Below are 71,691 nucleotides of genomic sequence, written 5' to 3'. Positions count from 1 at the left end.
TCTCCTAATATTGTAATTACCAATATAATTTTAACTAAGAAGAAAATCTTAAACATTTGATAAATACAAAATCTTTTTATGACTTTCGCTATGATTCTTCTCTATCTTCACTCATCATTCACCTAAGTTTTCCTCTTAATTTTTTTTTAACATCTCTTCCTTCACTAATCATGGAACACCCAAACTCCATGATACAACTAAGTTCTTTCACCTTCATAATTCTTAATTATTTACGATTAATATTTTTGACATAACATTCGTAAACCGTAATTTTCTTTTACCTAAACTAACGAACTTATTAAGAATTAGTATAAAATGCTAATGTGTAAATACACCAAGGTTAAAACAGACAATTTTTCATTTTTATAACATTTAGAATTAATATAAAAATCAAAATCAAGCACTTAGAACCGATGGAAAACAAACGCCATAGCACTTACATTTGATATCACTTACTAAGTGATTATCACTTAGTAAGTGGTAGCACTTGTAAGTGCTAAAAAATTAAACACCCTCTTAGAGTTCAATTGAAAAAAGAGTTACCAACCTTTCGACTGAGAGAGACGGAAGTACTCGAACTCCATACACTTTCCCCTGTTTAAATAAATTTAAATAGAAAATAATGGAGATCATGGTGGAGGTTGGAGGAGAGATCATGATGAAAATGGTTTGAATCGGACCTTAGATGGAGGAAGTTGAGAGTAGAAAGAGAAAATCAGAAATATATTTTTTCTTTTAAACCGAAAATTGGAGATGAACCGAAAATTAGAGATCATTGGGGTCGGTTAGCATTCTAATGGGCTGGAAAACAAAATTCAAATTGGCACTTCAATCAAGGGACACGATTTACGCAGAAAGAATGTACGGCCAGGATTTATAGACAACGTTTATGACTAAGCAAAAAACCTAGCTGAATTGTTATATAGATATGTTATTTAGAAAATGTCGTGTGATGAAAACAAAAAGCTTTGGCAGCCCAGTTGGTTTGTAACCCGCCTATGTGCACCATAGGTCATGGGTTTTAGCATAGGCCCATGCATGTTTTAGATGTTCTAAAAGCCTCTCTTCTTCTCTATGTTTCTTTATATTATCCACTTCTTTTTTTGTTGAAATTATATTATTCACTCTCTTTGTGTATATGTTTTTCATTTCTTTTCTCTCTTTACTTTGGTCTCTATTTCTGTGTGATCCTCTATTTATTTATCTTTTCTTTTTGTTTTTTTTTTTCTCTATCCCCCTCTCTCTTAGCTATTAAAATACAATAGGTTGTTATTTCTTTTGTTAGTGGTCATATTTTTCTTTATCAGCCTAACAATTTCTTGTGCAAGAAATATAAGTTTTACGTATTGAATTGGATTTTCCATATTATATTTAATTTTTTGTTGAAAGAACTTATATTCATATTAGTATTACGTAATCATTGCATGCATTAATACTTTTACATAATAAATTTGTGTAGTGACAATATTTTATTCGGTTAAACTATTTAGATATTTTATTAATTTGTCGTGTACAAATAATTTTCAATTTTCGCAATATACGAAGGGCCCCGGTTAAAACTTCGCACCGGACCCCCAAAATCTCAGCCACGCCACTGCGAAAGAGAAACTTAAGAAGGTAATTATGGATCCAAGTAAAGAAAAATGTGCGGAACAACTTGCAGCGTTAACTATTGATTATATTTCTAAACTTTATCTTTGAATTTACACAAAATATATCCCCCTTTGTTTTCAGGAAATCTCTCCAAAACCCAATCATCTGACATCTAGTTTTCAAGTTCAAACTTGTGTCGTGACACTGGACCTTTGAATGTCATAATCATACTCTTTATATGTGCCGTGCAAATAAAACATTTTTACATGTGTTTTGGATATTTCTTTTACCAAACTCAATTATCTGGCTTCTATTCTTTACTTCAAAATTGTGTGTCATAATCATACTTCCTATATGGGATGTACAAATAAAACCCTTTCACATAACTATACATCAAGGGGTGGAACCAAGATTCCATGCTAGAGAGGGCAAGCCTAAAGTCTTCATAAAGTAGTTCTATTTATAATGTGTATGGCCTTATAAGATACAATACAAGACATTTTTTTAAAGATACATTTTCGTATCATGATTTTTACATGTATCCTAATAATCTACCTAAGACAATAGAAGTAATATTTTGATTTACACATTAACGTAAGATTGGATAACTCGATTGAGTACCAAAATATAAATAGATTATTTATCAATCATACTACATCTTACAAGAAAAAAAGTCACATAATTTTATTAATCATTAATATAAGGTCTTCATAATATAATTACTCAATGACACTTGAAATAGAAAAAATTATGTAGCTAAAAGTGTAGCCAAATAAGAACATGATCTTGTGTAGCAACCGACCTCTATTAAATTGACACATGAAAACCAAAATGAAAAACATGATATTGTCCTACCCTTGGAAAGATAACTGACTCCCCACTAGAGCTAGGGTAAACTATTGTATACATTATTAGGGCGCATGTAATATGTGGAGACCAGGCGGGGCAGCTGTCCAGCCTGGTCTCCACATAGTTCCGCCCTTAATTGATGGTCTTTGGGGTGTAACCATCTCCTCGAGGGAGAGATCCATACATTTCAGTGGTGAAGCTCGGAAATACATTATAGACATTATAGTCTTGTGTGGGTTAGTCAATGCCCTGTGTCTCAAACTCACTCAAAGCCTTCACATGAAAATGAAGCAAAAAACAAATGTTAATGCAGTACAAGATTTTTTTGTTAAAAAAGTACATGATTTTCTACTCAAATAGAAGTTTGATGAATCAATGAAACTCAATTTCATTTGAATCATTTTCAACAACTTTTTTTTTTCATTTGAATCATATGAAGTACTAGGACCATATGGAATCTACATTTTTTTTTTTTTTTTTTTTGTTGAGGGTATGGAATCTACATTTGACATCAAAGGAACTACTTATAGTTATATGTACAATGCACCAGTTATAACATATCAACTTGAACTTTTCATAGTTTAAAATGTAGAAACTGTAAAATCAGGCGCTACCGACATACACATAAATTTGCAAAGTACACGTGTTGGATAAGATATAGATTATTCATCTCTACTAAATAAACGTCTGGGATATAAAACATTATTGCTTATTTTTAGCCTATAAAAAATTATTATTTGGCACACAGATGGAGTCAGCAATACAAGCCTGCAAACATTTCCAACATTGAGTAACTTAGATAATTTTTTTTGATGTTGTATTGGGCTAGTGCAATTAATTATATGCAATGAACAAAATGCACTCATCTTGACGGGGACTTGCATAACAATCCATACAAAATGTTCCATCAACTACTACATGATGTTGTATTGCTTACTTCTTATCATTGCTTTAATGTGATTCCTTTGAATTCAAATTGTGAAATTAGAATGGATCAAAACAACCTGAGTAGGACTCAGGATCAAAACAACCTGAGTAGGACTCAGGATCAAAACAACCTGATATTTGTAATATGACTTTGGGTCTAGTTATCTTAATAACAATGAGTATTTCAACTTGGGAGCGGCTAAAATCACCCAAGAAAATTGTTGTTAGCATCCCGGTGAAGAAATTGACCTTAATTAATCTCTTTTGACCCCAAACACCTATTCTTATGGATGCTACTATATGCAACTTCAATTTCGCTAAGGACAACTATTAGACAAAAATAACTAAATAAAAACTAACTAAAATTGTGTCCTAAATTGCTAACCAACACCAACACCAAAAATCAAGTATAACCGAATCTCTCGTCCATTCTATACACAACTCTACAAAAATTATTACACAAAATAACTAAATAAAATTAATTGTATTTTGTCTTAAATTGCTAAATCCAACACTAAAAGAAAAAATAATCAAATATAATCAAATTATTTCTCAAAATTCAAATTTCTGTTACCATAATTAATTATTTATAAATAAAATTTATTCGAACAGTAAACTAAAAGGTTAACCAAATATTAACAAATAACAAAGAAATATTATATTCCGATCAGAGCATTCCATGCTGTAATTTGAGGTAAAATCTAAAGAAAATAAATCAAATATAACCGAATTTTTCCTCAAACAATCTTGGGTTCAAATTTCTATTACGATAATTAATTATTTATAAATAAAATTATTCGGACATTAAACTAAAAAATTAACCAAATATAAACAAATAACTAAAAAATATTATGTTCCAATCAGAGCATTCCATGCTGTAAAAATCATACTACAGAAAATCACTATGTATATTTTTAAACTTAGTTTAAACCTTAATAATGTATATTTCATAAAATCATATTACATAAAATCATATTACATAAAATCATACTACATAAAAATAATGTATACTTTTTTAAAACCTATAACACGCTTAAGTATTTTTTTAATATTAATAACACTAATATAACCAATTTTATTTTTGTTTAATAAGTTAATAAAAGAAAAAATTGTGTCTAGTAAATAATTTGGGGAAGTTAAAACATAGTTGTATTTAGCAATCCAAGATTCATCAAATTATTTGCTAGATAAAACCAATCAAGGGCGGAACTATGTGGAGACCAGGCCGGGCAGCTCCCCGGCCTGGTCTCCACATATTAGATGAACCCTGCCATTGCTTACAATAGTTCACCTTAGCCCTAGTGGGGAGTTAGTTATCTTTCCAAGGGGAAGACATGGGTTCAAATCCCATTGCAAGCATACTAGTTCCTTTTTAAATTTTTTTTGGTTTCATGTGTCATTTTAATAGAGATTGATTAGTACACAAGATCATGTTATTTCGGTACACTTTTGGCTATCGACTTATACAATTCTACTTTAATTTGAAAAATTAAAATATTACTTCTATTGTTTTAGGTAGATTATTAAGATAAATGTAAAATTCATGATATGAAAAGTTATCCTTAAAAAATTGTCTTGTATTATATCTTGTCATACACATTATAAATAGAATTTTACTTTATAAAGACTTTAGGCTTGCCCTCTCTACCATGAAATCCTGGTTCCGCCCCTGAAACCAATAAATCGATCTTTGGTGTTGTTTAGCAATTTAATAAAAAATAAATGGTTGTGTCTAGCAAATAGCTTTATGAAGCAATTATGCAGCTTCGTTTAGCATTTGTCATTCTTATTTGGGTATAAAAGACATCATCAATCCATCCAAAAGCGAAACAAGGATTCGGATTCGAATGAGTCCGAAAAGTCTCGGATTGACCCCTTGCTTTGAATTTTGGAGTGGTTAGTCTGACCTGTGAGAACTTGATCAAAGTCTAATCATATTAGTTCTAATAATTTTGGAGTGGGCAGTCCGAACTCTGAACACTTGATCGAAGTCTAATCATATTACTTCTAATATTAATATTTTGGAGTGGTCAGTGTCCAAAAGTCTAATGATTTGACCACTCCAAAAAAATCTTATTAGTTCTATAATATCTTTGTTATTAAAAGTTGTCTTTTGGTTTTTTTTTATTAGAAGGAAAGAGTTGTCTCTTTTTTTTTTTGTTGAACTAAAGAGTTGTCTCTTTCAAAAAAAAAAAAAAAAAAAAAAAGAAAAAAAAAAAGAAAAAAAAAAAAGAAAGAGTTGTCTCATATGACTGTTGTCCTTTGTTATTTCTTATTATTAGGAGAGGAAGAGGGACCACCTGACCAGCTCTCAAAACCCATCTAGTAGCGCTAGGTGAAGAAATTGTGGTCCCCACGTTTGAAGTCTTTGTAATTGTTTTAAGAGAAAATGACTATTTAGGTAGTAAAAAAATTTGAAATAGCTAAAAAAGCTCTAATCATTCACTATTAGACATTTTCTATCAAAATATTAAGGCTAATTAGAGGTTAAGTTTAAAATAATATTAATAATTACTATTCAGGTCATTTTCTATTATTTTAGTTCCCAAATTACCCTTTCATATCAAAATTCACTTTCTCTCTCAAAAAAACCAGATAGTTTTTAGGGTTCTTCTTCGTCCATGCTTCTTCTCCAAATCTTCTTCTTCTTCGAAATCTTCTCTGTTTTTTCATGTGTTGTGATTCATTTATCTCTCGTTCAGTTCGTCATAGTTTCTTCTTCTTCCTAGATTTCTTCCGACATCGTTATCTTTGTATGATCCTGGTTTTGTATACAACGGATTCAGAGATGCCGAGGATTTGAGTTGAATGGACTAGCCGAAATCACACCTGATGGCCTCCTCAGATTGACCAACAACACCAGACGAGGGTAACACAACAAAACTCTTAGGGGATAAACTTCTTCTATTTCCCTAAATAACACAGCAAAACTCATTCAGATCTCAGTGCTAAGTGAATAAAATTTGTATCGTCGATGACCATTGAATCAGGAGGATCGAGTATAGTTGGTGAGACTCTCTCTCACGCTTTAAGTTCATCATTAATCTTAATCCAATCTGCTAGTTGATTCTATTAATTCTATGGGTTTTATGCATGTATGTTGTATAGATAGAAATGGGTAGGAGTAATTTTATGTTGGATTTCATGGGTTTTGTTTTGTTGTTGCTGATTCTGCTTATAATTGAATTGTTTGTGTTTTTTTGCTAGTAAAGGTCTAAAGCTTTCAGATAGGTTCCATGGGTATTCATGTGTTTCAGCTCCTATGTCTTGAATCTGGTTGATTTCTTAATTGATTTCTAGGTTTTGATGTTTGAATCTTTTTCTTTAATGGTTTGTTTAACCCCCATAGAAAATTGGTAATCTAGGTTTAGTTCTTTCCACCTCAATTGGACCTATCTGGTTATACATCAATAATTGTGAAGTGGGATTGTAAAATATTGTTGTTGAAAATGGCCGAGCAATTGGAGTCAAGCTAAGAAGTGGTTAAGTAAGTTCCTGTAAGTGATGAAATAGTCTTTTGGAGTGACTGTGATTAAATTGAATTACTTTTTCTTGTTCTGGTCACAAAATGAACATATTTCTTGCAGTTTATACGCGCTAGGGAAGTTGTAGTTAGCAATGCATCGATGTGGGATACTCTGAATCTCCTAACTAAAGAAGTTGTTCCGAAGTCATACCAGGACAGAATTGAAAAGACTGAACAATGTGAATCCTTAATCTTCATTTGGGTTTTGACGCAAAGGTAGGCCTAGTTCAATCTTTAACTAAAATCCACATGAAAACATCATGTCATTTTTTTACTCAAAAAAGTTAAGTCCTTTTCTTTAGTGCATATTCGAAGTATATGAAATGTTGTTTTTTAGTTTACAAACAAGTACACTCTAAGAATTCCAGTAAGTTGAGGTTGTTTCATATGTATTTCCCCACCATAATTGCTTTTTGCACTTGTTTTTCCTGGCTTCTTGCTGGTAATTAAAGGTTTATCTAACTATCATAGATGGTTTTTAGGGCATTCCTGAAGACTTGGGAAAGGGGAGTCGATGCTGATCAGAATGTGGTTTCGATCTCTGTCCTTAGTGCTCTAAGTTCGGATTTGGCATCTCCTGGGAAACATGTCTTACATGCGTATACACCCGGAACTGAACCATTTGGGTTGTGGGAAGGACTTGATCGTAAAAGTTCCGATTATAAAAGGCTCAAAGTGGAACGATCCGAGGTATATTCATATGCTAATATTTTCTCACTTTTAGTTGAACTAACAGATGAATCTATTAGGGTTTAAATTGGGAATGACGGCAAGCTGGGGTTTGAATCAATTTCATCCCATTTGTTAATTTGCCATTACTGTAAACTTTGTTTGAACCAATAAATTGAACACAATTTATCAACTTAGTTTAACAAGACCTGGTTTTGAACCAATAGCTTGTTAAAGATGTAGACTTCATGTTGCTGTCATTGGTTCAAAGTTCAAACCAATATCAAGGTTTGAAACAATAGCGTGTTATATATGTCAGTTTGTTAAAGCAATCCAATATATAAATTTGGTAAAGCTTGTTAAAGCTATCAGTAATGATATAAATTTGTTAAAACTTTAACATTGGTTCATACACAGTATTTTAATTTACCATTACTTTCAAACATGTTGCTCTATTAACCCAGAATTTGAAGCCATTAAAGGAGACTAGGCAGGTTTGGAGTCTCAAATGAAGAAACTCACAGTGCAAACTGAACAATAGAGGGAAGCTGCTGATGCAGCAACAGTTCTACTATCCGGAGTAGATATGAATGGGAGGGTTGCTAAGAGATCTGGCTTAATGGACAAGCAATTCTTTGATGGTGGATATTCTGGTTCCACCATTCAACATTAACGAACGATGACTCCGAAGATGGATTTGACAGTGAAAAAAAGAAAGGTTCTAAAATTCGAAGTTTCTCGAGATGGAAGTTTCTCGGTTATGACGAACGCTATATGGTTTTTTTTTGTGAAGGTACCACAAAGATTATGTATTATCTCTACCATTATGTAATCTTAAGTTATATCAAAGATCTATAGAACTACTTATTTTCCTCATTTCATCTCTCAATTACTATACAACATCAAGAGTCCCTATCTCTCCACTAAAACTTATGCAAACACGTTTGCATAACAGATTGGTGCAAACACGTTTGCACAACAGATTGGTGCAAACACGTTTGCACAACAGATTGGTGCAAACACGTTTGCACAACAGATTGGTGCAAACACGTTTGCACAACAGATTGGTGCAAACACGTTTGCACAACAGATTGGTGCAAACACGTTTGCACAACAGATTGGTGCAAACACGTTTGCACAACAGATTGGTGCAAACACGTTTGCACAACAGATTGGTGCAAACACGTTTGCATAAAAACGTAAAGGAAAAAAACGCCGTTTTTTTCTGGGTTTTTTTTTTTCGAAAAAAAGTATTGAAAGTGGATCTTGTTAGAAAGCTAATGAAAAATCATTTCTAAATATATAATTTTTATTGAAATCCGACATCTCAAACAAAAGTTATATCGATTTAAAGTTTAAAGAAAAATAAAAGAATTTAGTTACACAAAAAGACAAAAATGGGTATTTTAGTATTTGCACACTTTTTGACCTGAATAATAATTTTCAAATGTTTTGTGCTTTTCTACTCATTTTCCATATTATTTTGACCTTTATAGAAATTACCTCTTGTTTTAAATCTCAACAAGTACATGAAAACACCTCATCTTTTAAAACATGAGGCACATTTTTTTTTGAAAATTGATGCTATGCCCGGTCCCAATCCCAGGTGAAACCCGGTGCGCTGACATGGCGCGCCAACTGGGCATAGCATCTGACTGGATTAGCTCGTTTTAAGAGATTGAGTTGTATTTTGTATTTAGTCCCTCATATTTGATTTAATTATAAAGAAGGGATTTCCAAAATTGAAAAGCAAATTAGCTCAGCTCGTTCTTTTTGGTTCCTAAACTCTAGGTTGTCTTCTTTCCTTATGGAAGACAGGAAGAGTTAAACCCTAGGAATTCTTCCATTATTTAGTGCTTCAAATTTGGCTGGACAACGTTCAGATCTCTCTCTACTAATTGATCCAGGTCCATCATTCTTTTTCTCTCTCTTCTGTGAATTAGTTTTTTTGAAGCAGTTTTTGCCCTAATTTCTTACCCAGATTACTGATGTGATGATTTCGATTTTTGTTGTGATTTGCCTCATTTTGACCGATTTCCGCTCTAGATTTTAAGTTCGGATTTTAGATATGATGTGATTTGAATAGGATTCACCTCTTTTTGCCCTAATTATTGGGGACGATTTTTCATAGAGTGTCAGTGATTACTAATTTAATTAAAATTGGTTTCATTTAGGTATAATTACTGATTATAGTAGTATTCAAGAAGAGGGCTAGTTGAACTTTCTGAAGATGGGCTGTTGTTGTTGTTGCTCAAACAATCAAATTTAAAGGTAATGTCTTCTGAGTGTCTATATTAGAAGGCTTTGAGTCGAAAACAATCTTTGTTTATCAACCATAAACGGAGGAAGTGGAAATAGAAGATCAAAATTTCGGAAACGCAGCCAAGTAAACTGGTAATTTGGTTTCCTATTCCCATTTGAACTGATGAAAGTTGTGTTATTTTTTCTTTCAATCTTGAATAAGTGGCTATGTTTTGTTATAGTCGATTATTCAAATACTCAAATTTGGGCTGTATTCATTTATCATTGTGTTGTGATTTTTTGTTTCAGATGAAAGTAAAAGTACAATGAAGTGATCTTCGACTTAAAAGATTCAGAAATCGGGGCATTTCAACATAACACATTGTTACTATACAATAAGTATACACCTTTGGTTGAATTTGAGCTTCTTTCATTTCAACAAACACCTTCTCTTTTTCAATGTCATTAGCCTAATGAGGGTGTTGACTGATGGGCCACATGTATACTCAGGTGGGTCTCCAACTGTGTCACCAACAACAGCTGCCTTGTGTGGTTATGATCCTTCATGTGCAAGAGTCCTTGCGCTCTCCGAGGCTCCAAGTTTTTCTCTAGCCTGACCCTCAATAGAAACCCAACAATAAATATTATTTCAGCTATTCCAACCTACAAATAGACAATGTTGGAGCACTGAAGTACTACAGCCGATGTAATAATAATGAACAAATAAAGGAGAGAAGAGAAAAATGGAGTGAGAAGGCAAGAAACGCCTTGGAAAGAGGATCTCAAGGCGTCGAATATAGATGAAGCAGCTATATTCTGACCGAAAGTTAGCTTTAACCCACCAAGTAACTCACTGTCAAAAGGTTGAGATGCAGAAGCTGCTGCTTCTTTTGCCATACCAAAACGATCATAAAACTGGAACAGAAATTCGATATCAGCATTGGACCCATGATAAGGAAGTTAATTATTCTTTATTATAATGTACCAGCAAATATAATTTACAATGTTCTCAAACTGAATATAACAGAAGCTGGTTGTAATGATCAATCAAATGAATGCGATAATGGTATATAAATGTACTTCCAGATGATGTACCTCTACACAGTCCTCCTTCACATCACTAGATTTGGAACCGCAGTAATTACTCCCAAAACATTCATCAAATCAATAGCAATCTCATTAAAAATTGGGCCCAAATCATCTCTATGACTAAGAAAATCAGTTACAAAACAAACTTGAAGAAGAACAAATTAGGTTAAATGAGTACAAATGAAGGGCAAAATCATCCCTAACACGGCTTTAGCAAGAGCAACAACCGGGTTCTTCAAATTGTTGATACGATTGTGAAGAGAGAGAGTGAAAATCTAAGAAGAACATGACCCAAAATGAAACCTTTACCCATGGAGGAGAGAAGACGACGTCGTGATTTCCGGTGAGAATCTTGCTGAGAACGACGAAACCCTAGCTTTTCGCAAGGAAGGGAAAGTCGACATCGAGATTTTGGTGTGAAAGAAAGTTGGGCCTGGTTTCAGTAGCTGTCCTTGTTTATAATTAAACAGAATACAAAGGACTAGTTTTGTATTCTTATAAAATCTGAAGAAAACACCCCACCACGTCATCTGCTATGCCCGGCTGGCGAGCCAACTCACCCGGCCGGGATTCAGGCCGGGCATAGCATCATTTTTGATTTTTTTGATGAAGAACATGAGGCTCATTAGAAAGATAATTAACATAAAATTTGCACGGAAGCGTCCTTATGCGCCTTCCAAAACGGTTGTAGATGCTTCCTTCTTTTAGAGGCCTCACAAAGTTGTTTATGCACCTCTCGAGCACTTCTCTCTTGTTTTTATTTTTAACTTTGTTATTTGACATCGTCAACCGGTTAGAAGGTTCAAGCGTTTACAGCCAAATCAATTTTATTTCAAAAAATAAAATAAATACAATGTTCGATGTGTTTTATGTAGCATCTTTACCCTTCCATCGGTTACCTACCATAAAAATGTATATTTATTTAATGGTTAATTCCGTTTTGGCCTCCGATTTGTGACCAACTCGCCGTTTTGGCCCCAATAAGTGTCTGGCAGTTTGTTTTGGCCACAATTTCTAGTTTGGCCCCCACATTTTTTTATAAGTTTCCCCATTCTACTCTTATGGAAATTCTGTAATTTAATTGTTTTTCTTTCTCTTTGTCCACCTCACCAAGCAATTTCCACGTCAATTTGTCCACATACGATATCACCGAAAAATGCCGCCGGAGACGGCGACTTTTTTCGACGACTTCCATTTTTTTTAATCTTCTTCTTCTCAAAATACGCTAGTGGCACCACCAGGTTCATTTCACAACCTTCAACTTTTCTTTTGTCATCATCTCCACCGTTTTCCTTCCCCTTCTTCTCTTTATCCACCACCACCTACTTTCTCTCTCAAGAATTTCTCTCTTCTGCAAATCAAATTTTACTCTTTTGGATTCATTTTCCTCCTAATAACAATGGATCTTCAAGCTGAAGAACTCCAATTTTTAACCATTTCAGACATTTTAAAATAATCAGTTTCAATCCCTAGACAATCCCCATAAACTTTCTCTCTCTTAACCTTAACCCTACTTTTCCTTCTTTCTTTCGCTATTTGATGTGACACGAAAATGTCACATTTGGAGAGCCTAACTAAGCCTAGTTAGTTCGTTTTGAGTATTATAAATAATATTTTATGTGTTTTTCATGTTAGGTACCTATTTTGGAGTTAAACATGTAAATCGGAATAAAGGGAACGAATTGTCACTATCATTTCATGTGTCGAAAACGAGAGAAAAAGACTTCAAGCAAATCAAATGACAAGAGGAGTTAATGACGAGTCCGACGGTGAAAACGGAATTCAATTCGGAGTTCGGACGGGGAAGATGTGAAAGATAGAAGCTAATGTCTTTTCTTGAAGGCACCCCCTTTTGGTTCTAAATGTAGAGACAAGATGAAGGCACTCTCTTGGTTTCTAAATCAAAGCCCAAGAGCCCAAGGAAGAAAGACAAGGAAGAATTATATGGGCACCCTCTCTTTATGGATCAAAGTCAACAAAGTCTAAAGAAGTTGACTAAGTCAAGGGACCCTAGGGTTTGAGTAGTAAACACAAGTTAGAGTTTACTATTCATCATCTTCTACCTTGGAAAGGAGTTAGAGAGAGAAAAGTTGAGGGTTTCTAAGGAGGGTTCTAAGTTCTTGGTGTTTGAGGGTTTTGGAAAGAGAGAGAAAAGGAGAGAAGGTGAAGGAGGACCGGCCAAGCTAGGTGATGTGGCGTGAAAAAGCCACATTTAGGTCACTTAACTTTGATTAGTTAGTTCTTTTCGAGTTGTATTTCTAATTATTTATGTGTTTTTATTGCTAGGTAGTTTATTTGGGGTTTGGCGTGTAATTCGGAATAAAGAGAGCGAATTATCACATTTTCATCTTATGCGGCAAAAGGGAAGAAAAGAGCACCAGGGGTATTTTGGTCATTTTGGTCAATATCAGAAGTCAAACAACAAGTTAAGTCAATGACGAGTCCGACGGTGAAAACGGAAGTCGATTCGGAGTTCGGACGGAGAAGTTGTGAAGGAAAGAAGCCGAGGTTCGGTCTTGAAATAAGGATTCTATGAAGGCACTCCCTTGCTTTAGAAAGAAGACCAACCCAAGAGCCCAAAGAGGAAGAGAATAATAGAGATTCTATGGGCACCTTTTTGGTCCAAGTGAAAATGACCTAAGACTTAGGTGCTGTTTGTTTTTTTTATATGTCTGAATCTGAATTAGCTGAATCTGAATTGGCTGAATCTGAAATTGGCTGAATCTGAATTTTACAAATTTAATGTTTGTTTTTTAAATCTGAATTATTAAATCTGAATTGAAATAATAACATTTATACCCTTATTTGGTGTTTTGTAAAAAGAAACCTTAATTTCTATTTCTCTCCCCCAATGAATAAAAGAAGGCCATAAGAAAAACCCTACAGCCCTGCCTCATCTCTTTCTTTCTCTTTCTCAACAGCCACTCTTTATTGCCGAAGATGGCAAAATTTCGGCGAGGGTTCAATCACGGTGACCCTCGCCAGATCCGACAACCTCTTTCTTTCTTCTTTTCTCTGTCTGTCTGTCTATCTTTTCTCTCTCAATCTCTCTTTCTCCAAACCGAATCCTAGTGGAGCAGTTCAAAGGATCCAGAGCATACCACGAAGTATCAACGAGTTTTCCGGTTAGGAATCCAATCATAATCACAACCCAAATTGATTCAATGCATAGTAAAATGGGCGAGTGATGTTTCCGATTCCATGAAATCTCTCTAAATTCCTAATTCAGTTTCTCTCTCTACCTTTCCTTCCAACAAAAATAAATCTGGTGGTGATGTGGTGGTGGTCGTTTGCGGTCTTTTGTGGTGTTCTGGTGTGGTGGTGTTTTGGTATGCAGTGGTTGTGTTATTGTGGTGGTGGTGATTGTGTGGTGGTTGTGGTGGTTTATGGTGATTGTGTGGTGTTGTAGTGATGGTTTTAACTGTGGTGGTGGTGGTGTCAATTGTGGTGGTTGTGGTGGTGTTAACAGTGTGGTGGTGGTGGTGTTAACTGTGGTGGTGGTGGTGTTAACTGTGGTGGTGGTGGTGGATTTTGTGTTCCTGGGTAGAAGAGGGAAGAAGATGGATTTAATTAGGTATTTTAAAGTTTAACAAGGGTATATACGTCTTTCGCATGTTTTCAGATCTTGGGCTCAATATTCAGACTTGTTTTGAAGTCTGAAATGTGTGGATCTTTATTCAGCCAATTCAGACATCTAATAAATTCAGATAAAATTTCAGATTTAACTAAATATAAAAACAAACATCTGAAATCTGAATTTGATTCCAATTCAGATTTCAGATCTGAAAATTTTAAAAAACAAACAGCACCTTAGTCAAGTTTGACTAAGTCTAGGGTTATGTATACACAAGTGAGAAAAAGAAGTCTAAAGGGGTCTTGGTGATCATCTTCTACAACACCCAACAAGTTAGTGAGGGAGAGAGAGAGCCTAGGGTTTGAAGTTTTTCTTTGTTCTTAATCAAGAAAGTTAGAGAGAAGAAGCTTGAAAGAGAGGGAAAGAGAAGGGGTGTCGGTTCTAGCTTAGTCGGCAAGGTAGCTTGCCGGCCAAAGCTAGAACCGACCGGAGCAACAAGAAGAAGGCCGGGACAGCAGCAGCTCCGGCAAGGGATGTGCATGAAACTTCATGGTAGCAGCTCGGAAAGCTTAGCCGGAAGCTTGGGAAGCTTGGCCGGAACTTGGTGAAGAAAATCGAGTGGTTTTGAGGTTGGTTTTGAAGCATTTTTGGCCGGATCTTGTTTTTGGCCGGATTTTCACCATCTTTGGCCGGATTTTTCTAAGGTTTCCGGCCATTATTTTGGCCGGAAAACTTAGGGCTTTTACTCCCCATCCTCTTGGCTAGCTACCCATGTTGTTTGATTTGGTTTTTGATTAAAAGTGATTAGAGAGAGAAAGCTTGGTGAAGCTTTAATGGTGGTGGGTTTTAAATGAAGAAGATGAGTCTGGTTGCTAAGGGGAGATCTGATTTTTGCTCGGGGAGACCCATTATGCACTGTTAAGGGGAAATCCAAAAATTTGCTAAGGGGAGATCGGCTGAACCTTAGCTACTCAAATTTTCCGACGAACCTAGCCCCGAACCACATCGAAAAAGGGGGATTTTTCATCATCTTCTTTTCATTTATTACTTATTCACCATGTTAGCTCAATCAAATGTGTCGTTAATGAGATGAAATGTGATGAATTTGTGATTATCTATGTGATGATTTAATGTTTTGACAATAAATTGATGTTTTCTTATCTTGATTACTTGTTTCAATCGTTTTTCATGTGTCTTATCAAGTACTTCGCATAGTTAATCGATTAGGCAAAGTGATCGATATCGATCGTAGTCTAGATCCAAATTTCATGTGTCTTGTCATGCACTTTACATAGTTAGGCGGCTAGACGACATTTTCGATGATTCGGTTTTAATCGTTTAGGAAGTTTGTTTGACTAAGTATTATCTCCGGACATACGTAGTGCTTATGAACATCCACCGTAGGAATCGAGACTAGGTTTGTATCAATACATTCGATTGGACCGTAAATAGTTGTAGGTCCACCACAACGTATTCCCGGACCTCGACACTTCTCTCACTTATTTGTTGCCTCCCTACTTTTGTTCCTTCAACTCCTCTCTCGAATCTCTCTCGCCTGTTCACATTGATAATTTAGTTTGTTTTACTTGTTTTCTTCTTTTGTTAGTTATTCGATTATCAAACTCCTCATTTACCTTTGTTCCCTTTTCGTCTTAGTCTAAGTTAACTAGTAACACTTAAACCGACGAATAAGACCCTTCGATATCCAAACTACCTTCCTATCCTTGGATCGACTCCGGTTTTACCGGTTACTACTTGATACCTCCGCTTGGGTGTGTAACCTTTTTGGGTGCATCACTAGGCCGGCCAGCACTAAGGCCGACCAAAGCTTGGCCGGAGCAGCAGCTCGGGTATGGGAAAGCTTCCACGGGAAGCTGCAGCAAGAACAACGGGAGCTGCTGCTGCCCGGAGCACGGACCAGACGCACAGCAGCAGCAGCAACCAGGCCGCACGACAGAGGAGCGGACAGCAGCTCAGCAGCTTCCACGGGAAGATCTGCAGCTCGGACGGCAGCAAGCTTTCACGGGACGCATCCGCGGCACGGGAAGCTTCCATGGACGCGCTTGCAGCTCGGTAGCACCTCCTTTGGCTCAGATCTAAGGTCTTTTGGCCGGAAATCATGTATTTGGCCGGATTTCTTCAAACTCTTTGGCCGGATTTTTCTTTAGTTTCCGACAACCTTCTTGGTTCGAAACCTTAGGGCTTTTGCTCCCCATCATCTTGGCTAGCTTCCCATGTAGTTTGATTTGATTTTGGACAAGAAATTTCTAGAGAGAGAAAGCTAGGGTTAGCTTTAATGGAGGTTGTGTTCTAAATGGAGAAGATGATGGTGGTCGCTATGGGGAATCCAGAAAATTGCTAAGGGGAGATCGGCTGCAACTAAAAACTCATATTTTCCGACGATCCTAGCCTCGAACCACATCGAAAAAGGGGGATTCTCTCACCATTTCCTTTCCATTTCTTATTCAATCACCATGTTTAGCTAACTTTAGTTTGTCGATTATATGAGATGAAATGTGATGAATTCGTGACTATGTTTAATATGATTTGATGTTTTGATTATAAATTGATGTTCATTTATTTCGATTATCGTTTTGATCGTATTTTCATGTGTCTTGTCAAGCACTTCACATAGTTAATAGACGAAACGAAGTATTCGATATCGATCGTAGTCTAAATCATAATTTCATGTGTCTTGTCATGCACTTCACATAGTTAGGCGACTAGATGACACTTTCGATGATTCGGGATTAACCAATTTAGACGTTTGTTTGACTAAGTATGATCTCCGGATATACATAGTACTTAGAGACATCTACTTTAGGAGTCGAATATCGATTGTACCTCGACACATTAGTTCGGATTACACATAGTCGTAGGTTTATCATTATGGATTCCCGGACTTCGACACCTCTCTCACTTATTTGTTGCCCGAATCGAGTCTTACCGTCTCCCGACTCTTGTTCCTTCGACTCTTCTCTCGAATATCTCGCCCGTTTACGTATATTGTTTAGTTAGTTTTATTTGTTTTTCTTTTGTTTCTTATTCAATATCATAACCCCCATTTATCATTGTTTCTATCCTTTTTAGTCTAAGTTAGCTTTTAATTTCTAGAACGAGGGATAAGACCCTTCGATATCCAAACTACCTTCCTATCCTTGGTTCGATCCCGGCTTTGCCGGATTACTACTTGATACCTCCGCTTGGGTGTGCAACCTTTTCGGGTGGATCACTATTCTTGCTCATTCTCTCTTCACTCATCCTCTTATCACTCAAATTTTAAATCAAACCTCATCAAACGCTCAATTTCATCAATCATAGACTCTCCTCTTGATCTACCAGTTCTTTTACCTAATCTTTCTTTTCGCTTTCTCTCTCCTCTCAACCGTTGCTGTCGTTTTCACCGTCGCATGTCTTTATACTTCTAAACCAGTTCTATTACCTAATCAAGTCCAGTCCTTTTCATGTTCTCTTTGATTGCAATTTTCTTCTTTTTTCTTGTTGTTCATGTTTATATCACAGCTCTTTGGCATCTACCTACTGTTATCTCTGTCCTTGAACAAGTTTATGGAATTGAAGCCATTAAAAAAAGTAAGGAATTATTGAAGGGTAAAACAAGAATGGCATTTGTTCTTGTTTTTGGGTATTTGATGATGTGTGGTGCAATTAGTTGTGTTTTTAGGTCAATTGTTGTTGATGGTGGAGAAGATACCGGAATAATTGGTAGGGTTTTATTCGGTGGGTTCTTGGTTGGTGTTTTAGTAATTGTGGATTTGATTGGATTCTAGGCTTAGAAATGCCACTGATTATTCTTCCATTAATGTTTAGTGGAGACGTTCCATGTTTGAGTTACCAGGGTCATCTGAGTTAAATCTTTTTTTAGAGAGAGTAAAGCTTGAAGAAGAAACCACATTTGGGGTTTCTCTGTGGAGTGGTTTTGTTTTAGTGAGAGAAAGAAAATAGATGATAGTTTAGTGAGAGAGAGAGAGAGGAGAGAGGAGAGAGAGAGAGAAAGTAGTGGAGTGAAGAGTGAGGAGATAAAAAAAAGATAAAAAAAGTTGTCGCCGGAAAAAGTTGTCACCGATGACCTACTCCAGCGATATCTTATGTGGACGAATGTGACGTGGAAATTGCTTGGTGAGGTGGACAAAGAGAAATAAAAACAATTAAATTACAGAATTGCCATAAGGGTAGAATGGAGAAGCTTATAAAAAAATGTGGGGGCCAAACAGGAAACTGGGGCCAAAACGAACTGCCGGACACTTATTGGGGCCAAAACGTCTAGTTGGTTACAAATCGGGGGCCAAAACGGAATTAAACCTTTATTTAACACACTCATACATCTATTATACAAACCCGTAATATAATAAATTATGGATTTATAAATTATTTAATCTACCTTAAAAAAGTATATTTGTACAAATTTACTATACAAACGTGTAATAAATTATTACCGTGTAATTCTCCATCGATAAATCCCTGATTTTGATTCTCTATGTCATCAGCAAATCTGTTAATTGATATTAATGAGGACAAGATCAGCGGAGTCAAGAATCAGGATTTGAAATCATACATGGCTAGCCTTTGATTCTCCATCGTTAAGGCTTACCGTTTTAGTTAAGACGCAAAATAACCAAAGTAGAAGAGGAATTAAAGCCAAACTCTATGATAAAAGAAAACTGAAGGTTTACAGAATTGATCTTTACAACTCTATTTACATAATTTACTACGATTTTTCTTATTAGTGTTGATCAACGACGGATCCATCATTAGGCCACGGGAGGCTATACCTCCCTCGATTTTTTTTTTGTTGGCTTCTTTTTTAATCTCATACTTTTTTTTGATACTTGATGGGTCTAAAAGATTACCCTAAAAGGTCTCCACACGCAAGTATATGAGCGTCAAGTAACAACCCGATAAAACCGGGGTCGATCCTTAGAGACTTAGTCAAACTTGTTTTAAAATTTAGAACTAATAAAATTTTTTGGTTTTAATTTAGTTTTGGTGATGAATGATGAGGCATGAAAATGTCCCATCTGAATCTCTTAACCCGGGCTAGTTAGTCCAATTCGAGCAGTTACTCTGCTGAATTATGTGTTTCTTTTGTCCAGGTGTCTTTTACGGAGTTCGGTGCGAAAAATTGCTAAAATCGGGAGAAAGACACACTTGAGGGCATTTCGGTCATTTAGAGATGAGGGTGTTCTGGAAATTTTAGTACTCGGTTGAAAAGTAGAGTCGAAGACGAATCAGTAGGCGAAAACAGGATTCAAAATGGAGTCCACATCCGAAAAATAGACAAAGTCAAAGTTTTAGTCAAAGAGGGACATGTGTTGCAAATCCGGAGGGAGAGATGAATATTTCGGTACAATGGTGGGCATTGATAGGACATGTGGCGGGTGCTCAGCACAGCAGTCAGACGGTACAGATTATATTGTGGTACACTGTTGGGCAAACGCGGGATAGCTGGCGCAATTCCAGACGAGGCGCAACATTGTTTCGATAGACACCAGTCCACTGAATAGCTATTACATGTGCCTATATAGTATGACGCGCGACAACATATTCCGGTAGTCCCAACTTTCCATCTTCATTCAGATCCGCACCCAAATATCTCACGGTCTGAGATGAGAGTCCCACAGTAACACTGTTCAGCCGCAACACACAGTAGCAGCCCCACTTGCTAGCAATGCTAACTGAATGATTACCAAGATTTTTGGGTTGATTCTCTTTTATCTTCTCATTCTATTTTCAAAAATAGAAATAGAGAAGAGAAAAAAAACGTGAATATATAATAGAAACAGAGAGGAAAGAAGGGGAGATGATTGAAGATAAAATCTTGGAGATAAAATCATTGCCATTATTCTTCTCTTCTTATCATATTCTAGTGAGAGACAGTGAAGTGATTTCCACATAAAAATTTCAGTAGGGAACAAGTGATCTGAGGACTTATTTGAGAAAGATTTCTTTGATAAATGGGTTGGACTGATTGAAGATAAAATTTCTTCTCCTATAGCTGAAAGGAAAGAAGATTGAGAGAGAGTTGAAATGAAGATTCGGCTGGGAGAATATATTAATAGTAGAGAGAGAGAGAGACTGAAGATTTTCAGAAAGAAGCTAGAGATACAGATTGTTAGAGTATAGCACCAGGCCCACTCGACAAAGCCCGACCGACCATAAGCAAGGGGCAAACCGACTAGGGTTATTATTATAGGAAGTTGCTATATTATGTAATATTTTATGTATAAGTAAGTTTCTAATATTCCTAGATTACTTCTATATGTAAATCACTTGTAAACCTATAAATACCCATGTAAATCAATGAATACAACACATAGAGAATTCTTTCTCACATCTCTCTCTCTCTCTCCCTCTCTCTCTGTGTTCAGTTAACTGTTATCTCAATTATTCAAGAGGTGATTTACCTCTTCACACAGGTAATAGTACTGATGTTGTATGAGAGTGTTGTATGAGTTAGTGTCGTATAGGAATATGACCCATTGTGGTTGTTAGTTAGTTAGAGAGTAGTTAGAAGGTTGTTAGGAAGTTAGTTATTCCTCTCAAACTCGATATAAACTCATTTGTAATTCTCTCATTAATAAGGAGAATCATTTTCTCAATATGGTATCAGAGCTTATCCTCAAGTTTTCTCTCGTTCTCAATCTTCAACTTTATCTCTCTAAATTCATCTCCGTCGTCTTCAACCTTCAACCATTCTCTCTCTAACTTTCTCGTTTTCTCTCTTTCTTCTAATAACAATGGATAGTAGTAAAATTACATCTCTTTCCATTAATTCCTGGGGAATGCAATTCCTATCAAGCTTCAATCTGACAATTATCTAGCCTAGAAGTCTCTTTTCCTTCCAATCTTGAAGAAATATAAAGTTTTAGGTCTCATCGATGGATCAAGGCCTTGTCCTGACAAATTCATTGATCGAGATAGAGAAATCATTAATCCAGAGTATATTGAATGGATAGAAGAAGATCAAACACTGTTAATTGGATCAATTCAACTCTTTCTGATTCTGTGGTTTCTTATGTGGTTGGCACAAATTCTTCAGCAGAGTTATGGAGAAGAGGTAATTTCTAAAATGGTCAAAATAATATTGAAAATGAGTAGAAAAGCACAAAACATTTGAAAATTATTATTCAGGTCAAAAAGTGTGCAAATACTAAAATACCCTTTTTTGTTATTTTGTGTAACTAAATTCTTTTATTTTTCTTTAAACGTTAAATCGATATAACTTTTGTTTGGGATGTCGGATTTCTATAAAAATTATCTATTTAGAAATGGTTTTTCATTAGCTTTCAAACAAGATCCACTTTCAATATTTTTTTTCAAAAAAAAAAAAAAAAACAGAAAAAACGGCGTTTTTTCCTTTACGTTTTTCTGCAAACGTGTTTGCAACAATGTGTTCTGCAAACGTGTTTGCAAAAATCCGTTCTGCAAACGTGTTTGCAAAAATCCGTTCTGCAAAAGTGTTTGCAAAAATCCGTTCTGCAAACGTGTTTGCAACAATCCGTTTTGCAAACGTGTTTGCAACAATCCGTTCTGCAAACGTGTGTTTGCAACAATCCGTTCTGCAAACGTGTGTTTGCATAATGTAAACTGCAAACTGTGTTTGCAAAATATAGATTGCAAACATGATTTGCAAGCTTTGCAGAATATGATCTTGAGTTTCATATCTTGCAAACTGGATTTGCAAATCTAGAATATATACTAAAATTATGTGTCTACGAAATCTTGAGTTTGGAATTGAAGAAATTGTGTGGTCGACTTTAAGATAAACCTTCAAAATTCTTATTGTTTTCTACTTTAAGATCAAACCTTTAGTGGACATCTAGACATCCAATTTTTGAGACATGGCATTATAACACTCGCCTCGTCTTCCCGTGGTTAAAATTTCATGATCTTCTCAATTTTTCAAAAGAATCAAGAAAGATTTCTAAAATGGGGGAAATTTGGGCAGGAAACTCTTGCTAGTAAATGTTCATCCGTGCCATATTTATCCAATACGTACCATATCATTCGTTTTCGAAATTACATTGAAAAACATATTCTCAATATCACCAATCGTTATATGCAAATTCACATAGATGAATTCTCGGGCGAACACATGAAACGAAGCGAAGTTTATGAAGCATATCTTAGCTCGAAATCTTCCAAAGAAGCTAAACGACTTAAAACTCAAGTGGGCAAAGATAGTAAGAATCTTGTTTTAAGCATGGATGCCAATGAAGAAATGACATATGAGTTTCCAGGAATCAAATTGTGGTATATTATCGACACATGATACATTCATGTTTCGACAATATCCACCTCTCTCATAGAAAATGAGCTTCAAAATTTTCATTAAATTACAGCATTGATACATTCATGTCCACAACATCCTGACTCTTCCACAGCAAATAAACTTCAAAAAAAAGGCATTGATACATTCATGTCAGACAACATCCGACTCTCCGATAGCAAATAAACTTCAAAAAAGCCACCGACTCTCTAGATGGTTTAAAACCGAAATTAGACCGTCTGATGCCCATTAAATCTTAAATGTTTGAGCATGGACAAATTATATGAACTTGTGCTATTTATGGAGAACCCTCCCCCCTGAACCAAAAGAATCAGAGATGCAAGCTATATTTGCACAACATAACTGATCTTACCAAGTTGACCCCAAAAAACATTTTAAAAAAGAGCTTCCTTCTGTCACCTGCCATAAAAAGCTCTTTAATCCTCCGCAACCAGTTAATCACAAGAAAAATACCAATATGTAGTATAAGAACATCCTCATCTATCTTGCCAAGAAAAGCTTCAACAAAAAATACATCATCCAAATAACAAGATGAGTAACTAAAAACAGATGTTCGTAACCACAAAAAAGTAAGGAAACAAAGGACAGTCATTTCTGATTCATTATAGAAATTGAAATATAAGAAGCGCTTCTTCCGCCATGGCCTTCTCTAGGTGTTGGTGGCTCTGGTGTAAATCTGCTGGCTAGCATGAGTAGATATCATCCGGATGGCACCTTTTGCCATCAAATCCTTGATTGCCCTTCGTGCCAAACAACAATGGAAAGCACCACCACGACCGCCACAAGGGACTGGAGCCAACTTCTACCTTCCAGATGCAAAGCTCTGCTATATCCTTACCCTTAACTTAAGAAATTAGTGTTCAATTCTGTCATCATCAACTTCAGCTCCAACTCCAAGGCAAAACCAAACATTCAACTTTCAAGATATCTCTAACAATTGCTTTATTCAACTTGTCTACAGATTATCATTGTTGAACTCCATTACCCATTACCCATAACCAAAATTTATGATATAGTTTGATAAGGTAACCTAGAAAACTATGAAAAGGTAGAGAAAATCCACACCCACAACAAAGACTACAAACATAATAGATCACAATCATGGATACACGTCACTTTGTTTGTCTGATTAACCCTAATAAGTTATGCAACTAAGAAGTTCTAAAGTAATGAAACTCATCTATATATGATATGATATAAACTAAAAATTAATACAATCCACGAGAAAGTTACAAACTTAAACTACCACAAAGTGACTACAGAAGAACCTAGAAACCAAAAACCTCTAGTATATCAAGAGACGGATCATTCAAAGAAAACCCTAAAATTGTGTACATGCCAATCTAATTCAAAAAGTTTAAAGCAAGAAAGATGGATAAGCATAAAATGAGAAAGGGGGTAGTGGTAATACCTGATCCAAGGATGGATTTGATATCATCACCGGTTGGGGTTGTGTTTCCCCCAAAATCGCGAACAAGTAAGAGGCAATAACCTTCGTATCTGCTAAAACCAAGCAGAAAGATAAACTTTCTCAGTTTCTCAACTAGATACTTAGGGTTTCAACATGCTTATATTAGCCCTGCTAAACAAACTGAAAAATCAAATATGATGATCAGAGTTTCAGAGAAGTTCCTGATGACAATCATGAACGAATAGAAAGAAGGAAGATGAAGAACCATGGAGAAGAAGAAAATGCCCAAAAACTCGTCGGTTTCTTCAGAGGAAGTGGGTTTTATGTATAAGGGCATTTTGGAAACTAAAATATTAAAAAATGACCTCAATAATAATTTGTCATATTATTTTAAACTTTATCTGTCAATATCCATGATATTGTGACACCTTCTAATTAATATAAAAAGTTACCTGTTTGTTTTAGACAATATGAATATTCTATTGACCTAAACAACCATTTTCTATATGGAGAAATCTCGAAGAATCCCTTGCTGCTTCCTCTACTGCTCATGTTCTTCAACTTGAGAGACAATTGAGAGATATTAAGAAGGATAATGATTCAATTCCTACTTTTCTTGCTAAGATAAAAAAAGATATGTGATAGTTTAGCCGCTGCTGGAAGTCCAGCTTCATCAAAAGAGATAATTATAAGTATTCTTGGTGGTTTACCTTCTGAATTTGATTCCTTTGCTACTTCAATTCGAGTTAGAAATCCACCTGTGTCTGTTAATGAACTTCATAATTTGATATTAAGTGAGGAGATTACTATCAATGATAATTTCAAGAAGACTTTATCTACCTCAGATAGTAATGCTTTTCTAGCTACTCAAGCAAGCTCTAATTCTAACTTCAGACCTAAATCTCAAGGCAATTTCTCTCAACAATCCTTTCAAAATCAGTCGTATGTTAATTCCAATAGGAAAATTTCAAATTCAAGAGGTAGAGGAGGTTCATACTCCAACTCATATGGTAGAGGAGGTCAATTTATTCGATCTTCATATCCAAATTCTTCAAATCCTCTCCCTAATTCATATCCAAATTCTTCTAATCGGCCTTCATGTCAAATCTGTGGTAAAATTGGGCATACTGCCATGGAATGTTATCATCGACTAAACTTCTCTTATCAAGGCAAAGCTCCACCATCTAATATAGCAGCTATGCTTGCTTCAGCCAATAAATTTGGCCAGAATCCCTGGTATGCTGCTTCAGGTGCTTCTCACCACATCACTAATGATCTCTCTCAATTGACTTCTTCTTCAACTTTCAATGGTAATGACAGGATCTCAGCTGCTAATGGTCAAGGTATGCTAATCACTCACTCTGGTAATTCTTCTTTTACTAAGAATAATAGAATATTTCTGCTTCAAAATGTGCTAAGAGTTCCTCAAGCTTCACATAACTTGTTGTCTGTACACAAATTCACCAATGACAACAATTGTTCTTTAACTTTTGATCCTTTTGGATATTATGTGAAGGATCTCAACTCGACCAAGATTCTTTTTCAAGGGCCAGCTAAGGCTGGTCTCTATCCAATTTCCCTCTCCTACAATAAACCAGCACAAGCTCATGCTCTTTCTGCTTCAAGCTCAGATGTGCATCTGTGGCATAGAAGGCTTGGGCATCCATCTTTTCAATCCATTCAGAGATTGAAGACTGTTCTCTTTCCTAATAATGCTTCTATGAAGCCTATTTTCTGTAATGAGTGTCAATTAGGTAGAAGCAAGAAGCTTCCTTTTACTGTTTCTTCTTCTTTTGCTTCTCAACCTTTAGAACTGCTTCATATTGATCTATGGGGTCCATCTCTTGTTCCTTCTGTGAGTGGCTTTCGATATTATGCTAATATAATTGATGAATTCTATAAGTATTGCTGGATTTTACCTCTTCATAATAAGTCTGACTTTAGAAAAGCTTTTTCTATCTTCAAAACTAATGTTGAAAATCAATTCGATGTAAAGATTTAGACTTTAAGAACAGATGGAGGAGGAGAATTTTTACATTCTTCCTTTCGAGAAATGCTCCATCTTGCAGGTATTTCTCATCAAATGACATGTCCTCACACCCCTGAGCAGAATGGAGTAGCTGAGTCCAAGCATATACATCTTCTTGAGGTTGGAAGAACTCTCCTTATTCAGTCTCATCTTCCCCAATCTTTCGGGTTAGAATCTCTATATACTGCTAACTTTCTTATTAATAGACTTCCCACTAAATCAATTAGCTTTCAAAGTCCTTTTGAGAAGCTTTTTCACTTGGTTCCTAATTATAGCTTTCTCAAAGTGTTTGGTTGTTCTTGCTTTCCCTAGCTTAGGCCTTATTCTTCTAATAAACTGGCCCCAAGGAGTAAAGAATGTGTGTTTATTGGATATACCCATGATCACAAGGGTTACAAATGTCTTGATATGTCTATTGGTCGAGTTTATATCTCTAGACATGTTGTCTTTAATGAGTCTGTTTTTCCATATCCAAGTAACACATCATCACCTCCTTCTTCTTCTTCTGTCTCTCTTCCATCCTTGCATTCTTCTCCTATTATACCCACTAATGTCTCTCCTTCTCTCATTACTTCAATTCCACCTCCAACTTCAATTCCCATCTACCATCTCCTGCTTCATCTTCTGCCCCATCTCCTGCTCAGCCATCTTCTGCTTCATCTTCTTCTTTTTCTTCTTCTTCTTCTAATAACATTGTTCCTAGGAATACTCACACAATGCAAACTCGAGCTAAATCTGGAATTTTCAAACCCAAGTCCATGTTACTTGCTACAGAACATCCTATTGCTCCTGTTCTTTTATCTTTTTCTATGCCACCTACACCCACTTGCTTCACTCAGGCTAATAAAGATCCTAAGTGGACATAGGCAATGAGTGAAGAGTTTAATGCTCTCCAAAAGGCAGGAACTTGGTCTTTAGTTCCTCCTAATGAAAATTACAACTTGGTAAGATGCAAATGGGTCTTTAAGATAAAACAAAAGTCTGATGGTTCTATTGAAAGGTACAAAGCTAGGATGGTTGCCAAAGGCTTTAATCAACAGGAAGGTATTGACTACACTGATACCTTTAGTCCTGTTGCCAAACCTACTACCATTAGAGTTCTCTTAACACTTGCTGTTCAAAATGATTGGGGAATTAGACAATTGGATGTTAGTAATGCCTTTTTACATGGAAGCCTCAAAGAGACTGTATATATGTCTCAACCTTCTGGTTTTCAAGATCTTCTTCATCCAAATTATGTTTGCAAACTTCACAAATCTCTTTATGGCTTGAAACAAGCCCCTAGAGCTTGGTATGAAGAGCTGGTGGATTCTCTCCTTTGTTTGGGTTTTCTGAAGTCCAACGCTGACTCCTCTTTGTTTGTTGCTAAACATGGGTCTGACATGGTCTACATTTTAGTCTATGTTGATGACATTTTGATCACAGGTTCAAGTCCTAGTTTGTGTAATCAAATTATTACAGAGTTGAGCACCAAATTCTCCATGAAGGACCTTGGTCCTCTTAGCTTCTTCTTGGGTTTAGAAGCACGTAGAGATACTCAAGGACTGACTCTTAGTCAGTCCAAGTATATCATTGATCTTTTGGAAAAAACTAATATGACTAGGGCTAAACCTTGTGCTACTCCTATTGCTGCCAAGACCAGACTCCTTCCATCTAACGGTATTGATGTGACACGAAAATGTCACATTTGGAGGGTCTAACTTAGACTAATTAGTTCTTGTCGAGTATTATAAATAATATTTTATGTGTTTTTCATGTTAGGTACCTATTTTGGAGTTAAGCGTGTAAATCGGAATAAAGGGAACGAATTGTCACTATCATTTCATGTACCCAAAATGAGAGAAAAAGATTTCAAGCAAATCAAATTACAAGTGGAGGCAATGGCGAGTCCAACGGTGAAGACGGAAGTCAATTCCGAGTTCGGACGAGGAAGTTGTGAAGGATAGAAGCCAAGGTCTTTTCTTGAAGGCACCCCCCATTGGTTGTAATTGTAGAGGCTAGATTAAGGCACCTCCTTGGTCTTTAATTCAAAGCCCAACATCTAAGCCCAAGTTCAAGAATACCCAAAGAAGAAGGAAGGTGTAGAGAATTTATGAGCACCCACTTTTGGGCCCAAGTCAAAGTAGTCTAAAGACTTAGTCAAGTTGACTAAGTCTAGGGTTTGAATCAAGTGAGGCTACTATTCATCTTCTTCTTCATTGATTCATTCAACCAACCAAGAACTAAGCAAGAAAGAGGAGAGAGAAAGGGGCTAGGGTTTCTCTAGGGTTCTTAGTGTTCTTCATCAAAAACCTAGGGTTTTGCTTTTGAAAGGGAGTTTGAAGAGCTAGAGAAGGGAGAGAAGGGGTCGGCCTAAGCTTGGCCGGCCAGCACTAGGCCGGCCATAGCTTGGCCGGCACGGGACAGCAAGGGCTCCATGGGAAGGAGCAGCAGCTGCACCGGTCAGATCTTCATTGGGTAGCAGCTGCTCGGATCTTCAAATCACAGCAGCTCGGGTTGGTGAGAGCACGGGACAACAAGCTCCGGTTGATGCTTCTTCAACTCGGTCGGACAGCAAGCTTCCAGCTCGGGACGACCATAGTGAAGCACGGGACGGCTGCACTAGCCCGGAATCTTGCTTGGCCGGATTTGTGCACATCTCGGTCGGAAAGTTTTATGGTTTCCGACGACTTTCTTAGCCGGAAACCATAGGGCTTTTACTCCCTTCTTCATTGTCTTGCTTCCCATGTGGTTTGATTTGATTTTGGGTTAGAAACTGCTAGAGAGAGAAAGCTAGGGCTAGCTTTAATGGAGGTTGTTTTCTAAATGGAGAAGATGATGGTGGTCGCTATGGGGAACCCAGAAATTTGCTAAGGGGAGATCGGCTGCAACTAAAGATTAATATTTTCCGACGAACTTAGCCTTAAACCACATTGAAAAAGGGGGATTCTCTCATCATTTTCTTTCTATTTCTTATTCAATCACCATGTTTAGCTAACTTTAGTGTTTCGATTATATGAGATGAAATGTGATGAATTCGTGATTGTGTTTAATATGATTTGAGGTTTTGATTATAAATTGATGTTCATTTATTTCGATTATCGTTTTGATCGTATTTTCATGTGTCTTGTCAAGCACTTCACATAGTTAATAGACGAAACGAAGTATTCGATATCGATCGTAGTCTAAGTCATAATTTCATGTGTCTTGTCATGCACTTCACATAGTTAGGCGACTAGACAACACTTTCGTTGACTCGGGATTAACCGATTATGACTTTTGTTTGACTAAGTATGATCTCCGGATATACGTAGTGCTTATAGACATCACTTTAGGAGTCGAACATCGATTATACTTTGAAACATTAGATCGGACTACACATAGTCGTAGATTTGTCATTATAGATTCCCGGACTTCGACACCTCTCTCACTTATTTGTCTCCCGACTCTTGTTCCCCGACTCTTGCTCCTCCGAACTCTTCTCTCGAATCTCTCTCGCCCGTTCACTTTGATAGTTTAATTTAGTTTTACTCGCTTTCTTCTTTTGGTACTCTTTCGATCAAAACCCCCGTTTACCTTTGTTTTTCCCCTTTTTAGTCTAAGTTAGTTTGTAATATCTAGACCGAGGGATAAGACCCTTCGATATCCAAACTACCTTCCTATCCTTGGATCGATCCCGGCTTTGCCGGATTACTACTTGATACCTCCGCTTGGGTGTGCAACCTTTTCGGGTGCATCAGGTATCCCTCTTTCTGATCCAACTACTTATAGGAGCATGGTAGGGCTCTTCAGTACTTAACTTGGACTAGACCAGATATTAGCTTTGTTGTGAGTCAAGTATGTCAGTTTATGCTATCACCTACTTCTATTCACTTTGAGGCTGCTAAGAGAATTCTAAGATATCTCAAGGGAACTATTTCTCATGGTATTCGAATTTCCAAGTCCTATAAGTTTGGAATCACAGCATATGCTGATGCTGATTGGGTTGGTAGTACCTCTGATAGTCGATCAGTTGGTGGTTTCATTATATTCCTTGCTGGTTCCCCTGTTAGTTGGTCAGCAAGGAAGCAACCTACAGTTTCTCGCTCCTCTACTGAGGTAGAATATCGAGCTCTTGCTTTCACACCTGCTGAGGTGGTCTAGATATGTCATCTTCTCCAAGATCTGAACTGTCACTTGTCTACTCCATCTTTGTTATTTTGTGATAATGTCTCAGCTATTGCTTTGGCTGCTAACCCTGTCTTTCATTCGAAGATTAAACACTTGGCTCTTGATTTTCACTTCATTAGGGAATTGATGGCTTCCAAGACTATTTCTCTCTCCTACATCCCTACACTTCTTCAACCAGCTGACATTTTGACAAAGGCACTCCCTGCTCCTCGATTTCATCTTCTTCAACCCAAATTGAAAGTGTGATCTTCCACTCCTTCAATTTGAAGGGGGGTAATAGCACTGATGTTGTATGAGAGTGTTGTATGAGTTAGTGTCGTATGGGAATATGACCCATTGTGGTTGTTAGTTAGTTAGAGAGTAGTTAGAAGGTTGTTAGTGTTAGGAAAAATAACCTAATTCACTTGTTCAGGAATATGAAGATAAACGATGCGAAAGTAAAAGCAGAGACACCAAGATTATTTAACGTGGCAAAAAACCCCTCCAAGATAGAAGGTAAAAAACCACGGGACCTAGTTCAGAAATCTTCAACTATAATGATAATAATGGGTTACACAATTCTTCACCAAACGTATGGTGGATAAACTAATTGTTCAAGATGTGTGGAAACACTCTTGGATAACAATTTTTCCCTAAACTAATAGAGGATTAATCAATTCTTCCCTAAAACAATATGGGATTAACCAATTCTTCCCTAAACAAATAGAGGATTAACCGACTCTTCACCAAAACTATGGTGGATAAACTGAACAAAGAAACAAAGAATAAAAATCTCTTACTCCTTAGGATTTGAACAAATCCTAGATTACCAAAGGCTGAAGAAGATAACCGCAAACTAAATTGCTTCACAAGATTAATAATCTTTTTTTCTTCAAACCAATATTCTTCTCTTTCAATCTCTCTTGAAAGAACTACTTTCTTGAGTCCACTGATATCAGTTTGTTGGGGTCCCTCCTTATATGAAAAGGATTCCTAGTAAGAATAGGATTTCCCTTATTCCTTGTTTGGGGAAAAAAATAGAAACTAGTTTCTATTTTTCAAGCCTAAAAAGGAATTCCTATTTCTATTGGTAAACCTCCTATATTTGTCATTATAAATAGGGAATGAAAGGGATGAAATTATACTTTCAAGTCAGAAACTATCCTCCCGGTTGGGAGCTCTCAGTTGGGAGAGTTAATAGAGAATCCTTTCAGATCATATCCTCTCAGATTAGAGAGAGATAGAGATCAGAGAGATGAGAACAGAAAGAGGTCAGAGAAAGAAAGATTTCTGAAGCGGTTCTTTCAAGAGAGATTGAAAGAGAAGAATATTGGTTTGAATAAAAGAAGATTATTAATCTTATGAAGCAATTTAGTTTGTGTCGAACTTCTTCAACCTTTTGGTGATCTAGGATTTGTTCAAATCCTAATGCTAGTAAGAAATCTTTGTATCTCCTTTCTTGTTTGGTTTATCCACCATATATGTTTGGTGAAGAATTGGTTAATCCTCTATTTGTTTAGGGAAGAATTGTTATCCAAGAGTGTTTCTACACATCTTGAACGATTGGTTTATCCACCATAGGTTTGGTGAAGAATTGGTTAATCCGTTATTTGTTTAGGGAAGAATTGTTATCCAAGAGTGTTTCCACACATCTTGAACAATTGGTTTATCCACTATAGGTTTGGTGAAGAATTGTGTAACCCATTATTTAATTATAGTGGAAGATTTCTGGACTAGGTCCCGTGGTCTTTCACCTTCTATCTTGGAGGGTTTTTTTGCCACGTTAAATTATCTTGGTGTCTCTGCTTTTACATTCATATCAGTTTATCTTCATATTCCTGAACAAGTTAATTAGGTTATTTTTCCTAACACTCAATGCTCTAGCCGGGGTAGAAGATTGACATGGGGTGCACACATCAGGCAGTGAATCATTGATTAAGAATTTCATTCTCAAGTCTTAATCACATATTGATGTTTTTTTTTAGAAGTCGACTATGATTTACGTTAGTCGTTATAAGGCATGGATACATCATTAAGATGTTATAAGCACAATAACTGCCTAGGTTCAACTATTAATGAAAAAGGCCTAAAGCCCTAACAACATGAAAGAGACCTAAAACCCCACAACATGAAAGAGAAAGAGACCTAAAGCCCCCACAACATGAAAGAGACCTAAAACCCCACAACATGAAAGAGAAACCCCACAACATGAAAGAGAAAGAGACCTAAAGCCCCCACAACATGAAAGAGACCTAAAACCCCACAACATAAAAGAGAAAGAGGCCGAAAGCCCCCATAACATGAAAGAGAACTAAAACCCCACGACATGAAAGAGAAGGAGGCCTAAAGCCCGACAAATTTATTATTGATATCACATATCGATGTTAAACTATAAAGGGCAGCTAAAAGAGAAGCTCAAAATTGAGGTAATTTCTGATTAGTGATAGCACGAAAAGAATAATGAGTTTCAGAATGACAGATGCAAAATCTCAAAGTAAAAAAACTTCTTTAGCAATATGGCTTCTGAAGAGACGAAAGGCCTGTCTTGCGGTTGAAGTCCCATTCGTGACCAGTATAGGACTGCAGTAAGAAATCTTAGGGTAGCATTCGTCAGGGTCGCGTGAACGCATACCCCCTCAATCACAAATTATGACTCCACCACTTCTAAGTGTATGGAAGTCGCTAACCTAGGCCATGGACCTTCTCCATCATCCATAGTAAGTATGGTTTTGACCTGTTTCAACTTTTATTTTCTCTCTTTCTATCAGAGTTTATTTGCTAATATGAGACTATAAAAACGGCAAACAATTTCCTGTGGTTGGTTCTTGCTATGGGCAGCTTTATTATTTTTAAGGCCCAATACTTCTCCTACTAGGCATACGTTAGACAATAAGATAACTCTAAAGGCATCACCATAAGTCCCAACACCCAAGTATTTTAAGTAACCTTTGGGGGTTAAGTTTAGTAATCCTGGTGGAGGTATTAGAACTGCTTAGGCACGTCAATCCCCGTCATGGATTATAACATTGTAGTCTATCGCTTGAAGCTGAATTCCAAAATTGTCTGATGTCAAAGCTGGGTGACTTCTTGGAGTCATTGAAGGTGATAGACAAAAGATGCTAATTCACCCCAACCCCCCCTAGTAGTGACTCTATCAAGCAGAGTGAGATTCCCGTCCCTTCTTCTCCAAGTAATCTGGCCATTACCTCTCCTAGCGATGCGTTTTCTCTTCGGAATTCCTTCGCTCTCCAAATAGAGAATGCTTCATCTTTCTACATAATCCTACTTATCTCATCTGATACTTTTACTCTTGTATCTTTCAAACATTGGCAATCTGTATGAAGCATATCTTTCAAACATTTGGCAATCTGTATGAAGCATATCTTTCAAACATTTGGCAATCTGTATGAAGAACCAACAAGTGCCATATCACTGCAAATCCAAATTGCAACTCACCTCAATATAAAATGGTTAACGCTTGTGTGATTACTTGGCTTCCCATAATTTTTTTTTTGGGTTTTTTCTTTTGGAAGTCGACTACGATCTACGTGAGTCGTTACATTTGGCATTGATACAAATCCCAACTCAAACTCAAAATTGTCAACCGTTGGTAGCCCAAGTGGTTCCAAGGTGTTGACATAAACTCTAGAAAGCCCTGGAGGTCCCAGGTTCAAATCCCAGAGAAGGTGGAATCTTTGGTTATTTGAGTTGGGATTATTAGGGTATAAATAATGTAGTTGGGCCTCGTTCAATCTCGGAGTAACTTCAAAAAAGCAGAGAGATTGATTTAATATCTTAGTAGTTACTTTTATCCATACACCAAGTCGTCTTTTTAAACTTATAACGGCACTATCACAGACGACACCTAGTTATGGTAACAACCAGAACAAAGAAAAGAATAGCTATGCATTCTTGATATTCCGATAAATACTGAACTTACATGAACAATGTGGTCCGTATAGTACACTTTTTTGAAATACGAAGTATATTTTCTTATCATCTTTTCTGTATTCATAAACAAGTTAGGATAATAGGATTAGGTCAATAATCCATCCCTCAATAAGAAAAGATTTTGAGAGGAATATCCATGAAATGCTTGATATAGAAATGAAAGAGTAAATTTTGGTTTCAAATCATTTTAATATGAAATACTTTGGCTTAACTTATTAGTAAATATATTTGAACAATAGAGACATAAAAATAAGATAAAAAAACAGAGAAGGTAATAAAAAGGATGGATGGAAACTTATAAAACGTTAAAGGGAAGAGATCTAGATTGCATTTAAGTTAATCCAAGTAATATCATTGACATTGGATATGATTTAATCATCCATTAAAACCTATATAAATATCAGTTACTAAAGGCCAGCACTTTGGGGAAAGCTAAAAAGTTTCCGGGGTGTGAAGACTTGGTCAAAAATTGGTCAATTTTGTTTGACAATTTTATTTAGGGGGAAAGCAAAATACTTCTCCACCTCACCTCACTCTCTCTCCACCTCACCTCACTCTCTCTCCACCTCACCTCACTCTCTCTCCACCTCACTTCTATCTTCTCCGATTAGGTCGCCGACCGGAAAATTTTCCGGCCGGCGACCATTAAAAAAAAAAAAAAAATTTCACTCTCTCTCTCTCTCTAGAAACTCCGGCGAAGGGGTTTCCCTTCGCCGGAGTTCCGGTCTGTTGAAGAACAGACCGGAACTGGTTTCCGAGCATATCCAAAGGAGTATTTGATTTGAGTTGTATCTGACCGGAAAACTTTGATCAAATCAAAAGGAGTATTTGATTTGAGTTGTATCTGACTAGAACTCCCTATCTTGCCATACAAAATACTTGATTTTGAATGCGAACTAAAAAGTAAGAATTGTATCTAGAATCAGATCAACATCTAAGATAATAGTTACTATAATGATTTATCTTTTCTAGTTTTATTCATCCATATATAACAATTATATCAACTATTCAAAAAAAAAATTCTATCATAAAGAAACTATTTTTATAACAAAAATAAGAGTTATATACCAAGTAAGTGCTATTTCTATTGAGCTCTTATACTTTTGGTAATATTGGCAGGCTTTCTTAAGTGCATGGAAAGAGGCTTGTGATTGGAAAGGAAATGCTGAGATTTTGATTCCAGGAGGGACATACTTGTTAGGGTATGCATCATTTAAAGGGCCATGCCAAGGTGGTATGATATTCCAAATTAAAGGAATGGTGAAAGCACCAAAGGGAGTTGGAAATGTTGAAGACAAGAGTTGGATTAAGTTCCAATATGTTGATAATTTGGAGATAAATGGTGGGGGAGTTTTTGATGGAGAAGGTCCTTCTGCTTGGCCCTACAATAATTGCAACAAAAACCCTAAGTGCATCTCTCTTCCTCGTGTAAGTTTCACCTCTATCTTATTTCCCATTTCATTTTTAATATGTTGGAGCAATAAAACAAGCGATTAAGCCATTAGATCAAACGTCGCCTATATTTGTTTCTGAACGTGATAGACCAAGCTTTAGTAGTTACTATTAATATTAAGTCGACTTCATTCGTCCAAGCCCAAACCCAAGCCCAACGAACACAAGGTTATGTTAATGATCAAAGTTTTCCGAGCATATCCAAAAAGTCTTTGAATTTACAAATATAGTCCACGCTACAAATATTTTCTTCAACCATATGTTATTTTAGGTGCATCCTCAAACTTATTACATTTCGAGGTCCTTTCACTGGGCTGGCGGAGCCTTTCTTACTAATAAAATCTTGTATTCCTTGGATCTAGACTTAAAGGTAGAAATAATAATATTTCTTTGAATAGACCTTTTATTGTCAAATATCTCTTCGTATCTTTCATTAATTCCAAATATGGAAAATATGAATCCTTAATTGAAATGGACAATATATGACATTAAAATATTTATTTGATGATGATGATGATGATTCTGATCAAACTTTTTTTTTTTCTTTTCTTGATAGTCAATACTGTTTGAGTATGTCACCAATTCAGTAGTTCGTGACATAAAATCAGTAAACAGCAAAAATTGCCATATAAATGTTTACAAATCCAAGAACTTGAGCTTCAAATCAATCACAATCTCAGCACCCGGAGACAGCCCCAACACAGATGGAATTCATATTGGAAATTCAGATACAATTTTAATACAAGATTCGAACATTGGCACAGGGGATGATTGTGTTTCTATCGGCCCGGGCAGTAGTAACATTTACATCACGAGGGTAACATGTGGTCCGGGACACGGCATTAGTGTCGGTAGCCTTGGAAAGTACCCAAATGAAGAAGATGTTTCCGGGTTAATTGTAAAGAATTGTACATTTATCGGCACGTCTAATGGCGTAAGAATAAAGACATGGCTCCCTCTCCTTCAAGTATCGCGAAGAATTTCACTTTCGACACTATTTTCATGAACAAAGTAGATAATCCAATCATCATAGATCAAAATTACTGTCCACATGGTCAATGCAATAGTCAGGTACATTTTCTTAAACGTATGTGTACTTTGCTGGAATTTTATGTCCGACTCGCTCAGAATACTGTGGTAAGGGTCAAACATTTCATTCTGTTTTGACCCACAAGAGCACCAATATCAGTATTGAGGCATAGGATTCGGGCGAAATTTACTTTCTGTTTTTTTGTACAGATGTCGATGATTATTATTTTTTGGTTTTACAGGCGCACTCACAAGTTCATATTCGCGAAGTAAACTTCCAAAACATATGGGGTTATTCAACTACAAAAAATGCAGTATCTCTAATATGTAGTCAAAGTGTGCCATGCCAAAATATAAAGCTAGAAAGGATATACTTGCCGTTTCATCAGCGAACAATAGCTACAACTTCAACATGTTCAAATGTTCGTGGCTTGTCCACTGGCACACAGGTCCCTCGACCTTGCATTTGATCGATGTACTAATTAACTAAGTCATTAGATGTTTTGTTTCATCAACTATTTAACTCGTTGAGAAATAAAATAGAAATTTCGAGTTTTACTGTCATTTCCTTGATACGTTCTGTGACGTATAGATACACTACTGATAGCTATTTGGATCGATTAGCAGTGTATGAAACCAAATGTGAGCCTTGATCACCTACTCGAGAAGTTTATTCTATTTTAGTTTATTCTAATTTTATGAAACCAAATGTCACTATCTACCATCCAACAAAAATAACATTTCAAATCATTTATGTATATAAACAGAAGTATAAGGAGAACCAGTCCTTGGAAAATTTGAATGTTACATCCTCAAATTACATTCTAGAGATGCATAACAAAGATTTGTAGAACCATATGCTACTTAGATGGAATCTGTGCTTGTAGAAAAAAATTGCTCTTACCGTCTGATTATGAAATCTTATATAAACAGAGGGAATTCTTTAATTACTTTTGACAGAGAACAAGTTGCATAAGAAGCTTGAAGAGAGTGTTTTAGGAGTGTAAGAAACATATATGGGAGATTTTATAGCGAGTGATATCATATGGGAGATTTTATAGGGCCCCTCTGATGCAGACGCAGCGGAATTAAAGAAGAACAAGAAAATAAACGAAGAACGGTAAAGAAAACGATAAATAAACTAAAACTTAATTAACTTCAATGGTTTTTCTTTTCAATATGAATAACAAAATAGACTAGACCTCATTTTATAGGATAATAGACTTTCCTAGATAGACTCAAACTAGGATTCCTAAATAATAAAGGATTTTTGAGCTAGGGGTCCAAAAAGTGGGGGGTAAAACGAAAAAAATCCTAAGTTGCCTAAAAATTCGGTTCAGGTCCTAATGTCAGGGAAAATATTTTTTTTCCTTTTGTTTTTTTTTTTATTTTCTTCCTTTCTTGCCCCTCGACTTGACCCAGCTCTTTCTCTCTCCCACGATTTTTGAGGGATCATTTACCCGTCCATATCTGCGCAGGCCAATCACACATTCCCTCCCATTTCGCGCCAACCTTCTTCTTCCTTATTTCCTTTTCTTTCTCTCTCTAAATTCTCCTCCATTTTCCCTGAGTTTTCCGCCCATTTTGCCAAAATTTTTGGCAAAATTTTTGGGATCCCGCTCTTTCTGTATTCACTTTCAAAATCTTTCAAAAGTTTTTAAATTTCATCTTCCAACCTATTTATACCACCGACTGTCTTAATATCTTCCAACCAGAATCTGCTCTTATCTTCCAACCTTTTCAGGTAATGCCTCTTAAATGAGCAAATCCTATTTGTCTTCAATGATAGACTTTAAGGAAGCTGAATATTCCATTTGTTCTTTTAAGGAAGATGATAATGCCATTTGTAAATGAACAACTACTCATCTAAATCTATGTTGAAACTTGGACATTCCAAAATGACAGACATAGTGAAAGGATTTTTTTTCTTTTCTGTACATTATCTTTTCATACCTTCTTTATTTTTCTTTTCCCTACAGTATACAATGGATATTGAAGGAATGCTTTCTGGGGACATTGTTGCACAACGTCCTCTCTGGTGAAACAAACTTCAACTTAGTTGTAACAGTATACAATGGATATTGAAAGTTTTTTTTTCTTTTCTGTACATTATCGTTTCATACCTTCTTTGTTTTCTCTCTCTATCCAGGTTAGAGCGTGATATTTTCGGCTATACTTCATCTACTTCTGCTGCAACATCATCTGAAATGATGAACCACAATCAAATATCTAATAAGTAAGTTTGGAACTAATTTGAACTTTACTGTTTCGGTATTGTTTTACTTAAAATTATAATCTGGTGAGTACACATTTTCATTTAACGGAATCCAAACTCTGGTGAGTACATATTTTCATTTACCAAGAACAAAACTGTTTCCTTACCTAAAACTAATTTACCCGTGTCATTGATATGAACCAGTAACAAATGTCTAATAAGTATGTGCGGAATTCATTACATATTGTTGTTTGTTGTGTACTGATAACCATCCCTTATTTTACGGTAAGTAAAAAAGTTTTCTGGTTCAGTATACATGAATACTTAAAATTTTGATGAGTACATATTTCTGTTTACCGTGAACAAAAATATGGTCAATAAATATTTTTGTTTACCAAAAACAAAACTGTTTCCTTGCCTAAATTAAATTTTCTCCTGCCAATGATATGTTTTTCTTGTATTGATATTTAGTTTATTGTTCTGATTTATCCGAAAACAAAAATATTGTGAGTAAATAGTTTTGTTTTGTGCAGTGTCCCACAGGATTTTTCAAGAAATTCCTCTCTCACGGTTGAGGATGCATCTACTGCCATTGTCAAGGCTGAACCTCTAAAGTCTGCTAGCTGGCTTGAGGTGTTTACACATTTGGGGCAGGAATTCCCTGGAGGCGCCAACGCCTTTCGAAATGCACTTGGACGATATTCCATAAAGCACGGGTACAATTTTAATTATTTGAAGAATGATCTTGATCGTATTACTTGTGTATGCAAATCCCTAAAATGTTCTTGGACCATTCACGCTGTGGCTCCTCTGAAGTCAAGGTCAATGTTTGTTCTAAAAGCTTACAACCCTGTGCACACATGTCAAGACTTTATAATGTCAGAGAATAAGCCAAGATTATCAACCGAAACTGTTAGCTTATTAGTAGTCGATGACATTAGGGAGAATCCGACCAAAAGTACTAAAGACATTGTCACATCTTTCAAAAAAGACTATGGAATTCAACTCAGCTACTACTATTCATACAAGGCTCGAAACAGGAGTATTTCTTTGGCCTATGGGGAGGAAGCTGATTCTTATGCCAAACTCAACTGGTATGTTGATGCCCTATCACGTTCTAACCCTAATAGTGTAATTGATCTTCAAGTTGATAAAGATTCCCACCATTTTGTTCGAATATTTATTGCTCTTGGAGCATGCATCCAAGGTTTCAAGCACTACCGCCCATTGATATTTGTTGATGGTACTTTTGCGAAAACGAAATACAATGGATGCATTCTTGCAGCTGTAGCGAAGAATGACAATGATGGTAAGTATTTTACCAATATTTTCCGTCCGGTACACATTTTTATTTACTGGCTTTTTTGTTGTTTCCTAACCTAAATATTTAGGCTGAAATATGAATTAATTTCCTGTTCTTCCTACTGCGAATTAATTCGAATAATATGTACTTTGCATTTATTCAAAAAAATATGTACTTTGCAGGTTTTTTTGTTCTCGCCTATGCTGTCGTTGATGTAGAAAATGATCAAAACTGGACCTGGTTTTTTTGTAACTTGGCGAAAATGGTTGATATTAGTGAGTCTTTGACTTTTATGTCGGACGGGCACAATGGTATTATAAATGCAGTTTCAAACATTTTCCCAACCGCGCACCATTCATTCTGCGTTTGGCATCTAAGAAATAATTTGAATGTACGTGTAAAGAATGGTGCGAAGAAGTCGGACTATTTCCAATCCTTCATGTTTAAGGCGGCTAGAGCCCTTACTATATCGGATTTTCCGAAGTACACTTCTGAACTCGTAGTCATGGGTGGCAATGCCGTGGATGCATTTCTTCACTCCGTAAACCCGGAACATTGGGCTGATGTTCTCTTTCCAGGAAAAAGGTACGGTTTAATATGTTCTTCGCTCTCGGAATCCTTCAATTCGTGGATAAGGGATGAGAGAGTTCTTCCAATAACCGTAATGCTAGATATGTTGAGGATTAAAATTATGAACATGATGAATGCAAGAAGAACTGAGTCGGCAACTTGGGACTCTTTCTTGTGCCCTAAGGTCAACGAAAAAATGCAGTCTAGATTCAACGTTGCCTGTAGCTGGAAGTGCATACAATCAGGTAAATTTGTATATGAAGTAATGTCCATGCCGAGTCACTCTGTGGACCTTGGGGCTCTTACATGCACATGTCGTAAGTGGCAAGTCCAAGGTATCCCTCGTGAGCATGCCATATTGTGTATTAAAGTGCATGGAGGTGATTCATCATCCTTTTTTGATCCCGCTGTTACAACGGATGCATACTGTAAGACTTATAGTCATTCCATAAACCCTGTCCCATCTTTCGACAACCAAAAACGTTTGAGGAAGCCAGAAAGATACTTCCTCCTTTAACCAAGAAACGTCCGGGCAGACCACGTTCTGTAAGAATTGAAAGTTCTGGAAACTTTAAAAAGAGACAGCGGATAGGTAGGTGTAAAAAGCTCTCTTATCACAACCGTGCTTCGTGCAACGAAGCGATTTAGTGATTGAAATCATTTTTATATCAGCAGCAAAAACTAGGGGCACTCTACAACTTTGAAAAGCATTTACAGTGTTGGAGATTTTCAAATTTTTGAAGAGAGTCATATTCTAGCCTTGTGTTGCTTTGATTTTTTTTGTATCTTTTGTCGAACTTAATGAATTTGTGTTTAAAATTAATGTATTATATTATATTTTGTTAATGTGTATTGTGCCTGAACATAATGCATTACATGAAACTTTTAGTTTTGTCCAGTACATTATTTTATTTACCAGAAAGTTTAAGTTTTGTCCAGTAAATTTTTTTATTTACTGGAAAGTTTAAGTTTTTCCATTGTTCAGAATACATTTTTTCTAAGTCATGTCGAGTACATATTATTATTTACCGAAAATTATTTTATGTACCGAAAATTGTTTTTCTTCCCGGGATTTTTTCTAAGTTTTGTCTAGTACATTTTTTTATTTACCGGAAATTATTTTTTTCCCCGGGATTTTTTGGGAAAAATTTCTAAGTTTTGTCGAGTACATATTTTTATTTACCAGAAAGTTTAATTTTTCCCGGATTTTAGAATATTTTTTTCCTAAGTTATGTCAAGTACATATTTTTCTTTACCGGAAATTCTATGTTTTCCCGGTATTTTTTATGGAAAATTAACAAGTTTTTTCCAGTGCAAACATATTTTTGACTAACAAAAGTTTCACATAAACACAACCATAAGTTTTTTCCAGTACTTAGAAAACTTAAAAAATTTCATAATAACAAAACTTTCAAAGTTTTTTCCAGTACTTAGTAAAAGTTAAAAAACACAACCATAATTTTCACATAAACAACTATTTATGACCCTTCATTTATCATCCTTCTCCATACCTCCTTTGATTCATCCAAAATTTTGAATGTTACTTCTACCCTCTTTCTTCTTGCTTTGTCTGCATAAGTTTCCAGCTGCGAGCAGGCCCCCGGAAAATTGGACTGGTTGCTTATGTTGAAGATATCCTCCAACTGGAGCATTACGTAGAGGCCACAGTCTGGACTGATTGATTCAAAAATAAAATGTGAGTTTAAAGAAACTTAATAACTACTAAAGTAAGGAAGCAAATTTTAGACTCACCTATCCCCTTGCTGAGGGCAATCAACCTCCTTTACATAGGATATCTTTTTCGTCATCCTTTCTTTAGCGTAAGGCCCACTTCGTTTGCGTGTGCACTTCATCTTTATCAATGTTTCTGCCAGCTGCGATGCAAATTTCTTTGCATTATTGTTGCATTGGTTAGCCAGGTTAGTGTCACGCTGCAAAGAGTTGTAGTGCTTCCATTCATTCTCTTCGAATTCATAGACAAGCAGAGTCCAGTGATGACCCTCGAATGATTCATCTGTGTACGGAGTATTCAGTGGCGCATACAACGTTGTAGTATGATCTTTGATGTATTGCGCTTCCAGCCGCTGATTTAAATTGGCCTCAATACTTGCCTGACTCCGCTCTTGTTTGATCAAGGTCTGCAAATCGTTATATATTTTAGACTACTATTTACTCAACACCATTTAAAAATTAATTATATGTTTGACAAGGAAACTTACAAAAAGTAATGAAGATAGGAAAATAACTTCTTTGTTCACGTCTCTGACGTCCTGTGCAAGGTGGTCCTCAAACCAGTCTATGATTTGCGAGTCACATCCCCGATTCATCATAAGTTCATCCAAATCTTTGGCTTTCAGGCAATGTTCTTTGTCCTTGTTCCACACTTCGAGGATGTACATAGAATCCAATCCAGACACACAATTATTTTCCATAAAGATATACATTTACTACACAAATTGTTTACCATACATTTTTTTGTTTACCAAACATTTAATTATTTACCAGTTAATGAGTTATTTACCTTGTCCACCCGTATGTCATGAATTCTAGCGGTAGTGATTTTTCTTTCTCTTGGACGTAGGGCCATAACCCTCCCTTTTTCCAGTTACTTATTGGTTCTTTCACTTGTTTCTTCATTGTTATCGACTCTATATCAATCACCGGGAATTTAATGGCAGCTGCTGCTTTGGATGTTTATTTTCGTGTTCTGGGATTATCCTTTACCCTTTTGATAAGAGATGTTGGTTTAGTAATTGACCCTTTCTGTGTCTTCGATACTACTCGTTTTGGGGGGCTGACGTGCGGTGATGTAATTTTTCTACTTGTTCCAACATGATCCAAGTTTTTGGATACTTGTTCCACCGATGCTCTCCCCATTTCTGCAATATCGGAGAAATTCTCTTCAACTGTTTTACAAACCTCATCTCCCTTCTTCTCCATGACCGGCTGTGGTGGTGGAGTCCATACAATAATTTGCGTCCCAAAGTTAAGATTAAAACTTGGGAAATCATTGGTATCATCCTTCATACTCTCTGTTAAATAATGTATATTCAGAAAAATAATGTTTTAACAAACTCGGAAACTTTAATTATTTCACCACATAATTTACCAACATTACCTCTCTTGTAAGGCATCTCTTTTTCAATAGCATCATCCACCCACTCTGGTTCCTCACTTGACAAATTGATTCGAACCTCATCCTCATCATCCATCTCAGCATCGCCTTCATCATTCAGCTTGCCTTTCTTTTCTTCATTTCCCTCATCGCCTTCATCATTTAGCATAGTTATTATACTTTCTCAGAATAAAAAATAAAACGGAAAAAGAATAATATTTCCTGAGAATATAAAATAAAATAGAAACTATTTCATTACCATCTTCATTGCCATCGCTATCATCTTCGTCACTGTCTTTAAGTTGATACTTATTACTCTGATCATTTTTCTTTTCCTCCCTTTCATCTTTCTCCTCTTTCTCCTTCTCCTCTTTGCCACTTCCATCCTCGCTTCCATCTTTCTCTTTTTCATCTTCGTCACTGTCATCATCTTGTTCCTCATCATCATCTTTCTCATCATCTTCCTCATCATCTTTTTCTATACCCTCATCCTCACTTTCTTCTCCTTCATCATCTTCTTCTCCCTCTTCATCATCTTTTTCTACACCCTTTTCCCCCTCATCTTTCTCGTCTTTCTCTTTCTCCTCCGTCTTCCCTTTCTCCTCTTTCTTCTGTTTCTCTTTTTTCTCTTTCTCTCCATCTTTTGGATCTTCCATCTTACTCTTTCCCTTACGCCTCTGTGCGTGTAGCTCCTCTACATTATCCACAACCTTGATCAGGCCATCTTCTCCTCTAACCTGTTCTTCTACAGGAACTAAAAAGGTTTGAAGGAGTGTTGAATATGCTTTGTAAGAATCATCCCTATCCTCGCACGCTTCTCGCAGTTTTTCTTTAAGTTCAGCATTTTCTTTTTGTAGCTATTCAATCTTGAGAAGCAATTCATCTACCACTTCTGTGTTCTTTGGGGCTGACAGCAACTCTTTTTCTTGATCATTTGGTGGGTACACAAATGATTCACTAACCTGATTTAATGTACAATAAACGAATTTATTTACCAGGAACTAAACATTTACTAGGAAATATTTTTATTTACAAAGAACAAAACAATTTAAAGGTTCATTTTTTATTTACCAGAATAAAACAGTTTCCCATTAACACTGATCAAATGTATACCTGTTCTGCAGTAAGATTTGCAAGCTTCTGGTCAAATGTATCATCTATATTCGTCAAAGACCACCTCACGATCCTAGGCACCTCATCCCTAAACCTCTCTTCTCGATCAAAACATAGAGTATGCTCGCAAAACCACAACTATAGAAAACATAGAGTATGAGACACATGAAGTTAAGTTTGAATTTAAATGATAAAAAACATACTCACAGGAAGTAATACAAGGCACCCTGAAGCTTTCAGTGGGTCGTTGGGGTACTTATTGATTCGATCGATTAGGTATGAGTGCACTGCTGTTGGCCAACACAAAGTTTGAATTGATTCCATTGTTTGCAAGTTGAATAGAATACGCACTAGAATCGCGTAACCTAATAGCGGAGCAAATAAAACATTTGCAGAAATAGACATGATGATCAGCCTGATCACATCAATGTCATCTACCTCTCCGTTGACAGCAATTCTCAGGGCATTGGATATTTGTATGCATGATACCGATCCAGGGATTTCACCGAAGTACTTCATACAGAAATCTATTTCTGGCTGCTTTAGTGATTTATTTTTAGGGAAGATTTCTCTCACCTCTCTTGACAATGACATACCTAGAATTAGGGCCACATCTTCAGGTTTCACTTGCATTTCTTTCCCCGCCAATGTAAACCTTTTTGTCGAACTAGAATAGAGGCAGAGAATTTCAAAGATAGCCTTGTTGGGTTTGTTTATGTTATCCCAATCTATTTTGTCTTCAACAAAAGCCATCACCAAATTTTTGAATGGAGTAGCGGCTAACAACTCTTTCTGTCTAGTCGCCATCTTTGGATAAGTGGTCTTCAATTGTCTCCATGTATTTCGAAGGGCATACTTGTAAGCCTTCGGCACCAGTGCTGCAAGGTTGGGTGGTCTATTTTTCCGTTCACCTGTTGAGCTTCCAACTTCAGTTTTTTATTTCTTTCCTTTCTTTTTTTTGCTGCTTTCTTCTCTTTCCGGTGCAGCTTTTCTCTTGCCTTTTGCATTGTCTTTTACTTCAATGCTCTCAGTAGTTTCAACCTGTAAAAAATTACCAACCAGGAAAGACTGTTGTGTCACACATTACAACAGACACTTCAAATGCATTGTCATCTTTACCAGAAACAAAAAACATTTTCAAGGAACAAAACATTTGACAGTATACAAAATGATTTACCAGGAATAAAACAATTTACTGTACAAAACATTATTCCCCTGAACAAATCCCTATCACTTGGAACAAAATAATTTCAGTACAATAAAATATTTTCAAGGAACAAAACATTTTACAGTAAACAAAATTATTTACCAGGAATAAAACAATTTACTGTGCAAAATATTATTCCCATTAACACTAGACAAATCCAAATCACAGTAAGACAAAATATTTTCAAGAATAAAAAACAAATTATTTTTTTTCAGTTACATACCTTCTTCTTTCTTGGACTAGTTCTTCTAGCCAGAATTTCTGCTATAGGTCTTTCCTTTTCTGATATAGCTCTGGTGGAAGTTGGTTCTTTGATAGTCACACCCTTTGATTTCTTCGTTGTATTGTTACTTTTCACCATATCTGCGTCAAAAAATGAAAGATCATTCACAAATTTTAGGGTTTCAAAAAACTTTTATCAAACAAACTTTTATCAAACAAGTTTACGGGGATGAGATAGAAGTAAAACCTACTTGAATCCCTTCACAAACTTGTAGATTTTTTCTTCAAACAGACTTGAATCCCTTCTTAAAATCTTGTAGATTTTTTCTTCAAAAAAACTTGAATCCCTTCTTCAACTTAGGACTTTGACAAATTGGACCTCTCGTTTATTTATGGGCAACCGTGGACGTCCAGCCCATTTTGGGCCTCGTTTTGGACGTCCAGCCCAATCCCTCATTTTTTTTGGTTAGGAGAGGTAAAGTTTTACTTCCTTATCAAAATAACAAAGGATGATGGAAGATTTGGGGTGATCCTATAGCCACTTTCTAGTAATAAAAGAGGGATTTAGAAGGAGCAAAAGGGACACTGGGTTTTGAAGGATAACAACTTGAAAGAGAATCTATTAGGCTGCCGGGACTGACCGATTACAATAAGAGGCAGCCGGGACTGACCGATTACAATAAGAGGCAGCCGGAAGAGCAATGCATGTTAAAAAATGTAATTTGTAATTTCTAAGTGTGTTAGAAAAATCTAGAGGGGAGTAAATGAGTTGTGGTGGTCTTCAAGATAGATGGGTCTAGAGAAGTTTGACTAGAGATAAGTTTAGACTAGAGCTAAGCTTAGACTATTACTTGTAAGTTCCAATGTGGAAGTCTGTAGGGTTTGCTAGATGAGCTAAATCCTCTACTATAAATAGAGGTGTTTTGTAATGTTGTTGATCAAATATCTTTCTCAAGTTATATAAATCCCTAATCTTCCTTAGCACCCAACAAATTTGGTATCTAGAGCCAATTATCCCCTTTATCTATTTCAATCTCATGAAGAAATGTCAACACCATCTTCAAATTCCACCTTCAATCTTTCACCTAATTCCATACTAATTTTTGATGGAAAACACTATGATTATTGGAGAATGCAAATGAGGACAATTTATGTATCACAAGATTTATGGGAATTAGTTGATGAAGGTTATTAAGAAGAAGGCAAAACAATAGCTCAATTGAAAGAGTTAATTAAAAAGGATGCAAAAGCATTGCAATACATCCAACAAGGGGTTAGTAAATCGATCTTTCATAGAATTATGGGTGCAACTAAAGCTAAAATTGCATGGGATATTTTGAAAAAGGAATTTCAAGGTTCCGAAAAAGTTATTGTTATTAAGCTTCAATCATTGTGGAAAGAATTTGATAATTTGGGAATGAAGGAGAGTGAAAATATTTAACTTTTTTCATCTCGTGTTACAGAACTTATTAACAAAATTAGAAGTCTTGGAGTTACTATCGAAGATAAAAAAATCGTGCCAAAAATTCCTCGAAGTTTACCGCAAAAATTCGATCATGTTGTAGCCGCAATTGAAGAATCTAAAGATTTATCTTCTCTCTCTTTTTATGAAATAATTAGTTTTCTTGGAGCTCATGAAAGTAGAATCAATAGATATCAAAGTAGTCCGGTGGAGCAAGCATTTCAATCAAAGATTAATATTTCAAAACAACAAAAAATAGGAAGTAAGTTTTTTCAAAAAAGAAATTATTTTGAAAAACATCAAGAAGGACAAGGTTCTTTCAAATCTCAAGGAAAAGAACACAATCGAGGGAAGCTCGTCAACACAAAAAATTCTCAAGAAAATTCTGCTCCTTATTGTTTCTATTGCAAAAAAGTTGGTCATGAATCTAAGGAATGTCGGTTTAAATGCACCGAATGCAAAATTTCGAATCATTCTCAAAGAGATTGTTGGTTTCAAAAAGGAAAAAGTGAAGCTAATTTAACAAAAGAAAAACAAGAAGCACAGTTATTTTCTTGCATGAATGTAGAAACACCCTCATCGGATATTTGGTATTTGGACAGCGGATGTAGCCATTATATGACTGGAAATAGAGATTATTTGTAGAACTTGAAAAAAATGTTTCTACTTAAGTAAAGCTTGGTGATGGAAAATTAAAACCTTGCGGAGGAAAAGGTGTGATTGCAGTAGCTACAAATAAAGGTGATAAATTTATTAGTGATGTTCTTTATGTTCCCGGTATAACCCCAAAATCTCTTAAGTGTTGGGCAACTCATGAGGAAAAATTACTCTCTTCATTTTGACAATGGAGAATGTGAGATTGTTGATAAAAGAACAAATCTTATTGTGGCCGCTGTCCAAATGACTTCAAATAATGTTTTCTATCTTATTATGCCAAAATGTGAGAACGTTTCATTCAAAAGTAAAGTTGATATGGCTCATATTTGGCATTTGAGATATGGTCATTTGAATTATAGAGGGTTGAAATTATTAAAAGAGAAAGATATGGTGGTTGGTCTTCCTTACATCTCAAAAAATGATGAAATTTGTGAAGGGTGTATTTACGGAAAAATGCATAGGCTTCCTTTTCCAAAAGTCTCTTCAAGAGCCCGTGCACCACTTGAATTGGTACATGCTGATATTTTTGGACCGACTAAAACACCTTCACTTAGTAATAAGAGATATTTTCTCTTATTTGTTGATGATTATACAAGAAAGATGTGGATTTATTTTCTTGAGCAAAAATCAAAAGCATTTGGTTTTTTTCTAGAATTTTTGACTCTTGTAGAAAGACAAAGTGGCAAAAATTGAAGACTCTCAGAACTGACCGAGGTGGAGAATTCATTTATAAACCCGTCATGGATTATTGCAAAGAAAAAGGAATTAAAAGAGAGCTCACAGTTCGTTATAGTCCACAACAAAATGGTGTGGACGAAAGGAAGAATCGGACAATTGCAGAAATGGCTCGAAGCATGTTGAAGGGGAAAGGGCTTCCAAATAATCTATGGGTTGAGGCAGTAAATACATCGGTATTCTTATTAAATCGGTCTCCGACAAAAGCAGTTCAAAATATTACTCCATATGAAGCTTGGCATGGGAAAAAACCTCAAGTAGATTTTTTCAAAATTTTTGGTTGTCTGGCATATTCTCACATTCCTTTGAGAAAAGAAAAATTTGATGAGAAGGGTGAGAAATTCACCTTCATTGGTTATAGTAATGAATCCAAAGGTTATCGTCTTCTTGATCCCATCTCTAATAAATTGGTAATTTCTCGAGATGTTATTTTTGATGAGATGAAATCTTGGGAATGGGGAGAAAGTTCTTCTCAAATTGAAAATAAATCTGATTTTTTCCAAATTAATGATTGTTAAGAAGATCAAAGTTCTCCTTCATCAAATTTATCTGAGATGCCACAAATTTCTGAAAATGGAGGAGTTGAAAATTCTCCAAATTTTGATGAGGATTCTTCGGATTCCGAATCACCTCCGAGAAAGACACGTTCTCTATATGATATCTACGAATCATGTGAGTTTTCTTTCTTCACTTATGAACCACAAAATTTCAAAGAAGCAGAAAAAGAAGAAGTATGGAGAAATGCCATGAATAAAGAATTGACAACTATAGAAAAAAAATCAAACTTGGAAACTTGTAGATCCTCCAAAAGAAAAAGATGTTGTTGGATTAAAATGGATCTACAAGACCAAATTTGATGAAGATGGATCAATTAAAAAACATAAGGCTCGTCTAGTTGCAAAGGGTTATTCTCAACAACCGGTATTGACTTTAATGAAACATTTGCTCCGATAGTAAGAATGGAGACAATCAGAATTGTTCTTGCATTAGCCGCTCAAATGAAATTACAAGTTTTTCAACTTGATGTTAAATCAGCATTTTTAAATGGAGAATTGGAAGAAGAAGTTTATGTTGAGCAGCCGGAAGGATACAAAATAAAAGGAGAAGAAAATAAAGTACACAGACTAAAGAAAGCCTTATATGGCTTAAAACAAGCCCCCCGAGCATGGAATGGTAAAATTGACGGATATTTTCAGCAAAATAATTTTCACAAAAGCAAAAGTTAACCATCTTTATATGTGAAGAAAGCAGGGGTGGCCCAACTGTTTATGAGGCCTAAAGCGGACAAAAATATTGAGGCCCTCACGCACTAATAAAAAACGAGCATCATTTTATTAATCGTGAGAAAATTTGCCAAAACTTCATAAAATGATGCTCGTTTTTTATTAGTGCATATATTTTCGTACAACTTTAAATTTCAGTAGAACAAATTAAGTGTATTACTGTGAACCAATTTTTTTTGTTTTATTTTCATACGACATGTTTGGGATTTATGCATATATTTTCGTACAACTTTAAATTTCAGTAGAATAAATTAAGTGTATTACTGATAAATAACCTTTAAATAGAAAAACTAAAAAAAAAAATTAAAATGGCACAATCATATTTATTTAAGATATCTTAACACGACAAAAATTGTATTTAAAAAACATAACGTAACTATATTAATTACCGTCTGACTTATCTGTTATATAAAATGAAGTTCTACCGACATAAACAAATAAAAACAGACATTAGTAGATAAATAAATAAAATCTCAAAAATAAAATAAAGAATGTAATTAGAACTCAAAGAAAATAATAGAGTAACTTAAATAAGAGTAGGAATTAGAACAAAAAAAATGAAGAATGAGGAAAACAACACAGTGAAAGAAAACAAATGGGGGAAAAAGATATAGAATTTAAAGAGAACGAATGGAAGATTTTATTTGCATGTAGGCTAAAAAGGTAAATTATTTGAGTTCAACCAAAATAATTAACTAGGTTTGGCACTTTGACTATTCTAACGTGGTTTAGGGCCCACCCACAACTGGTGCTTCCCTTCTTCCTATTATCAGACGTGAGGTGCTCATAAATACTAAAGAGGGGCCTTTCTCATTTGGGGCCCAAAGCTCTGGGCCTAGGCCGGCTCTGGAAGAAAGAAGGAAATAATTTTCTAATTGTCTGTTTATATGTAGACTAGGGTATATCCCGTGTCCTAGGGCACGCACACTTGTATCAATCAAATGTTACGAAATTTATTGTTATATTTTATTGAGAGAGAGAGATTTTTAATCATTATTATTTTCTAATTTATTTTCTCTTAAATTAGTTATTATTTTATTGAGAGAGATTTTCATTTCTTTTTTTAACCCTTGAAATTTATTTTGTTTCTTTTTTTTCTTAAATTAGAATTTTTATTTATAAAAAAGAAAGGATATTGTTTTTTCAATAGGTAACTTTATTTCTACGAAGGACAATATTTTAAATTTTGAGAAGGGCTTCTAGACAATATGTATAATTAAAAAAGGATGTTTGTCCTAGTCATCGATTTCCTTTCTGTTTTATTATATAGATGATCTAATTTTTACAGGGAAAAATCTAAGGATGGTTGAAGAATTCAAGAAATCCATGATGAAGGAATATGAGATGACAGATTTGGGTCTCATGAAATACTTTCTCGGAATTCAAGTTCGTCAATCAAAAGGAGAAATCCTTATTTCCCAAGAGAAATATGTTGAAGACCTATTAAAAAGATTTCAAATGTCAAATTGCAAGTCTGTTTCTACACCTATTGGTGTAAATGAAAAATTGCAATTAAATGACGGAGCACCTAAGGTCGATCCTAAAATTTATCGAAGTCTGGTTAGGTCTCTTATTTATCTTACAAATACAAGGCTAGATATTGTTTATCCCGTCAGTCTCATCTCTAGATTCATGAGTGAGCCGAGTAAAATTCACTTTGCCGCTGCCAAGCGTATTTTACGCTATATTCAAGGAACAAAAAACCATGGAATAAAATATGTGACTGAAGATGAAAACAAATTAGTCGGTTTTACTGACAGTGATTGGGCTGGTTCTCTTGCTGATAAGAAAAGTACATCCGGATATGTTTTTAAGTTGGGATCTAAAGTTATTGCTTGGGCATCAAAAAAGCAAAAGACTATTGCTTTATCATCCGCGGAGGCTGAGTATATTGCCGCTACCGATGCATCATGTGAAGTCGTTTGGATAAGGAGAATTCTAGAAGATTTATTTCAAAAGGAACTAGGTCCGACAACTATCTATTGCGATATTATGTCCGCAATAGCAATGACAAAAAATCCGGTTTTTCACAACTGCACAAAGCATATTGAACTTCGTCATAATTTCATTCGCAATTTGGTACAACAAGAAGAAATTCAACTTCAATTTGTCAACACCAATGAGCAATGGGCCGACATCTTCACAAAAGCTATTACAACGGAAAAATTTCTCAAGTTCAAGAACCACATGCAAATTACAAATTAAGAAGGGGTGTTAAAAAATGAAATTTGTAATTTCTAAGTGTGTTAGAATAATCTAGAGGGGAGTAAATGAGTTGTGGCGGTCTTCAAGATAGATGGGTCTAGAGAAGTTTGACTAGAGATAAGTTTAGACTAGAGATAAGCTTAGACTATGACTTGTAAGTTCCAATGTGGAAGTTTCTAGGCTTTGCTAGATGAGCTAAATCCTCTACTATAAATAGAGGTGTTTTGTAATGTTGTTGATCAAGCAAAAAACAAGGTAGAAAAATGAGTAAAAAACTATTAAGTTATCTAGCAATCAAATATCTTTCTCAAGTTATATAAATCCATAATCTTCCTTAGCACCCAACAATGCACAGTAGCCTATAATTTTCTTGGGGATCTAGAGAACAAAGGATTTAGTACAAGGAGATTTGAGGAAAGAGGATGAAGAAACAAACATCTTCGATGAAAGTTGCTCATTTTTTTCTCTTTCATCCAGGTCTATTAATTGAGTCGGTTGTTTATTTATACTTACATCGGCCGTTATTTCGTTTGATCTAGGTTAGATTATTCACATTAGTTTTCTAATTTGTGTATTAGTTTGACTGTTTTTTCTTTTCATTCAGTTAAAGTTGCTCTTTTTTTTCCTCTTGCTTAAGAGTTAGATTTCTCTCTTGCTTAGGTGTAATAAAATCTTAAGTAAATGACTTCCGATTCTGAACAGCTGAGTCCACTAACAGAAAGAAATGAAACACGTGCAAATATAAGTATAAACATCACTCTATCTCCCCCTCCCTCTTTCCCCCTTTCAGTCTCTCTCACTCACTCTTTAGCTATTAATATTTTAGTTATTGGTTTAACTGGTTCAATTTTGACTGTTGCCAGCTCTCAAATTTATTTGTTTGTACTACGTCTGGTCAAGTTCCTCAAGAAATTAGGAATGTTTATACTATGTCTGGTCAATTTCCACATAGAATTAAAAGATTTACACGAGAAGAGAAAGGAAAAAAGAAAAACAACAGATTCTGATGTAAGGATTAACTACAATGAATTTAATTTAATTTATTTTGTTTAATATTACACAATATATATGATGTGAGTTAATTTACATTCAAACATTTTGGTAGGATATTCTGTTATCACCGCACACATTATCCCAACAAAGATGACGTGAAAGAGAAATCTTACAAAGTAGAAACCATTTTCCTTGACAATTCGTGAACCAAACGAAGCATCTGTACTAACTTCCCGAGCTTATATCAAGAACGAAACTTTTGAAGAGGTTTTAACTTAAAATTGAAAACACATATATCAATTTGTAATTTTGAATTATCACAATTTATGGCATGCACGTTAGTTACATGTAATTATAAACTTTTTCTTATTTCTTATAGATGATAACAGATTTTCATGTTAATAATGATATTCCTGAAGAGGTGCCGACTGTGCATAATCTTCCAAATTCAGAACATGGGAATGGAATTAATGAACTATCATCGGTCGCCCCTGAATTAAATTTAAGTCCAAATAGTGATGACAATTCAATACCTAGTGTTACCCCAAACATCTCCCGACACTCGAATGAACGTCATTTCCTCGGTGCAATGGACATAGTTTGTCCTCATTGTCAGTCTTTACATTGGATTGACGAAAGATTGGTGAGGTCATTTATTGTTAGACCAAAATTTGGAACATGTTGCTTGCAAGGTAAAATACGTCTCCAGAGTCTCTTAGAGCCACCTTTAGCTCTAAAAAGATTATACTAAGGAAATGATCATCTTTCGTCCTCATTCCAATCAAATATACGACGTTACAATGCAGCAAATACGTTTACAAGCCTTGGATGCTCATTGCAGCCGAGAATGCTCGAAAACACTTTACTCGTAAAATCAGGACGTAATAAAACCACAACGACGTTAGCCAAGAGGGATCTACCGCGCATGTAGGTAGCAGTGGGAACCTTGTGGGGTTACAATTAAAATCATTTATGCCAAAAAAAGAATCATTTTAACTCATTTGTTGCTTAAAAATAATAGTGGTAGTTAGCGGGATAAATGGGAAAAATATAAGATCCATAACAAAGTTGTCTCAATGAAGTCCATACATACATATATGTTGTTAGAGCATCTCCAATGCAAAACTCAAAAAAATTTCTATTCGTCCTATTTGTCAAGTTTCAATTAAGATTCTCGCTCCTAGGTGTCGAAAATAGAGACCCTCAATTCTTGTATGTCTCCAATGCAACACTCTAAACTCTTTTATTTTACTCACGTGTCATGGTTACTTTTGTAAAAAACTAATTAGTTATTTTAGAAATATACGAAGACTTGATTTCACTCTTGAGATATCACATCATCTTTGAGATCTTAGTTGAGTTTTGCATTGGAGATGATTTTTTAAGAAATACTCAAAAAAGAAAAAGAAAAAAAATCGAAAACATGACAATATGGCCTTGTAACAGAATGAGAGGAGCTTTCATCAAAAAAAGAAACGAAAAACAGAATGAGAGGAGTGGTTCACTCACATGAGACACGACCATCGTGCTTTCTTAATAAAAGGTAACCCCCCCATCGTGTAGTTAAAACACTAAACCCTAATTTTCGTTGAAGTAGAAGAGATTAAGGTAAGAGGAAACTACTCCGAGAATAACTCCCCATCACTCCGATCGAGTGAAGGTATTTATCTTCTTCCTCACCTTCTAATTGAACCCTAATTTACTGTGTGTTGTATAAACACTTTTTAATTGAATAATATATGTAGTAAATCCTCTTATATATATATATATAAACCCTAATTTTCATTAGAGTGGTTATTAATTTTGAAAAGAGTTATTGTAAGGGAATGCACACATTTCTGTATTTACAATTGGTGTAATACATAAACCCTAATTTTCATGGGATTTTTAATTGATGTTTAGGTTTAGGAATATGTGGAAAGTCATTATTTATTTGGATATAGAAACAAACTTGGAAAACATATAGAGTATTAAATTGATGTTTTTGGGTATTACAAAATTCTAATTTTTATGGGTTTTTTTCACAGAATTATTGCTTATCTTTTTGAATGGACGAGACAAGTATCAAGTTAAAACATGAGATGGGATTTGAAGAAGCTTTCATGAATTCTGTTAAAATAGAAGATGATGATATTAATATGGTTCTACCATTGAAGATACAAGAAGAAGAAAAAACAGAAGAAGAGTTGTTTGCAGAAGGAGTCTCTTTTGTTATCTCCAAATGGACTTTACTTCAGGAGTCAGGAGCAATTAGTGCTGGGATGGATTATGGATATGTAATGAAGTATGTTAGAACTCACCTTTGGTGGGTTGAATCTGAAAAAATGAACAACTATTACACTGATGTCTTCTATTGGTTCATGGATTCAAAAGGTTATGTTTCTCAATTCATTAATTGATGGCTATACTTTTGATTTAAACCATTGAGGTTTTAAAAAAACACTTGATCATACTGTGTTCTTAGAAAGATGCTAAGTTGTCGGTCTCGACTCGAGACTGACTAATGGTCGAGCCTGAGTGTTTTTTTTTTCAAATAAAAGTGAAAAGTGACACTTCAACTTCTAAGTTAATCTCTACAAGAAAGAAATGTTTCTCTCTTTTTATTTCCTCTCATAGCTAGTTTAGGAATTGACTCTTGTTGAGGTTCATTTGGATGTAGATATCAGTGTTGCCAAGTTATCGACTTATCTCCAAGATAGAAACAGACATATCTTTAAGGGACGCACACCGGGTGGGATCCAGGTATGACTCAACTGCATGTATATGTTAACTCTATGCGTGTTACATGCATAACTTCATTGACGAGAACCATTTTCAAATCCATTTGGTATTTGTGTACATTTCATTGCTTTCGCTATTATAATTCTCGCGGTTTCTCTTTTTCAGATTGCAAAACAATTGATGATTCTATACGAAGTGTTCTTGGAGGGGAAACGTGAATCAAATATTGAAAAACTAAGGGAGTCGGTTAAAAAACTTAGGGAATCAGCCTACCATGGAGCAAGACTCGTGCCTCCAAGCGTTTGGGTAACTCAGTTTGATCATTATAATATCCTAATAATTGGAAAAATACATGTCTGTTACTCATAAAGTTTGTTAATGGTCTCATGTAAACTCGTTGGAAAGTACCTAACTTCAACTAGAATTCAAAAAAATTCCGAAACATGTGAATAAAACTGAAATAACCTATTTATAATGCTGGAAAATAAAGATAAATGTCAGTTTCACTCATTAGGGCTGAAGGTAACTCATCCTTCAACTTCTCTAACTTAAATTCGTCCTAGGAGCTCTTTATATAGATAACTTTATGCAAAACCAATGTATGAAAAGCCCCTGAATGCTTGGATTACCCGCCGAGTAGTCCTCAGTCCCAACTCAGCCGAGTCGACTAGTTCATAAGAAACTAGTCGGAAGGAATTCAGTCCAACTCTTTTTCTGTCTAGAATGAAGATGTTGTTTATTTTTTTTATTTAAAAACTCAAATAAATGTTATTTTTTAGTGTTCCATACTTCATTAATGTTGTAAAACTTGTTTATAATTATATGTATGCTTATTAGGGATGAATTTAGTGTCTATATGAACAGGTTTTGTTGTTTTTCTTGGCTGATTTGAGCCAATAAAACCCTAATTTGACATGTAAATCTTGTTATTTTAGTTTATTAATGTTTGAAGCAAGTTTGTGATTAGATTTATGCTTTAATGTCTATATGAACTGATTTTATTTTATTTTTGACAAATTTGAGCCATTAAAACTCAAATTTGACATGTAAATCTTGTTTTTACGTATATTTATCAGGGTATGCATTCTCTTCAGGGTATGTAAATACATCTGTATATATACACAAAATATATAATATATTTATCAGGGTATGCATTCTCTTCGCGAAACGTTCCCTAAAATGAGATTAGGTGCACGAAATAACACTTACAACTATTTCCTGCATAGTTTCGACCGAAATTGTTGGAAATATCGAAATTTCCACTGACATGAGGGCAACTTTGACCGACATAGTAGAAATCAAGAAAAAAAATCGAAAAAACTAATTACTAGAAACATATCACTTCCTTCATCATCTTCATTTCTCTTAGATCTCTCTTTATTATTATGTTATGTTTTTCATGGTTTCTAAATCTATTTGAATGATTTACGCTTTCACTTAACTGCCTAATAATATCTTAGTATCGCTCCTGATATAACTGTGTGATTGACGGTACCTTCTCAAACTATTTTGTGAACTATTAACTATTATCAGTAAGAATGTTATCTTTTGGGTGTTCTAGCCAGAAAGTTATTCAATTTACCCCCGGAAGTAACTGTGTAATTGTTAATACTCTTCAAACTAATAGATATTGTTAAACATCATTTTATGCTTCATTATTGTTTAATAATCTTGTTATACGTAATTGCATTATATTTTTATCATTTCTGTAGATTTATAAGATTTCCACACTGACCGGAACATTTCTACGAAATGTTTCCACTTTTGGGCCGACCAGAATTTGTACCGAAACCGAAATTTCATTCCTTGATTTATATTATCTGACTCGTCCCGTGTAAATATGATTAGTAGCGACTAAGCCTAGTCCCGCGTAAAAGATACTTAAAAACAACAATTTATGCCCTGTACATTCGAAAATCATGAGAAACAAAATAATAATTCATAATTCTAATTACATTTTAGTAAGGAAACTACCTAAATTTTATACCAAGTCATTAAGCAATTAAAGATGAAATTAAATTTACTTTCTCGATTCACATCATGGTCCCTTGGGTGTTTATTGATATATGTGATTGAGTTTTGCAGAAATCTGACTTGATCACGAAGAGAAGGGAGATGAAGAGAACTAAGAAGAAGAATTCCAACAAGGTTTTTTTTTTTGTCCCCTCTTGATGCATGACTGATATAGTTTTATGGGTTTAGTTCACTCTTCTAATTCGAATTTACATTTACTCACACACACACACACACACATATATAATATATATATATATATATATATATATATATATATTATATATATGGTGCTTATTGGAGAGTTATGGTCCTTTCCCGAAATCCACAGGAGGGTAGTCTCCATGGAATTATGAAGCCTAAGTCCATGAAAGTGATAAGGGGGAAAACACGAGAAAGTGGTCTCACTCTAGGCAAGTGAGTGAAAGAGGTGAAGATACCGAACAACTATCAAATTAGAGTTTGCTGTCCCCATCCATCAAAAAGGTATTTCTTTTCTTTTTTCCTTTTCGTTTTTTGTTAAAATAGCCATTTCATTTCTTACATAATGTTAATGTTAGTACAAACAACAATAGTAGCGAAAAAGGACCAGCCCTTCTGATAAATAGTAAACTGCATGACTTATTTTTTGTATGACATATTTATATTTGTAGGGGAGTTCACTGTTAAAAGTTTATTGTAGATCTCATTTCACTGATTTGATAAAATAAAAATTAATGCCCTAATGAAGTAGTGCTTTCTGTTGTTCTTGTTTTAACGATAATGTGTCCGTTGTCTACTTCCCTGACGGATAGTTGTATTTTGTTTTTCAGATTTAAGTTCTTCCTTTGTCATGCAATGTAGAAGATGAGAATTTTTTATTAAAACACAAAAACATGATTTTAGTTTATGAATTAAGTTGCAATTTCCAGTTTGTTTCCATGCACCTTTTTTTTCTAATTATTATTCGGATGGTATTGATCATTTTAATGAAATTTAAATCTCGAGGGTAAATAATAGTCATATTGAAGTTCCTCCTTGCTTGATTATAATAATGTCATAACATACTATAATTTACCGTGATGTATATGCATTATGGTATTAACATTTTGAGTTAATTCCTATTTGCCCCCTCCCCCCGTACTTTGTGACCAGCTTCCTTTATGGCCTCCTTTTTTCCGTAAATTCAAATATGGTCTCTTTTTCTTAACACAGTCAGTCAATTCTTATGGTTAGTCTTTTTGTTTCCATTATTACCCTTTTATAAAAGAGTTTTTGGAAATTCAAATTTGACCCCCTTACAAATAAATATGAATTGGTTCCCAAATAATCTTAACTTGTTTAGAAAAAAATTAGGGACCAAAATAGAATTTCTTTTAAAAATACTAAACACACTTCTCTCACCTCCATCTCATCACTAATCTGCCCACGTCAACACTCACCTGCCACCTCACTATCTTCTCCGACGATGGTCGCCGGCCGGAAAATTCCGACTACTATTTTTTTTTTCTTTTTCTTCTCTCTCTCTTTTTTCTTCTTTATTCTCTCTCCCTCCTTTCTACTCTCTCTAAAGTTCCGGGGAAGAGGAGGACCCCTTCGCCGGAGCACTGATTTCCAGACGAAAGAAGAGAGAGAAAGAAGAAGAAGAAGAGAAAAAAAAATGGTCGCTAGAATTTTTTCGGCTGGCGACCATCGCTGGAGAAGATGGTGAGGTGGCAGGTGAGTGATGACGTGGGAAGATCTGTGATGAGATGGAGGTGAGAGAAGTGTGTTTAGTATTTTAAAAGAAATTCTATTTTGGTCCCTAATTTTTTTCTAAAGAAGTTAAGTTTATTTGGGAATCAACCCATATTTGTAAGGGGGTCAAATTTGAATTTCCAAAATCTCTTTTGTAAAAAAGGTAATAAAGGAAACAAAAGAGTTAACCACTAAAGTTAATTGACGATGTTAACAAAAGGGAGGTCATATTTGAATTTATGAAAACAAGGGGGTCATAAAGGAAGCTGATCACAAAGTAGGGGGCAAATAGAAATTAACTCTAACATTTTTTGACTTGACAAATAATTAGGTGATAAACATGGTATTTGCAAGAATAGAAATGGTTATTTGGGATAAAGAATTACTCATAATAAGTGAAAAACAAGTAATATTTTATATTAATTGAAAATTGTCAAAATATTATGGGTATTAGCAATCAGGTGGCTTTCTAATATTTTTCTCTCTTGAAAATTGGCAAATTAGAGTTTCTCTCTTTAATATGAGTTTAATTTCCCTCTAAACAACTCCACAATTGGTTTGTTTTTCCGCAAATTTCTTTGTAAGCACAAAAAAGAAGAAGAAGAAAAAAATATACAGTATATATCTAGAACTCTTTTGATTAGCGGCTTTTATTATTATGCCACGAAGATAGAGTTCTGCTATTAGGTATATGTTTCAGTTTCTACTATTGGGTATATGCATATGAGGGTAAATAAGTGATTTTTTTTTGCCACGAAGATAGAGTTCTGCTTAAAGATAGGATTTGAAAATTGAGAATAGATGCCATTTGAGATGCTTTAATGTATTAGCTTAATAAGAATAGTAATGGTAATTTCATAAAAAAAAAATAATAGTAATAATAGTAAAACCAATAATTAATAAACGTTGGTAGAGAGAAGTTGATAGTCCAAAATATCTTTAAGTGAAAGAGAACTACGAGATTTTGCTCTCGGGCGGAGATTTTCTCTCTCCAACTTTTCTTTGCACCGGCGCCACCTTTGGTGGAGTATTTCCTTTAGTTTAGGCAGTTATCTAACTATTTTTTAGGCAGTTTCCTACTTTTCCGATCAGATCTTGGCAGTTCTCCACCAATATATACCCTCTTTTGCTCGATTTGGACTTTTACAAGTCTTAAATCTTCTCATTCTCGCTCTTTAGGGGCTTTCATAGTCGAGATTTAGTCTCTTTGATTCGTATTCTATTATTTGTTTAGTGTTTTTGCGATGGATAATTCGGACAACCAGTTTATTAATCAGTTTGAAGCATTAACCACCGAAGAATATATTCCTCCGACAGTGGACGGAGGAGATGTTAGTTCCGGCGACTCAGATATTATTAAACAAGGAGTTATCTGGTTCCAAAGTCCTAAGAAAATTGATATAGGCCAGGCAATGTATCGCCTTTCCCGTATTATACATGGACTAAATAAGTTCATAATATCGGAAGTCAAGGATAATTTGTTTCTCATCAAATTTCAGACGGCGTCGGAATTAGATATAGCAATTGACAGTTCTCCTTGGATAATACAAGAGGAACTTGTGGTTTTACAACAATGTGAACCGGAGGTTTCACCAACAGAGCACTCGTTTGATTATGTTTGGTTTTGGATTCAACTTCACGGAATTCCTCCAAGTCATCTCAATTGTACTATTGTGAATCGACTAGCGGGCTCGATTGGTTCCTACATTCCAACAACACCGGAAGATGCAACTAAATGGAGTCTCTTTGGACGTGTTCGGGTTAATTTATGCATTAAACAGGCCCTTAAACCTAGAGTTAATCTTAAATTATCTCAATCGAAACTTATATCTATAGAAATTAGGGTTGAAAAACTCCCACGATTTTGCATTTACTGTGGTTTTGTGGGGCACAATATTAAATTTTGCCCTACTATTTTGGCTTTTGGTGACCTCCTGAAACAAAACCTTCCGGATTCAGTTCGTTCTAGAATCCTTAAGGAAATGACACCAAAATATCCTGAAACCTTTAAAGTTCCGTTCTCCACTAGAAATCCGCTCCATGAACTTGGTTCTTTTGGTCAGGAGTTAATTCCAAAATTTAAGAATTAAATATTGAAGTTGATAGTGAGAATAGAGTGGAATCTGTGTGTGCTAAACACCCGAATATCCGGGCTAATTATGGTAATTTAATTTCTAGTCTTTTTCAGGCTAAAAGGAGCAAAGTCCAAACAGCCAATGGAGTTACCTCTGTGATTTCTAATGTTCTGTATAAAGATTCATCGACAGCGACTCATTTGGGTCAAGTTGATATTCCTACTACGAGTGGATTCTCAGATGAAGATATGCCCTTGGCAGAAGTTCGAATTAGGAAGCAATTTAGAAACTCGACAAAACAATCCACATCAGCACCAGTTGAAGAAAGGGCCACGGCAGCCACAATGCTGCAGGAGCCATGAGTGTACTGGCGTGGAATTGTCGGGGACTTGGGAACACCCCGACAAAAGATACATTGTCTCAGTTCCTTGGTGCTATTCGACCTTCTTTAGTATTCCTCTCAGAAACTAGAATTATTAACTATAATCCTTTGTATTTATTTTCTAAGTATAATCTTGTTAATTATTATTATGTCCCCTCGGTTGGCCGAAGTGGTGGTTTACTCTTACACTGGTCCCCGGAGTGGGATGTTTCTGTAATCTCCCACTCTAATAATTTAAGTCATCTAACTATTACTACTCCTAATAACATGATTCCTTGGGACATGTTATGTATTTACGGACCTCCTAGGGTCCAAGATAGATCCCCTTTCTGGAGATTGGTTTTAAATACTATTAATAATATCACTAATCCGTACTGTTGTATAGGGGATCTCAATGCAATTTCCTCTCCCTCTGAAAAATCTGGAGGCTCTGCTAATATTCCGTTTATGTCTCAATTTCAGAATTTTATTAGAGATGCCAATCTCATCGATTTGGGATACAACGGACCAGCGTTTACCTGGACAAACAGTAAAACAATACATCATTTAACAAGAGAGAGACTGGATCGAGTTTTGTGTGATGCTAACTGGCTTCTGGAATTCCCAGAATCAGGGTTGTTTCATCTGCCTAGATATAACAGCGATCACGCACCTATTTTGCTTAAGCTGAAGGTTCAGGGTCAGATTCTGAAAACTATTTCGAGATATGAACTCTTTTGGACAAAACATGAAGAATATGAGTCTACTTTCAAAACGGAATGGGAAAGAAGTGAAGGGGACCTTCCAAATAAAATGCAATTTGTTAAAAACTCAATTCAACGTTGGAGCAAAAGGGCTTTTGGTATGATAAAAAATAGACTAAAAGTTCTTAGAAAAAGGTTGACTGATATTCAAGCCCTTTCTCCAACTCAAGACTCGCTTAATTGTGAGAGTACTATTCAAGAGCAAATTATTTTTTTGGAAGAGGTCCAAAGATCAAAAGCAGAACAAAGGGCGAGATCGAATTGGGTCAAAAATGGTGATAGAAATACTACAGCCTTCCATATGGCAGCCTCTATGAGAAAACAGAAAAATCAAATTCTAAGTTTACTTTCAGCAAATGGTCAAAACTTGACAAATGAACAAGATATAGCACATGAACTCATAGAATTTTTTCAGAATTTATTCAGGGCTGAATCAGTGGGTCAACCTCCAATTGAGATTTTAAATGCATATAAGGTTATTTCGGCTACGGATCTGGACCACATCTCGAGGGTGCCTTCTGGTGAAGAAATTAAAGCAGTAGTGATGGAAATGGGATCGATCAAAAGCCCGGGTCCGGATGGATTACCAACTTTTATCTTTCAGAAACACTGGGACACGATTGGGACCGAACTTACCTCTTACATCCAATCAGCATTCCAATCAGACCATGCAAAGTATCTGGGAGCTCTTATTCTCAAGCCGGGCAATCGCATTAAAAGTCATCAATGGTTAGTGGAGAAATTCAACAAACACTTATCAGGTTGGAAACAAAAAATAATCTCCCAAACAGGTAGAACAGTTCTAATCAAATCTGTCTTAGCTTCTTTTTGCACCTATCCTTTTAGCTATCAGATGATCCCAAATGATACTATAAAGCAGCTTGAACTTGCTGAAAAAAGCTTCTGGTGGGATCACTCTCTTAATAATAAAAAGATGCACTTTATCAAGTGGGAGATTATCTGTTCTCCCAAGAACCAAGGAGGTTTGGGCATTAGAAATCTTAAACTTGTGAATGAGGCCTTAGTTGCTAAAATGACTTGGCGTCTACTAACCAATTCAAATGCTGTTTGGGTGAGGCTCTTAAAATCTAAGTACTTTAGAAATGATGACTTTTGGTCATCTGAGACTCCTAGTTCTACTTCTCCTTTTTGGCAGTCTATAATGAAAACAAAATACACAATGAGAAATAATATTCTTTGGATCATTGGCAGTGGTACTAAAGTCAAGATTAGATTCGACCCCTGGCTACCAAATACTCCCAATAAAGTGCCAACATTTAGGGAAGAACTCCCTAATAACATATTTTGGGTCTCTGATTTGATTTTACAGGATGAAACTAACTGGAATCTAGAGCTAATAAACAGGTATTTTGATCAATTAAGTGTACAGGCCATCTTGGAGATTTCGATCCCACATAACAACAGAAATGATAGACTGGTTTGGTGTCCTACACAAAATGGAAATTTCAACACTAAATCATACTACACAGAACATAGATCTTTTCCCATTTTAAGTGATGATGCTCATAACTTTCCTTGGAAAGCATTTTGGAATATCAAAGGTATGCTACCAAAGATTCAGCAATTCATATGGAAATTGATCCATAATGGAGTGGCTACTTTACACAACATAGGCAAAAGAAACCAAAATGTACCTCAGATCTGTGTATTATGTGACATGTATGAATTAGAGACGATGGATCATCTGTTTGGTTCATGCCCAAAATTCAAGGATCTACTTCAACTCATGGAGAATGTATACCTACAACAGATGAACCAGGGTTTAGTGTCAAATCTAAAAACTCTTCTTGAACACAGAGAGAATGAAAAGGAATGGTTTGTATTTACTTATCTGATATGGGAATGGTGGAAGACGCGTAATGAAACCCTGTTCCAACAAAAATCTCCGGATCTGATTAGGTGTTGGTGGAACACGAAAGAATCTCTCAGGTACGCAACCCCTGTACTCAACTCTTCCTCTTTGATTCTTACTAATGAAACAGATTATTGGATCCCGCCTCAAAATGGACAAATAAAAATCAACTGTGATGGTTCTTACTCTGAGATAAGAGCTTCAGCAGCAGCGGTTGCTCGAGATTGCAATGGAGTAATAATGGGGTCGAAAAGCATCAGCTTCAGACCACGTTCTCCTCTACATAGCGAACTTCTAGGGTTTCAGTTGGGGTGCGACCTAGCTGATGAAATGAGTTTGAGGGAATATATATTGGAGGGCGACAGTAGGGTTTTGGTCGAGTTACTCACATCCGTTGATGCAGAGGTACCCTGGAGATTAATGGACGAGATCGAATGTCTTCGTGGAAGACTGGCCAGCCGACACGTAACCATCCTTTACACTCCCCGGAATTGCAATCAGGTGGCCCATGAATTGGCTATTAACACTTTCGCCCCCTAAAGTGGCGTGATTATTAGTTTTTAGTCCTTCTCAGTTAACTCTCATAAGTTTAGTCTTTCTTGTATTGATGTAAACTTGTGTTTCTTTTATATGAGATTTTCTTTCCCTCAAAAAAAAAAAAAAAAAAAAAAAAAAAAAAAAAAAAAAAACGTTGGTAGAGCAGTGATTCCACAAAAACACCTAACATGCATGAAAAGTTGAGGTATTACTAGAACTCTTTTGATTAGCTTAGAAGCTTTTATTAGTATATTATTAGAAAGTGTCACGTACCTAATTTTCTTTACAAAAAATAAAAAAAAGATAGTTAGACCAAAGTAATTATAATTAGATAAGCCCAAAAAGAAAGGTTGATCCAACATAAGGACCAAAATGAAACCACCCATCAAACAAGATGAAAGTCGAAGCTTGGCGGCCTTGAGAATTGGTTGGTTGAGGTCTTGAGGAGCAAGGAAGCCCATCTCAGAGTGAAATATATATATTTCGGTACTAATGGGTATAATATAATATGAAGGGTAAATAAGGAATAAGTCATTCAACAATTTAGTGATCCCAATTTACAAAGATAAGAATTTTGGGTAAAAAGTATAGGATTTGACAATTGAGAATATATGCCATTCGAGATGCTTTGATGTATTAGCTAAATAAGTATAGTAAAACGAAAAACCAATAAACATAAGTTAAGAGAAGTGATTCAACAAAAGGAGCTATCATGCATGAGTAGTTCAAATATTACAAAAGAAAATGCAAAAATTGCAACAAGGAGTTTTGAACTGCTTACCAATCTTCTTTACAATATTTTTTGGGTTGTAGGATCTTTTATTAGTGATTTAATTTAGACAGTTATCGTGCACATTACATCGTAGTTAATTTTTTCAAAAAAGAAAAGTTAGTGGAATACTATGGAGTAATATACGTGGCTAAGAAGACACTTGTTTAACATACAAGAATAACAAAACTCACGTGCCACTCAAACCAAAAGATCAATTTTCGGCCACCCATTAAATCCTAGGAGACGGACAAAATCAATAATCAAACGAAAAGGAAAGATGAAAAGTAGATAAATAAGTGAATATATAAAAGGGTAAAAAAGGTACTAAAATAAATTTAGACTGCCTTGAGATTAGATAAGATTTTCATTTGCTTTTAGAAGTATATTTTTGTTTCCAATTTTTAAGGGTGGCTCTAAAGGCACCCGGCCAAAAGACTGTTAGCGAGCGACCATTTTGTTAGCTCGGGGCAGTGACTATTGACCCGAGTTTTTTATAAGCACCCGGTCAACTAATTTGGGGGTGAAGTTCACCTTCGTTTTTTTCTTTTATCTTCTTCTTCCAAAACGAATTTTTTTTTTTTCAAACCAAAATCCTAGGTTGTGCACTACTACCTATATTCTCTAGCAACGACATTGACACCTACCGGCGGCCACTCAAATAAACGGAACCATCAATCCGAGTGAGATGTTCATCTTTCAACTATGTTATATCATCTTTTTAAAAGAAGTAAAAGTTCAATCATCGATATTCTTAGGCCCCAGATCAGCTGATCCGTTTTGTCCTCTTAGGTTCCGGATTAGCTGATCCATTTGACCTTCTTAGATCACGGGTCAGCTGATCCGTTTGGTCCTCTTACGTCTCGGACTGGTCCAGTCCGTCTGATAGATTTTTAGGGCAAATTAAAATGTTCATCTTTCGTCACTATCCGTCTTCACCAAATGATTTGTTGATTATAACACTTAGAGAATGAATGGATTGATTGAGAGCAAAATTTGAGAGAGATTCGTGAGATTATGAGTAATTTGGGGTGGAAAGGTGCGGTTACTCCCAAAATTAGAGAGAGAAAATCTCGATTTGAGAATTTCATTTGGTTTTGTGAGAAACAGATGGAGGCGTTAGGGTTAACTCATTTGGACCGTTGCTTACAGATGTGGACGGTGTTAATAGATGAAAGAGTCGTTGGGCCTATTTCTAATAGAGGGTAGAGTTGTTGGGCCTGGTGCTAATAAAGTCGCCCGCTAAAAGCTGTTTGGCTTGGTACTTATAGAAGCACCCAATTTTTAATTACAATGGGCCTTAGACCTTATTTCTTATTTGGACCCTTTATTTAGACTTTTCTCCAATTTTTCTTTAGCTTCCTCAATCATCACAATTCTTTTACTGGTCTAACTCACCCAAGTTTTTTTTTTTTGCATGGATAGCTCTTCAATAACAAAAAGAACTAACCTAACTGTTGGTAGAAAAGTGATTGCCCACGTTTTAACTGTGGGCAAAAACTACATAATTATGTGTAAACTTCAACAAGAAAAATAAAATTACTATTGTGTGAACTTCAACCGAAAAGAAAAGTGAATTTTGTGTGATTTTTAGGATGATAATTGCTGGATATAACACATCCCCCATTTTTGTTGGCCAAATCAGAACCATTAGATTTATGATTTTATGTCAATCTTGGAGGCAACAAAAAAAATATAACCTAAAAGCAATTGCAAATTTTATTTAACATCACATATAAATAATATACATTACCCTCATTTCTTCTGGTACCAAACTACACAATGAGTTCTGGATGCGATTACAATCTTGGTAACTATAACAAAAACGAAGTAGAAGATGGTCGTCAATCCGAAGATGATACTCTTGATGTTAGTAATAATGATAATAATGATAAGCCTGAAAGTGAGAATGATAGTGAAAGTGAGAGCGATAAAGAACCCATGATCGACTACATTTGCAACAACTGTCACGTTACAAACAATGTGTGGAACGATAATGATGTAATTTGCCACCAAGAAGATTATTATGATGAGGTTTAAAATTTATTTTATTATATAGTTTGTTGATTTATTAATCATATAATGATATAAATATATAATTTAATCTAATACTACACTTGGTTAATCAAATTTTAGTATGTCATTGATGAAAATGATGTGAGGTATTATCGATTCGCTGATGCTTCACAATATCTGCTCGAAGCTGGGGAAGAGACTGAATTTTTTTTCCCAGACGAAGTAGTAGTCGAAGAAGAGAAGGTCGACATATTGATCGTGCACAGAGGAAGGATTTTACTATGCAACAATTGTGAATCTTCTTTGGGTTGGATATGCGTAAGTTGAATTTTGTTTTGTTTTAGTATATTTTTTTTTTCATCCACTCCACAATATATGTAATGATTTTGTCCATTAATTACCGGATTTTTTTATTATTATTTTCAGACGGCAATAGATCAAAGAGAACATCATAATAATGGCATCAAAGTGCATAACTACTTAATTATGGGGTAAGAATTTTAAGGAAAATTAGGTTAATTTATTTTTAAATTGCAAATCTTAATATTATTATTCATATAAATACATCACAAGTATTAGACGTCGCGAGAGCACTGATGGTGGTGAAAGTTACGAAGACAAAGGTCAAATTCCTCCAGATGATTAGTCTCATAATTTAATTTCGCTTCTTGTTTTGGATGACTATGGTAAATTTATTATTTCGAACTTTTTATTAAGGTTTCTATAGCTCTGCTTAAACTTCTATTAAGAGTTTCATTAGACTTTATACTTATGAATTTTATTAAGGTTTTTATTGGACTTGCTATTATATAAACTCTTATTAAAGTGTTTTATTATAATTGCATGATAAGTTAATCTATAATTTAAAATTAGTATTATGGATTACTGTTAAAATTTCTTTGAATTATTATAATTGCATGATAAGTTAATATATAATTTTGTGTTAGAATGCGGGTTGGATTAGATAACATTACTTATATTTATATATCCACGTGAGTCTACTTGAATTTTTTTAAAAAAGAAAACTTTTTTAACTTCGCCAACGTTTTATCGTTGCCGGTCCCAAGCCCGGAATAAGAAGGAGGGAAAGAGAATTACTAATTTTGATTATAAGCTTTCTTTTTAGTTTCAAAAATTAGTTTTCAATAATTACGAACAGGTCTTCTTTTAGATTTCTTATGATGTACTATTTGAGGAGTTAAATGACAATTTCTCAACTGATTTTGGTTTGTTAGAATCGGAGCCGATTCAAGATTGGTTCGGATAGTCAAACTCTAGCTATAGACATATCATTGTGTTTGTCTCGTCGAGCTCTTTAATTTAGAATTAAGAATCGCTCAAATCTGATTCCGGATGAATGAGATATTCTCGATCGAAGTTTGACAGAGTTATGATTTGATTTAGGCGCTAAGTGGGCTCAATTCGAGGTCATCCTGCGGATGACGTTCATCCCTCTCTTTGCACTCTCGATCCAAGAGATCTTGCTGAACCGTCACTTCCAGAGTGCAAACCACCACCAATAGTGTCCCAAGTCCAACAAACATGTCTCTAAAGCATGTCCCTAAAGCATGTATCCGTTTAATTCCTATTTATATTACGCAAAACCACTCCAAATTTGAATCCATTTTTTTTTTGTATAGATTTCTCATTAGTAAGAGTATGTTTCAGAGTAATTTAGACAAAATATTTCGTCTAAATTCATGAGTTAATTCATCAAAGAAGTTTATAATGCTTGGTTAAGTTCGTTCGCTTTCATGCATTCGAAGTACCTTCATCGTCAAACTGAAAGGTAAAGCCGTTGTATCCTGGGAGACAAACACCATACTGGTTTCGGTACTAATACCATGGTGTTCATTGCCTTAAGAAAAGAGACAACTTGTCTCGGCTATTTCTTGTGTATCGGAAATTGTTCTGTGTATTGGCCCTTTGGTTATGTAATACTCATTTTTGTACAGGGAAATTTTTTGTTTCCAGGAAATTGTTCTGTTTATTAGTAATTTGTTATGTATTAGACATATTTGTATTGGAAATGTTTTTGTTTCCTAGAAATTGTTCTGTTTCCTAGCCATTTGGTTATGTACTACACATTTTTGTACTGGAAATTTTCTTGTTTCGTGGAAATTGTTCTGTGTACTGGTCATTTGGTTATGTACTAGACATTTTTGTACTGGAAATTTTTCTTGGTTTTTGGAAATTGTTTTGTGTACTGACCATTTGGTTAATGTACTAGACATTTTTGTACTGGGAATTTTCTTGTGTACCGGAAATTGTTCTGTGTACTAGCCATTTGTTTATGAACTACACATTTTTGTACAGGAAATTTTCATATTTTCCCTCTCTCTAAATTTTATTCATTTTTCATATTTTCCCCTCTCTAATTTTTTTTTTCTTTTTTCATATTTTCCCTCCATCTTTTTCTCTCTCCATATTTCTTTTTTTTTTCTTTTTAATTCTGTTTAAACATATTTTCTCTCTTCAATGATACTACTTTCTTTTTCTCAAGCATTGTTGCCTTATATGTTGGTAATCTTTCAAAAAGATTTTTAATGAAAACAATAGATTTTCAGAAGTCGATAATCTTTCAGAAAGATAAATCGGACAAGAATATAATTGATTTCAGAATATTTGTATAGAGATGGAGAAGATAAAATGTGAAACAAAATAAGAATGATGAAGAAGATCTTTGGTGTATAAATAAGAAGAAAAGAAACTTTCGGAGTGAAAAAACTGAAAATTTTGATGGTTTTAGAGATTGAAAAAGATGAAGAAGATGAAATGTAAGATATTCGTTTGTCCATATATTGGTCACCTTCCTTATTTCAACAAAAAAAACATAGATAGCTGATAAATAGGAACTTCGCAGAAAACTTCCTTCTTAATCCATTAGATATTGCAGTAAATTAGCTAAGTCTAAAACGTATTAAGAAGGAAATTCATATTGCAATCCTTAAAAAAAAGGTCTAGACATACATTCGATGTGGTTTGCTGTG

General features: G+C 35.3%; 5 protein-coding genes, 2 long non-coding RNA genes and 1 pseudogene across 13 annotated transcripts in view; 6 read left to right on the top strand and 2 right to left on the bottom strand.

Annotated features, from left to right (window-relative positions):
* The window catches only part of LOC147568160 (uncharacterized), a 6,169-nt gene extending 5,293 nt beyond the window's left edge, over positions 1-876 (bottom strand). For both annotated transcript variants that reach the window (XR_015238108.1, XM_086670605.1), the window contains exon 1: positions 548-876. The gene's annotated coding sequence lies outside the window, so the exon portion shown is untranslated. The remainder of the gene's footprint in view (positions 1-547) is intronic.
* Positions 877-5,963: 5,087 nt separating this feature from the next.
* On the top strand, positions 5,964-8,440 carry LOC147568159 (uncharacterized). Of its 5 annotated transcripts, none has more exons than XM_086654588.1 (5): positions 5,964-6,377; positions 6,735-6,856; positions 6,957-7,111; positions 7,378-7,585; positions 8,029-8,440. In XM_086654588.1, the coding sequence occupies exons 3-5, from the start codon at positions 6,996-6,998 to the stop codon at positions 8,074-8,076; spliced, it is 372 nt and encodes a 123-aa protein (XP_086510714.1). In that variant the 5' UTR covers positions 5,964-6,377; positions 6,735-6,856; positions 6,957-6,995; the 3' UTR covers positions 8,077-8,440. The 5 variants fall into 5 exon arrangements, 4 of the variants coding, with proteins under 4 accessions (XP_086510714.1, XP_086510712.1, XP_086510713.1 ...); XM_086654586.1 differs by having other exon boundaries at positions 6,735-6,866; XM_086654589.1 differs by lacking the exon at positions 5,964-6,377 and adding an exon at positions 6,631-6,645 and having other exon boundaries at positions 6,735-6,866.
* Positions 8,441-10,127: 1,687 nt separating this feature from the next.
* On the bottom strand, positions 10,128-11,312 carry LOC147568158 (uncharacterized). 2 transcript variants are annotated; one of them, XR_015230975.1, is made up of 3 exons: positions 10,901-11,312; positions 10,648-10,720; positions 10,128-10,468 (listed from the first exon to the last, which is right to left on the bottom strand). It is a non-coding gene; the product is annotated as an uncharacterized LOC147568158 (long non-coding RNA). The 2 variants fall into 2 exon arrangements; XR_015230976.1 differs by having other exon boundaries at positions 10,660-10,720.
* A 975-nt stretch (positions 11,313-12,287) lies between these two features.
* On the top strand, positions 12,288-18,256 carry LOC147568157 (uncharacterized; annotated as a pseudogene).
* Positions 18,257-38,765: 20,509 nt separating this feature from the next.
* On the top strand, positions 38,766-40,446 carry LOC147568156 (uncharacterized). The gene is made up of 2 exons (XR_015238096.1): positions 38,766-39,012; positions 39,525-40,446. It is a non-coding gene; the product is annotated as an uncharacterized LOC147568156 (long non-coding RNA).
* Positions 40,447-40,556: 110 nt separating this feature from the next.
* Positions 40,557-41,381, top strand: LOC147568155 (uncharacterized). Its single transcript, XM_086659117.1, has one exon. It carries the CDS (start codon positions 40,557-40,559, stop codon positions 41,379-41,381), a length of 825 nt encoding a protein of 274 aa, XP_086515243.1.
* Positions 41,382-49,380: 7,999 nt separating this feature from the next.
* LOC147568154 (uncharacterized) lies at positions 49,381-54,607 on the top strand. The gene is made up of 4 exons (XM_086659111.1): positions 49,381-49,750; positions 49,895-50,047; positions 51,947-52,737; positions 54,236-54,607. Exons 1-4 carry the CDS (start codon positions 49,381-49,383, stop codon positions 54,605-54,607), a joined length of 1,686 nt encoding a protein of 561 aa, XP_086515237.1.
* Positions 54,608-55,250: 643 nt separating this feature from the next.
* On the top strand, positions 55,251-59,583 carry LOC147568153 (uncharacterized). The gene is made up of 7 exons (XM_086654584.1): positions 55,251-55,516; positions 55,884-56,229; positions 56,516-56,598; positions 56,743-56,883; positions 58,663-58,725; positions 58,922-59,076; positions 59,403-59,583. The coding sequence occupies exons 2-6, from the start codon at positions 55,905-55,907 to the stop codon at positions 59,009-59,011; spliced, it is 702 nt and encodes a 233-aa protein (XP_086510710.1). The 5' UTR covers positions 55,251-55,516; positions 55,884-55,904; the 3' UTR covers positions 59,012-59,076; positions 59,403-59,583.
* The last annotated feature ends 12,108 nt before the right edge of the window (positions 59,584-71,691 follow it).

The sequence above is a fragment of the Eschscholzia californica genome, unplaced genomic scaffold, assembly GCF_041429995.1.
Source record: "Eschscholzia californica isolate CP2 unplaced genomic scaffold, dmEscCali1.0.p SCAF_1, whole genome shotgun sequence".
NCBI classification, from domain to species: domain Eukaryota; kingdom Viridiplantae; phylum Streptophyta; class Magnoliopsida; order Ranunculales; family Papaveraceae; genus Eschscholzia; species Eschscholzia californica.
The sequence above is the reverse complement of the archived record's forward strand: the minus strand, read 5'-3'. Positions and strand labels throughout refer to the sequence as shown.

Bases quoted from the DNA above. Each gene is read 5' to 3' on its own strand.
- LOC147568159 (XM_086654587.1), top strand. From the start codon at position 6,996: ATGTGGGATACTCTGAATCTCCTAACTAAAGAAGTTGTTCCGAAGTCA. The intron at 7,112-7,377 runs GTAGGCCTAGTT...GATGGTTTTTAG, and splicing joins ATTTGGGTTTTGACGCAAAG to GGCATTCCTGAAGACTTGGG. The intron at 7,586-8,028 runs GTATATTCATAT...CTATTAACCCAG, and splicing joins TCAAAGTGGAACGATCCGAG to AATTTGAAGCCATTAAAGGA.
- LOC147568155 (XM_086659117.1), top strand. From the start codon at position 40,557: ATGGTTGATATTAGTGAGTCTTTGACTTTTATGTCGGACGGGCACAAT.
- LOC147568154 (XM_086659111.1), top strand. From the start codon at position 49,381: ATGGATTATTGCAAAGAAAAAGGAATTAAAAGAGAGCTCACAGTTCGT. The intron at 49,751-49,894 runs GTTATCGTCTTC...ATGATTGTTAAG, and splicing joins TTATAGTAATGAATCCAAAG to AAGATCAAAGTTCTCCTTCA. The intron at 50,048-51,946 runs GTGAGTTTTCTT...TAATTTTTACAG, and splicing joins ATATGATATCTACGAATCAT to GGAAAAATCTAAGGATGGTT.
- LOC147568153 (XM_086654584.1), top strand. From the start codon at position 55,905: ATGGACGAGACAAGTATCAAGTTAAAACATGAGATGGGATTTGAAGAA. The intron at 56,230-56,515 runs GTTATGTTTCTC...ATTTGGATGTAG, and splicing joins TTGGTTCATGGATTCAAAAG to ATATCAGTGTTGCCAAGTTA. The intron at 58,726-58,921 runs GTTTTTTTTTTT...CGAAATCCACAG, and splicing joins AGAAGAAGAATTCCAACAAG to GAGGGTAGTCTCCATGGAAT.